The sequence below is a fragment of the Nicotiana tabacum genome, chromosome 18 (genome assembly GCF_000715075.1).
Source record: "Nicotiana tabacum cultivar K326 chromosome 18, ASM71507v2, whole genome shotgun sequence".
Lineage (NCBI taxonomy): Eukaryota > Viridiplantae > Streptophyta > Magnoliopsida > Solanales > Solanaceae > Nicotiana > Nicotiana tabacum.
This window is the reverse complement of record NC_134097.1, coordinates 125793880-125865968: the sequence shown is the minus strand read 5'-3', so window position 1 is coordinate 125865968 and position 72089 is coordinate 125793880. Positions and strand designations below refer to the sequence as shown.

The 72089-nt window shown below is 40.4% G+C and overlaps 1 protein-coding gene across 1 annotated transcript; it reads right to left on the bottom strand.

The window, feature by feature from the left end:
* Positions 1 to 39041: 39041 nt before the first annotated feature.
* LOC142172684 (uncharacterized) lies at positions 39042 to 41708 on the bottom strand. Its single transcript, XM_075236354.1, has 3 exons — positions 41366 to 41708; positions 39980 to 40737; positions 39042 to 39900 (listed from the first exon to the last, which is right to left on the bottom strand). Exons 1-3 carry the CDS (start codon positions 41706 to 41708, stop codon positions 39301 to 39303), a joined length of 1701 nt encoding a protein of 566 aa, XP_075092455.1. The 3' UTR covers positions 39042 to 39300.
* Between the last annotated feature and the right edge of the window lie 30381 nt (positions 41709 to 72089).

Genomic DNA, 72089 nt, shown 5'->3' with positions numbered 1-72089 from the left:
ATGGAAGTATTCAAGCTATTATTTGGATCAAGGAGAGCCTATAATCATGTCTCAAGTCAAATTACACTTAGGATTTCGCCTAAACAAATATTCAGGGTAAGTTCTAGACCAATGGCTCAGGACTTGGACTTGCAATGCAATTTCTCACCACACAATCTATGGGATCGCTAACGACACAGAGTCGGGGGCCCACAACAACCTTAGATAAGATTTGAGCACACAATGGTCCCGCAAGACCACTTGATGATTATCGGCCAACACAAGAGTTTCAAGGTCACAACTTTCACCATCCTATGGACAACGATTTATTTTTGATCATAGGATCAAAGGCAAATGTGTTAGGCCCAAGTGAAGCTTTGCTTGAGGCACACCTACCACTAACTACTAAAAATAAAAAAAGAAAAGAGAAATAGACTCAAACCCTTAAGAAGGTTGTCATGCCATCCATCATCGGGAAGAGCCACCCAGTTCACACAAATTCCACCTATGGAAAGAACCATGGCATTAAGAAAACCAAAGGCTTATTGCAAAAACTCAAAACAAGAAGCTACAAACATAAAATAAGAAGCTAAGAAAAGGAAAAATACGGAAAGTAAAATGAATATGTACAAGAGGGGATTTAATTGAATATACAATAGGGGAGATGAATATATACAATGGAACATAACTTTTATATATAGAACCAAGGTAAAAAGTGCGAAAAATGTAATGAAATGCTGAAATTATATACATACCAAAGATAAAAAAAAGAAAGAAAGAAATCATCCATATATACAGTCATCCAAATCCAAGTAGGGCCTACCCCCTCAAATGAAAGCTGGCATTTTCCTCAATGCCAACTAAGCAAAATAAGCACCAAAAACAGAGGAAAGAGGATACAAAAACTCCTTATGGGCCGTCCGTCAGCATGGGATCCTGAGTGGTCCCTGGGTCCTCTGTATTCTCGGGAACCTGAGGCTGGCTCCCTGTGACCTGTGGCTCTGCTATTGGGACCTGGGCCTGGACAGGCTCCTGGGCTGCATCCTGTGGCTGACTGGAGGAAGTCTCCGATGGGTCTGCTAACTGGATAACTGCATCATCGGACTAGGGGATCACCATCTTACTCTTAGAAGGCCTCTGAGACTCCTGCTCTGGCTGGGGCCGGGTTGCTAGTGCTGGGTCATGCAATAGCAAATCTAAAGGCAAGTGATCCGCCTTCAATCTCTCAACCTCGACCTGCAACTCCCTCACCGACTCTTTGGAAGCCCTAGTCTTCCTCATCTTCTTTGCCTCCCTAGCAAGCTCATTGAGAGCCTTTCCGTGTGAATGAACAGCGTTCGTGAGCATTTTTGGTTCTCAAGGATCTTCTTCTGATTGTCCAGAAGATCCTTGAGAGTGTCCTCAATGGACTGTGGGACCTGTGGAGGAGGAGGTACTGACTGAGTTGCCACAGTAGTAGATAATATAAACAACTCAGAAGTAGCTGTCTGCATCCAGTTGTTGATGCTGGTGAGGGCCTAGCTCAAACGCTGGGCAGTCAATGGATATGCAGTGGTGGAGGGTATCTCTGGCTCTGCTGAAGTGGATGGGCTTGGGGCCTGGTCTGCTGAAGTGGATGGAGGCTGTGGAGTAGTCAGTACCACTACTGGCTCTTCAGACTGGCCAGTTGAAGTAGTGGATTTCCCCTTGAAGTGCTTGCTTTTAGGGTTGTCATCACCCTGTAGGCTATACCACGAGAAAGGTGCCTTTGCCTTCACTTTCACGTTAAATGTGCGCTTCTCCACATCTTGGTCCTTCAGGTACATGGTTAGGAAGTTGGGGAATGGGTAAGACCTGTCACCCTCATTCACTACCCGTGTAATGACCCGGGACATCACATTCCCGACATTGATCGGGTACCCCGCCATGATGGATGCTACTAAGATCGCCCGGTGAATTGGGAGTGAGTTGTCATGGGTGGTAGGATCTAGCCTGCTGCACACAAATGTCTCTCACCCCTTCGCCTCGAAGTTCAATGTCCTTCTCAATATCTTTACCCTCGCAGTCAACCACTCGGGGGTGGTACCTGGGATTGCCAAGTACTCCGCCAACCACGGACGAGCTTCTTCACCCAACTTCATTTTATCCAAGTACAGGGACTCACTCCTCCATGAAGTCCAAATAGTCATTAATGGTCTTGACATCAAACTTCACTTTCAGATTCCGCACTTTGATGATTGTAGTACCCTTTTTGATGTGGGCCACATTGGTGTAAAATTCTTGCACCTAGTGCTCATTGGCATCATCCACCTGCCTTATGAAGTAGTCCCATCCAGCTCTTTCTCTGAATTGCCTCAACACATTGGGATTGTGAGGCAAAAGATCCCGGGTGATAATTTTTCTCTCAAGTATTAACCTCTTTTCTGGCCACCACTCTCTGAATTTGTGGCAGGCAATCTCACTGACGAACCGATCCTCCCATACCTCCGGGTTCCTAGTCCACTCAACCCCACCAACTTGAGGCTCACCCCCTTCTTCTGCTACTGCATCCTCTCCGGATAATGAAGCTGTAGGAGAGATGGAGTATTCATTTCCACTACCGGCAGCTAAGCCCTCAGACGACTCAGAAGATACACGCACTGAAGCTTGGGCAGTGGGGGAAGGTGAAGGTGTATCTCTCAACCTGTTTCGCTCCGTCCAGTCAGGAATGTAGTTTGGCACGGAGTCTAATGATATATCCCGGGAGGGCTCATACTCACTCCCAGACTGGTCAATGGCCCTGTCTGCAGCTTTTATAATCTTCCTTGTGTTTTTTATGTTTTGACGGGCTTGTAGGGTCAACTTTATCATCTTTTGTTTCCCACCCTGGGAGGACTCTCTTTTTCCTGGTTGTTTAGCACCTTTGCCTCTTAATTTTACCATCATCTGCAAACAACATTCATTCAGACTTTGTTAGTATCCAAAAAAACAATGCAATTCACAGTTGCAGAAAAAAATGTTGCAGACAGTTTTAAACTTGCAGAGTGCGGACCGCACAAAATGCAGTGCGACCGCAAAGAGGCCATTGCGGACCACACAAAATCCATTGCGGTCCGCACATAGGTGGGGTTCAGACTACCCACTCTCTGAAACTATGCACCGCAGACCGCACAAAATGCCAATGCGGTCCACATTGAGGCACCGCGCACCGCACAAAATGCAATGTGGCCGTAGTCCTCAAATGTCAGCTTTCAGGACTTTCACCAATACGGTCCGCACAAAATACCATTGCGGACCGCACCAATTCCACCGCAGTTCGCACTGAGTACCAAGTAGCAACACCAACCTAGGGTTCATGATTTTTTCAATTTTAGTCCACTTCTTCACCTATTGAAGAGTCCCTAAGTGTTGGTTCCGTCATTTAACTACCTAAACTAACTTTAAACAAAAATTAACTAACCTAAGCTACATTATTGAAAGAAATACGGGAAGGCTAGGAAAAAGAATAGAGAAAAACAAAGAAATTAATAGAAAATAACAAAATTAAGCAATTAAGAAGAAGCTAGAGTTATCAGAAGTGAGAAGTATTAAAGATAGATGAGTCTTAGCAGTTAATTACGAGCAATTTAGAGAGATGAACAGTGTTTTAGTGTCTCTGAGATTGAAAAGATCGAAAAGTTCAAAAAGAGGGCCTCAGGTCCTATTTATAGAAAAAGGTTCTGGGCCCCATCTCACATACCCACCACGGACTGCACAAAATGGCACCGCGGTCCGCATTGCTCAAAACTATAGGGCTCAGACAAGTCAACCACTGCGGTCCGCACAAAATGCAATGCAGCCGCATTGGACCACTGAGGACCGCACAAAATGCAATGCGGCCGCAGTGGTAAACTTCATAGAACCCCAACTTTTTCAAATCACCAGTGTGGTTCGCATTGTTTTCTTGCCCCCGCACTGAGGTTTTTGCGGCCACACAAAATGGCAATGCGGTCCGCATTGACAACTTCAGAGAGTGGTCATTTTCCAACTTTTTTCCTGCACTACATCAACACAATCCTACAACATCTCACAACCAGTCAGTCCAAAAATAAATCCTACACTACAATGAAAATCAAAGAAAAATAAGAAGAAAAGCACATGGGTTGCCTCCCAAGAAGCGCCTGATTTAACGTTGCGGCACGATGCAGGTTACCATCAAATCATTTGAGAAGAAGAAGTGCCACCATGTGGCTGTCATCAATTTTTCCCAAGTAGTGCTTGACCCTATGCCCATTCACTCTGAAAAATTTCCCATTTTTGTTCTTCAAATCAAGTGCACCAAACGGGGTCACAAACACCACTTCAAAAGGTCCACTCCATTTTGACTTAAGCTTTCCCGGAAACAAACGTAACCGAGAGTTGAACAAGAGAACAAAATCACCCATTTTGAACTCCTTGCCACAAGCATATTTATCATGAAGGTATTTCATCTTGTCCTTGTACAAGGACGAACTAGAGTAGGCATGGAATCAGAATTCACTAAGTTCATTAAGCTGCTCCACACGAAGATTTGCTACCATATCCCATTTAAGATTTAATTTCCTCAAAGCCCACATGGCCTTGTTCTCTAACTCAACCGGTAGATGGCAAGCTTTCCCAAACACCAACCGATACGGAGACATACCAATCAGAGTCTTGTAAGCAGTCCTATAAGCCCATAGAGCATCATCCAACTTCTTTGACCAATCGGTCCTATTTGCATTGACCATCTTTGACAATATACTCTTGATTTCCCTGTTTGAGACTTCAACTTGGCCACTTGCTTAAGGATGATAGGGAGTAGAAACTTTATGGTTGACACCATACTTTGCAAGCAAAGTGTCAAAAGCTCTATTGCAAAAATGAGACCCCACATCACTTATGATTGCATGAGGAGTACCAAACCTTGTAAAATTGCTCTTCTTGAGAAATGCAACAACACTCCGGACCTCATTGTTGGGCAAAGCCATGGCTTTAACCCACTTTGAAACATAGTCCACCGCCACAAGAATGTATGTGTTCCCACACAAGCTAACAAACGAGCCCATAAAATCAATGCCCCATATATCAAAAATATCAACCTCAAGAATGGTATTGAGAGGCATCTCATCTTTCTTCGAAATTTCACCCGCTCTTTGACATTCATCACACCTCTTCACAAGTTCACTTGCATCTTTGTATAAAGTTGGCCAATAAAACCCACAACTAAGAACTTTGGAAGCCGTCCTTGCCCCGCCATGATGGCCACCATAGGGAGAGGAATGACAAGCCTCCCAGATACTCAATTGCTCCTCCTCTGGGACACAACTTCGGATCACACCATCCGTGCAAATCTTGAACAAGTACGGCTCATCCCAATAGAAATCCAAACTATCCCGTTTGATATTCTTCCTTTGGTTAGAATAGAGCTCACACGGGATTATACCAGTCACAAGGAAATTAGCAACGACCGCAAACCATGGCATACCATTCACCGACACCGAAAGGAGTTGTTCGTCAGGAAATGAGTCATTGATCTCTAGGCCATCACGAGACCTACCCTCCTCCTCCAAGCGGGACAAGTGGTCCGCCACTTGGTTTTCACTACCCTTCCGGTCCACAATCTCCAAATCAAACTCTTGAAGTAACAAGATCCATCGCATCAGTCTAGCTTTGGAATCCTTCTTCGTCATCAAGTACCAGAGTGCGGGATGATCGGTATGGACTATGACCTTGGCACCCATAAGATACGGCCGAAATTTCTCCATTGCGAACATAATAGCCAAAAGTTCTTTCTTGATCACCGTGTAGTTCACTTGAGCGTCATTCATTGTCTTGCTCGCATAGTACACTGGATGAAATATTTTGTTCACTCTTTGACCCAAAACCGCCCCAACCGCAACATCGCTCGCATCACACATGAGCTCAAAGGGAAAGCTCCAATTAGGTGCGTTAATGATAGGAGTGGTGGTCAACTTATGCTTGAGAAGTTCAAAGTCTTGCATACATCTCTCATCGAACACAAACTTGGCATCCTTTTCCAATAGCTTGCACAAGGGGTTCACTACCTTCGAAAAGTCTTTAATAAATCTCTGGTAGAACCCCGCATGCCCAAGAAAACTTCTAACTCCCTTGACAGAGGTAGGGGGAGGGAGCCTCGAAATCACATCAATTTTTGCTTTGTCTACCTCAATCCATGCTTTGAAATTTATGCCCAAGAACTATTCCCTCTTCCACCATAAAGTGGCATTTCTCCCAATTGAGAACAAGATTGGTTTCTTCACAATGGGCCAACACTCTATCAAGATTTTTCAAACACTCATCAAATGAATCACCCACAATACTGAAGTCGTCCATGAACACCTCCAAAATATCTTCCACCATATCGGTGAAAATGACCATCATACACCGCTGAAATGTAGCCGGTGCATTACACAACCCAAAAGGCATCTGAGAAAAAGCAAAGGTGCCATATGGACAAGTGAATGTGGTCTTCTCCTGATCTTCCGGAGCAATCAAGATTTGGTTGTACCCAGAATACCCATCCAAGAAACAGTAGAATGCCGCCCAGCAAGTCGGTCTAACATCTGGTCAAGAAAAGGCAATGGAAAGTGATCCTTGCCGGTCACTTTATTCAACTTGCGGTAGTCCATGCATACCCTCCAACTGGTGACGGTTCTGGTAGGAATCAGCTCATTTTGTGAATTTGCAACCACAGTCATGCCACCCTTCTTCGGTACAAATTGCACCAGCGAAGTCCAAGAGCTATTAGAGATGGGGTACACAACCCCTGCATCCAACCACTTGATCACCTCCTTTTTCACAACTTCTTGCATTGCTTCGTTTAACCTCCTTTGATATTCCAAGGAGGGCTGTGCATCATCTTCCAGAATAATCTCGTACATATAGAATGCGGGGCTTATCCCCCGGATATCAGCTAGAGTCCATCCAATTGACTTTTTCTGCTTTTAAAGCACCGCCAATGTGGCATCAACCTGCATGTTAGTAAGACAAGAGGAAAGAATAACTGGCAAAGTAGAACTAGGGCCTAAGAACTCATACCTGAGGTGTGGATGCAATGGCTTCAACTCCAACACCATAGGCTCCTCATTTGAAGGTTTTGTTGGTGGAGTCTTCCGATTCTCAAGGTTCAAAGACAGTTTTCTAGGCTCATAAGAGTAAGAGCCCATCCTATGTAAAACATTCACACACTTCACTCGGCCCTCATCATCATTGACATCAAGATTCAACAATACGGCCTCCAGAGGGTCCTCCACGTTGATCATTGCATTGGTATCATCAACTATCACTGCCTTGACAAGGTCCACAAAAGAGCACACCTCAGAACTGTTAGGCTGCTTCATTGACTTGCACACATGAAAGACCACTTTTTCATCACCCACCCGGAAGGTGAGTTCCCCTGCTTCCACATCAACTAAGGCCTTCCTTGTAGCAAGGAAAGGTCTCCCCAATATGATTGGAACTTCATAATCCACCTCACAATCCAAGATCACAAAAAGATAAATTTGTCCACCCAAACAAGCACATCATCAATAATACCCAATGGTCTCTTCATCATTCTATCCCCCATTTGCAATCTCATGGAAGTCGGCCTCAGTTGCCTAATACCCAAAATCTTGAAAACTCAGTAGGGCATCAAGTTGATACTCGCCCCCAAAACACATATGGCCTTAGCAAAGTACGCACTCCCAATGGTGCAAGGAATGGTGAAAGCATTGGGATCTTCAAGCTTATGGGCCATTGAATGCACTATTGCACTAACTTGGTGGGTCATCTTTATAGTTTCACAATCCATGGATCGTTTCTTTGTCACCAAATCCTTCATGAATTTAGCATATCCCGACATTTGTTCAAGAGCCTCCACCAAAGGCACATTAATGGATAAGCTCTTCATCATATCAATGAACCTTTTAAACCGATTCTCATTTTTTGCTTTGCGAGCCTTTGAGGATAAGGTGGAGGTGTCCTTGGAAAAGGAGCCTTGGCTTTAGGCACAACCAGCTCCTCCATGTCTATTACGTGTTCCCTAGACGGGTTCACGTCATTTTGAGTGTCCACCTCAGCATCTTTAATATCAATCCTCACTTCTTCATTCACATTCTCATCAATCACATTTTCAACCACCAAAGGAACTTCATCTTCTTGCAACTCAACTTCATCACTCAAAATTTGCTTTTGTTTGGAGGCATCCACATCACCACCTCATCCACTCCTTGTAGTTACCGCCATAACATGATTGTTCCCACCCTTCGGGTTTACTACCGTATCACTTGGTAGAGCACCCTTAGGCGAGTATTCAAGGACTGTGAGATTTGGCCTAACTGAACCTCCAAATTTCTAATTGAAGTATTATGGGAAGACAACTGAGCATCGGAATCCGTACTCTTTTTCATCATCTATTCGAAGATCGTTTCAATTCTCCCCATGTCATTGTTGGAAGAACTAGGGCCTTGGGATGGAAATGGGGGTGGATTGTTCGGTTGTTGGTACATTGGGGGCCTTTGAAAGCCTTGCCCCTGGTTTCCTTGGTTGCCATTGTTCCACTCATATTGATTGTTGTTACCACCCCAGTTGTTGTTGTTCCTATTCCAATTACCCGGATTGTTCTGATTACCCTAGTTGGAGTTTTAGTTGTTGTTCCCCCAATTACCATTGTCTTGTTGTTGTTGATTGCCCCAATTGACTTGGGGTCTCCATTGTTTTTGGTTGGAAGAATTGCTCCTTTGGCCTTGATAATTGTTCACGTATTGTACCTCTTCATTTTGCCCATCATAACTATCATCTTGGAATCCACCACAATTATTGTCAAATTGCTCTGAATTCCCTTGATTCTGTTAGCCTCTTTGTCTTCTTTTGTTGGCTAGCATGTTGACACCCTCCATAGCATTCATTTGGCAAGGATTTTGAACTTGTTACAACTGTGCCTTTGCTAGTTGGTACATTGTAATTGTCAACTCAGCTATAGCCTGCCTATGATTATGTAACTCCTTGTGCAAATGAGTGACCGTGGGGTCACCCTAGGGCACATTGGCTCTACTTTTCCGATAAGAAGAAGTGTCAGCCATCTCGTCAAGAATGTCATTAGCCTCATCATAAGATAGCTTCATGAAGTTACCCCCAGCAAGATGGTTCACTATGCACTGGTTTGTTGTGTTAATGCCCCGGTAGACAGTCTGTTGGATCATCGCCTCAATCATATCATTGTTGGGACATTCCTTTACCATTGTTCTATAGCGCTCCCAAATCTCATGCAAAGGTTCAGTGGGCTCCTGCTTGAAAGCCAAGATGCCATCTCTCAATGCTGCCATATGTCCCAGTGAGAAATTTTTTGCAATGAACTTGTCCGCAAACTCATCCCAGGTAGTGATGGAATGGTTGAGAAGTCGCTCAAGCCAATCCAATGCCTTCCCTCTAAGTGAGAATGGGAAGAGTCTCAACCGGAGTGCATCCTCGGACACATTAGTTTGCTTAGTTTGCTTAAATGCTCCCCCAACAGGTATCCACAAACCCCTTAAGATGTTTGTAAACATTTTGATTGGCAGCGCCCGTGAAATACCCATGCTGCTCCAGCAATGTCAGCATCATATTGGTAATTTGAAAATTGCCCGCCCGAATTCGGGGCGGGACAATTGCACTTGCATAGCCTTGGTTTGGAAGCACTCGAGGAGCCACTCTTGGAGGTGGCGGGGGAGGGTCTGGAATATTATCATTGGCCCGACGGCCTCTCCTTTGTCCTTGAGGCACAATAGGGACCTCATCTTCAACATTATCATCTACTTCCTCCCCCGGCGGAAGATTTCCAAGAAGTGCATTATTTAAGTTTGCTGCCATTTTGTACCTAAAGTTGTGACACACACAACTTAGTAACAAAGATAGAAAGAAGAACAATACACAAAACTATTTAGACAGATAGCCAAAACCGTTAGCTCCCCGGCAATGGTGCCAAAAAGTGATCGAGGCCAACCCTGTACTACTATTAAGTAGCAAGAGAGGTCGAAAAAGCTTTTACCCGAGAAGGTCGGATCGATTTCTACAGGGAGCTAGATATTGTAGTTGAGTTTCTATCTAAAGTGGAGTTGTGTATTTGTTACTAATTGCACTTCTAAACATTTTTGGTTTTGAATTCAATTCTAATTTTATAATACTACAATGCTAAATTAGGCCAAATAAAGCTAAGATTAAACTATTGAGAGTAGATCAAATAGATAAAAGGCACTAGGGTAGTGAGTTTCTCCTAGGTGGTTAATTGACGGATTCTTGAGTCTAAGGCTAGATTGTCACATTTGGGGAGTATGATATAACCATTGCATGATTCTACTCACTCTATACCTCTCGGTAGTTCGAGTAATTTTGCCCGAATTGACTTTCTCAAGACCAATTGGGTATGCAAATTTGTACAAGCAATTGAGGTTCAAGTTGGGTATTACTATCTCTAGGTTTAACCCTTTAATTGGGGCTATCAATCTCTTGAGTACGCCCCAATTCCTTGTTGGACTAATTTCATGGACTTAGGCTCTCTTTCTCAAGAAGAACCAAAGTCTACTAGGCATAAACTAGTGTTTGCAACCACTAATTCACAATTAAAACCCTAAATTAGCCCAAATATCAAACACCTATAGACAATCAAGCATCAAAACACAAGACCCATCAAATACCCACACTAGGCTTGAGCCACAACCCTAGCTAATAGGTCTAGCTACTCATAATTAGAGAAGAAAATAAAGCAATAGATGAAGAAAAGCCGATAATAATTAATTACTAAATAAAAATTAAAGATTCAATGTTGAAATTAAGCTAAAATTACTCCAAAAGGTAAAAGAGAAGAAGTCACGAGCGCAGCTCTGTCCCAAATCTATCTGATGACCTAAAAATGAGAAAAGAAACTATTTATACTAGGCTGAAAATTCTGGACAAAATACCCATGCGGGGCTAGTGTGGACCGCACAAAATCGAGTGCAGTCGCACTAAGGCTCTTGATTTGATTAGTCTACTCTCTGAACTTGGGCTTTGCGGACCGCACAAAGTCGAGTGCGGCCGCGATGGCTTCTATTGCGGTCTGCACAAAAGGACCACAGACTGCATTGGCCAGTTCTTCCAAAATGCCACCTCTCTGAACCTTGGCTCTGCGGACCGCACTAAATCGATTGCGGCCGTAATGAACCCAGTGAGGACCACATAAAACCTTTTGCGGCCGCATTGCCTTGTGGCCTGAAAAGCATCCTCTTTGAACTTTATCTTTGCAGACCACACAAAATGGTGTGCGCACTGGCTTTGTTTGACTGAGCTTGATCTTGTCTTGGTACTTGTGCAAGTTTCACTCCTTTTTGAGCTGGTTTTTGACACCTTGTCACCTTGTTGATCAAACCTGCAATCAAGCACAACTTGTGAGCCTTTGAGACTATTTTTTACATATTTCTAATCAAAACTTAAGCAAGAAGGAGTGTAAAATGCCTCATTATCCCTAGTTATCAGCGACCGACATCGCCTACCATATAAAGCCTCATGAGGAGCCATCTGGATGCTCGACTGGTAGCTGTTGTTGTAGGCAAACTCTGCTAAAGGCATGGACTGATCTCACGAGCCTCCAAAGTCAATGACACAAGTTCGGAGCATATCCTCCAAAATCTGAATAGTACGCTCGGACTGCCCGTCCGTCTGAGGATGAAATGCTGTGCTCAACCCGACACGTGTTCCCAACTTACGCTGAACTGCCTTCCAGAAATGTGAGGTAAACTGCATACCTCGATCCGAAATGATAGACACGGGCACACCATGAAGACGAACAATCTCCCGGATGTAGATCTCGTCTAGCCTCTCAGAAGAATAGGAAACTGCCACATGAATGAAATGTGCTGACTTGATCAGCCTATCAACAATAACCCACACCGCACCGAACTTCCTCTGAGTCTGTGGGAGTCCAATAATGAAGTCCATAGTGATGCGCTCCCACTTCCACTCAGGAATCTCAATCTTTTGGAACAAACCATCAGGCCTCTGATGCTCGTACTTTACCTGCTGACAATTAAAACATTGATCCACATATGCAACAATATCCTTCTTCATCCTCCTCCACCAATAATGCTGCCGCAAGTCCTGATACATCTTAGCGGCGCCCGGATGAATGGAATACCGGGAACTATGGCCCTCCTCTAGAATCAACTATCGAAGTCCATCCACATTAGGCACACGAACTCAACCCTGCATCCTCAAAACTCCATCATCTCCCAATGTAACCTGCTTGGCATTATCGTGCCACACCGTGTCCCTAAGGATAAGCAAATGAGGATCATCATACTGCTGATCTCGGATACGCTCAAATAATGAAGAACGAGTGACTGTGCAAGCTAACACATGGCTGGTCTCAGAAACATCTAACCTCACGAACTGATTGGCCAAAGCCTGGACATCCAAAGCAAGCGGTCTCTCACCGACCGGAATATACACAAGACTGCCCATACTGGCTGACTTTCTACTCAAAGCATCAGCCACCACATTGGCCTTCCCCGGATGATATAAGATGGTGATATCATAGTCTTTTAGTAGCTCCAACCACCTTCTATGCCTCAAATTTAGCTCATTCTGCTTGAACAAATACTGTAAACTCTTGTGATCCGTGAATACATCACATGACACGCCATACAAATAGTGCCTCCAAATCTTCAACGCGTGAGCAATGACTGCTAACTCCAAATCATGAACTGGAGGATTCTTCTCATGAATTTTCAACTATCACGAAGCATAAGCAATGACCTTTCCATCTTGTATCAACACTGCACCAAGTCCAATACGAGATACGTCACAATAAACTGTATATGTCCATGAACTTGTAGGCAATACCAACACCGACGCCATAGTCAAAGCTATCTTGAGCTTCTGAATGCTTTCCTCACACTAACCTGGTCATCAGGGCTGTAATGGATGAAAACCCCTCCACAAATCGACGGTAATAGCCCTCCAAACCCAAGAAACTCCGGATCTCCACAGCTGACGCAGGTCTAGGCCAGTTCTTGACTGCCTCTATCTTCTTTGGATCCACCTGAATACCTTTTGCTGAAACAACATGATCCAAGAATGCAACTGAACTCAACCAGAACTCACACTTTGAAAACTTAGCATACAACTGACTATCTCTCAAAGTCTGAAGAACCACTCTCAGATGCTGCTCATGCTCCTCCCGACTGCGGGAATAGATCAAAATATCATCAATGAAGACTATCACAAACGAATCCAAGTAAGGCTTGAACACTTGGTTCATTAAATCCATGAAAGCTGCTGGGGCATTGGTCAATCCGAAAGACATCACCAAGAACTCATAATGCCCATACAAAGTGTAGAAAGCTGTCTTAGGGACATCGGATGACCTAATCCTCAACTGATGGTAGCTAGATCTCAAGTCAATCTTTAAAAATACCTTGGCACCCTGAAGCTGATCAAACAAATCATCAATCCTCAATAATGGATACTTGTTCTTGATTGTAATCTTGTTCAACTGCCGATAATCTATACACATCCTCATCGATCCGTCCTTCTTCTTAACAAACAACACCTATGCACCCCAAGGCAAGACACTAGGTCTAATAAAGCCCTTATCAAGCAAGTCTTGCAACTGCTCCTTCAACTCAGATGGGGCCATACGATACAACAGAATAGAAATGGGCTGAGTGCCCACAACCAAATCAATGCAGAAGTCAATATCCCTGTTGGGTGGCATACCCGATAGGTCTGAAGGAAATACCTTAGGAAACTCACGAACAACAGGCACATAATCCATAGAAGGAACCTCAACACTAGAATCACGAACATATGCCAAATAGGCCAAACACCCATTCTCGACCATACATCGAGCCTTCATATATGAGATAACCCTACGGGTAGAATGGCCAGGAGTCCCTCTCCACTCTAAATGAGGTAAGCTCGGCAAGGCTAAGGTCATAGTCTTGGCATGACAATCTAAGATAGCGTGGTAAGGTGATAACCAGTCCATCCCCAATATGACATCAAAATCAACCATATCCAAAAGTAACAAATCTACTTAAGTCTCAAGACCCCAATCATAACTATACATGAATGATGGACACGATCTACCACAATAGAATCACCCACCAGTGTAGACACATATACATGAGCACTCAAGGAATCACTAGGCATGACCAAATATGGTGCAAAATAAGATGACACATAGGAGTATGTAGATCCTGGATCAAATAGAACTAAAGCAACTCTACTACAAACCAGAACAGTACCTGTGATAACTGCATCGGAAGCCTCAACCTCAGGCCTGACTGGAAGAGCATAACATCGGGGCTGGGCCCTACCACTCTAAACTACATCTCTAGGACGACCTCCTGTTGGCTGGCCTCCACCTCTAGCGGCCTAGCCTCCACCTCTAATACTTCTACCTCCACCTCTAACTGGCTAAGCTGGTGGTGGAACACTCGGTGCCTGAACCATGGCATGGGAACCCTGATGCTGAGAATTGCTCGGTGCTCGAGGGCAAAATCTAGCAATATGCCTCGTATCGCCACAAGTATAACAAGCCCTTGGCTGTTGAGACTACTAACCCTGACAGCCTGAATAACCACTCTGAAAACTCTGGAGCAGCGGTGCACTGATAGGATCTGCTTGCACTGTCGGGCAGCTTATCAAAATACTGCATATTAGAACCACGGCCACCTGGAACACCGTGAGAAGCCTGAAGTGCTGAATAAAACGGCCTGGAAGAATGGCCCCTACCAAAAGAATCTCTGCCTCCAGATGAGACACCACTGAACCTGCCCGAATAACGAGGCATCTTGTTAGACCCCTGACCACTCCCCTATGATAGAACCATATCAACTCTCCTGGCCACATTGGCCGCATCCTGAAAAGAAATCTCGCTCCCCATCTCCTTAGCCATCTACAATCGAATAGGCTGAACGAGTCCCTCAATGAACTTCCTTACTCTCTCTCTGTCTCTCTCACTCTCAGTGGTAAGTGTAATAAGAGCATGACGGGCCAAGTCAATGAATCTAGTCTCGTACTGAGTGACAGTCATAGAACCCTGCTAGAGACGCTCAAACTGCCTTCGATCGTTCTCCCTCTGAGTGATAGGAAGAAACTTCTCCAGAAATAGCTGAGAGAACTGATCCCAAGTCAAGCTGGTGACCCACCTGGTCTGGCCAAACAATAATCTCTCCACCAAGTCTTGACGAATCCAAACAAACAAAAAGCAGCAAAGTCGACCCCATTGGTCTCCACTATCCCCATGTTCCATAGAACCTCATGACAGTTGTCCAAATAATCCTGGGGATCCTCAGAATATGCACCACCAAAAGTAGTAGTGAAAAGCTTGGTGAACCTGTCCAAACTCCACAAGGTACATGAAGATGTGGTTGATCCATCACCGGTCTGAGCTGCCGCTCGGCTGAAGAAGCGGTACGTGACCTCGCCATCCGTGAAAGAACAAGAGTAGATGGTTAAATTTAGTAGTGAGAGAACAAAATCGCACGACAAAGAAGAATAGATGTGAAGTGTTCCTAAACTCCGTAGCCTCTGGGGATAAATACAAACGTCTTCGTAACGATCCCTCAAACTCTACTAAGCTTGTTCGTGAATTGTGAGACCTAAGCAACCTAGGGCTCTGATACCAACTTGTCACGACCCGGATTTCCACCCTCGGGAGTCGTGGTGTCGCCTACTCATGAAAGCTAGGCAAGCCGAGTATTATAGATTCATTAACCTTTTTACTTAGCCTTTTTAACAGTTCAATATAACATGTGATCAACAACAAAAATATTATAATAAACAAAAACGCGGAAGATGAAAACTTATAGTTTAACCATATACTAGTGCAGAATCCAACATACAACTCTACCCAGAATCTGGTGTCACAATGTCACGGACAATCTACAAATACTATAAACAATAGTCTGAAAGATAAATACAAAGCTGTCTCTAAAATACATAAAAGAAATAGAATGGAAAGATAGAAGGAGACGCCAAGGCTTGCGGACGCCTGGAGGACTACCTCGGGTCTCCGCCACTGGACTGAAGGCAACAACCTCACTATGGTCCAAAAGCTACAACACCGAGATCTGCACACAGTGCAGAGTGTAGTATCAGCACAACCGACCCCATGTGCTGGTAAGTGTCTAGCCTAACCTCGGCGAAATAGTGATGAGGCTAGGACACTACTAAATAAACCTGTGTAGTTATTTTATATACAGCAAGTAATAATGACAGAACCTAGCAGTTAAAGACGGGAAGGGGAAACATGCTGCGGGGAATATCATATAGAAACAAAATTTCAGTAAAGAAGTGAAAAGAACACGAAAATTCAACTGTAAGCAAGAATAAGGAAATCAATGACAAGTGCATGACATCACCCTTCGTGCTTTTACTCTCGTCCTCACCATAAGAATCAATATAATCGGCACAACATCACCCTTCGTGTTTTACCTCACATAATCATGGCACAGAATTATCCTTCGTGCATTTTCACTCATATCATGGCACGACATTGTACATCGTGCGGCACAACATTGTACATCGTGCAGCACGGCATCACCCTTCGTGGTTTTACCTCACAATATCGGCACGACATCACCTTTCGTGCATTAACACTCTCTCACAAATATTATGCACGATATTACCCTTCATGCTTTTACACTCTTCTTTACCCAAGAAACAATCACAAGGAAATACGGGCAATGGAATGAATAAAATCACAATAGAATACCGGCAAGGGAACAATAGCATAACAACAATATCCCGGCAAGGAAAAACAATATCATGAGTAATAACATCCCGGCAAGGGAGACAATATTATAAACCTCTTCTCTTTTCCACAATTACTTCACAACTCAATTCTCAACTTGAGCCAACGCTCTACAATGTTCAATTACCAATAATACTTCCACACACCTTGTTCAACAATAGAAATCATCATATAAAGCATGAACAATATGAAACAAAGTCATATCAATCATAGTATAAGACTCACGGGCATGCTTGATACTGACGTATAGATACTGGTCACCACACCTATACGTCATATTCAATAATTAACACACAGCAATTAAGACACAACTCCTAATCCCTCAAGCTAAGGTTAGACCAAACACTTACCTCAATGCCACGAACACAATCAAGCCTCAACTACCGCTTTACCCCTCAATTCCACCACCAACTCGCTTGTATCTAGCTACAATTTACTTAATAATATTAATAAATGCTAAATAAACCAATTCTAATGTATGAAAATAGGTTTTCTAGTGTTTTTCCAAAAAAGTCAAAAATCGACCCCAGGCCCACATGGTCAAAACCTGAGGTTCGAACCAAAACCTGATTATCCATTCATCCACAAACTCAAATATATAATTTATTGTGAAATCGGACCTCAAATCGAGGTCCAAATCCCCAAAATTTGAAAATCCTAAGTTCTACCCAAAACACCCAATTTCCCCCATGAAAACCCTTGATTTTGAATTGAAATCTTGTAAAAAGATGTTATAGATTGAAGAAATTGAGTTAAAAATGAATTACAATTGATTTAAAGAAGAACTTTTCTTTGGAAAATCGCCCAAGAGAGCTTAGGGTTTGAGGGAGTTTGAATAATAAAGAATTTTCATCTAAGTTATGATTTACACAGGTGCAGATGTCGCAATTGCGATTGCGAACCCCTTTGGAACCTGTTGTCTTCACAAATTCGAAGAATCTGTTGCATTTACGACCATGGGAAAATCCTGTCACCTTCGCATTTGCGAAGGAAACATCGCATTTGCGATTGGGAGGGCTTCGCAATTCCCACCAAGTGTTCGCATTTGCGAAAAGGGCCTGCCTAGGCTTGGTTCGCATTTGCGACACTGGGGTCGCATTTACCAAGCCTGTCCCATCGCAATTGCAAAGCCTGATCTCGAAATTGCGAGATTAGAGGCCTGGGCAGAAATACCAGATATCATCAATTGCTCCTAAGTCCAATTTCACTCCGTGGCCTATCCAAAACTTACCCGAGCCCTCAGGGCTCCAAACCAAACATGCATGCAAGTCCAAAAACATCATACGACTTGCTCGTGCGATCAATCATCAAAATAACATCAACAACTATGAATTAAATCTCAAATTCATGAAATCACTCAAGAACATCAAAATTACTATTTTCTCAAATAAGGGTCCGACTTATACTAAACGAACTCCGATTCTTACCAAACTTCACAGATTCAACTTAATTATTATATAAGACATGTACCGAGCTCTGGTACCAAAATATAGGCCCGATACCATCAATTTCAAACCTCTTTTTATTTACAAAAACTCTTATAATTTTAGTTCAACAATTTCTTTCAAAAATTTATTTCTCGGGCTTGGGACCTTAGAATTCGATTCCGGGCATACGCCCAAGTCCTATATTTTACTACGGGCTCTACAAGACTGTCAGATCACGAGTCCAGATCCATTTACCAAGAATGTTGACTAAAGTCAACTTTAATTAATTTTAAAAGCCAATTGCCTTATTTTACTTAGTTTCACATAAAAGCTTTCCAGAAATGCGCCCGAACTGTGTACGCAAATCGAGGTAAGACAAAAAGAGGTTTTAAGGCCTCAGAACACAAAATTTACTTTCAAAATGAGTGATGACCTTTTGGGTCATCACATGAGTATTAACTCAAGTTGAGATTTCTATTGTAAAATTAAATGATGAAATATAGTTGTTTGATTGTGATGCCCTTGCCGGGTTGTTGTTGTCTCTGTTGTTGCTATGGTAAGGAAGAGTGATATAGCATGAATGGTGATGCCGTGCACATTTACATTTATATTGATGCATATGGTGAGGAAGAGAGATAAAGCACGAAGGGTGATGTCGTGCACATTTCTATTATTCATATGGCGAGGAAGAGTAATAAAGTACGAAGGGTGATGCAGTGCACATTTCTATTATTGGTTGAATGTTGAGGATTGAGAGTAAAAGAACGAAGGGTGATGCCGTGTATTTTCTGTTTGCTGTGATTATTTGCTGGTATCGGTTCAAGTGCACTAATTGTTTAATTTTCGTTACTAATATGTTTCTTATTCTATAACTTATTATTATTATTATTATTATTATTATTATTATTATTATTATTATTATTATTATTATTATTATTATTATTATTATTATTATTATTATTATTATTATTATTATTATTATTATTATTATTATTATTATTATTATTATTATTATTATTATTATTATTATTATTATTATTATTATTATTATTATTATTATTATTATTATTATTATTATTATTATTATTATTATTATTATTATTATTATTATTATTATTATTATTATTATTATTATTATTATTATCGAGGTTAGGTTCGGCACTTACCAATACATGGGGTCGGTTGTACTAATACTGCACTCTGCACTTTTTGTATAGATTTAGGTGACAGACCTCGTGAGTAGAGTTTGGATGGCTGCCTTCAGTCTACAGGAGACCCGAGGTAGATCTGTCGGTGTTTGCAAACCCTGGAGTTCCCTTCCTTCTGTTTTAAATTTCCTGTCTCTTTTCATTTCGAGAACAATTGTATTTCTTTTAAACCAGTGTTTGTAGAAATTCTTAGATGTTCGTGAAATTGTGACACCAGATCATTAGGGTAGTCTTGTTTTAGAACTTTGAGCTGTTATGAAACTTCCGCACCTATTATCTGTTTAGTTGTAGTTATCATCATCTTTATTGATTAGGGTTAATAATAAATGTGTTAGAACTGTATGTGTTGGATTGCCTAGCTTTCAAGAGTAGGCGCCATCACGATCCCGACGGTGGGAAATCTGGGTCGTGCCAAGTTGTTATCAGAGCTCTAGGTTGCCTAGGTCTCACAATTCACGAACAAGCTAGGTAGAGTCTGAGGGATCAGTACGGAGACGTTTGTGCTTATCCCCCAAACGCTACAGAATTTAGGAATAACTTCACATCTATTCTTCTCTGTCATGCGATTTTCTTTCTTAATTCTAGTTGAACTTTTACTATGTTCTTTCTTAGATGGCGAGAACACGTACCGTTTCATCAGCTAATCAGCAGCCCGAGCCCCAAGTGGCAGCTCCTATGAAGGGCAGAGGACGAGGCTGTGCTAGAGGCCAAGGCAGGGTTTAGCCTAGAGTAGCAGCACCAGCGGCGGAGCCTTAGGTAGAGTTTGATGATGAGGTTCCGGCCCAGACCATTCCAGTGGGCCCAACTCAGGTTCCAGAGGGGTTCATCGCTACCCCGGTATTCTAGGATGCTCTGGTCCGTCTAGTGGGCCTTGTGGAGAGTGTCACTCAGGCATGCATACTTCCTGTAGCACCAGCCGTCTCTCAGACTGGGGGAGGAGCACAAAATCCCGCTACTCGCACTCCGGAGCATATGGCTTCCCAGTTTCAGACTCCAGCAGCTCAGCCAGTCGGGGTAGTTCTACTGGGTGTTGTAGCTCAGGCCGGCGATGGATCCACTATGTCTTCTGATGCTTTGTGGAGATTGGACAGGTTCACCAAGCTTTTCACTACTACCTATGGTGATACATCTTCAGAGGATCCCTAGGACTATTTGGATAGCTGTCATGAGGTTCTACGAAACATGGTGATAGTGGAGACCAATAGGGTCGACTTTGTTGCTTTTCATCTGTCAGGTTCCACCAAAAAATGGTGGAGGGATTATTGTTTGGACAGACTAGCTGGGTCACCAGCTCTCACTTGGGACCAGTTTCCGCAGCTATTTCTCGAGAAGTTCCTTCCCGTCACCTAGAGAGAGGAGTACCATTGGCGGTTCGAGCATCTTCAGCAGGGTTCTATGACTGTTACCCAGTACGAGACAAGGTTTATTGATTTGGCTCGTCATGCTTTTCTGATACTCCCCACTGATAGAGAGTGAGAGAGATAGAGAGAGAGAGAGAGGGTGAGGAGGTTTATTGAGGGACTCATTCAACCTATTAGATTGCAGATGGTTAAGGAGATAGGGAGCGAGTTTTCTTTTCAGGATGCAACCAATGTGGCCAGGCGGGTTGAGATGGTTCTAGCTCAAGGGAGCAATCAGAGGTCTTACAAGAGGCCTCATCATTTTGGTAGATTCAGTGGTGCCTCGTCTGGAGGCAGGGATTCTTTTGGTTGGGGCCATCCTTCCAGGCCGCTTCATTCAGCACTTCAGGCTTCTCACGGTGCTCCAGGTGGCCGTGGTTCTCATACGCAGTATTCTGATCAGCAGTCCTATACTAAACCACTAGCTCCTATCAGTGCACCTCCGCTCCAGAGTTTTCAGGGTGGTTACTCAGGCTGTCAGGGTCAGTTTCAGGGTGAGCAATCTCAGCAGCCGAAGTCTTGTTATACTTATGGCGATACGAGGCACATTGCTAGATTTTGCTCTCGAGCCTCGAGCAATTCTCAACATCAGGATTCTCGTGCCATGGTTCCAGCACGGGGTGTTCCATCACTTGCTCAGCCGACTAGAGGTAGGGGAAATGCATCTAGAGGCGGAGGTCGAGGTATTAGAGGTGGAGGTCAAGATGCTAGAGGTAGAGGCCAGCCAACAGGAGGCCGTACCAGGGATGTAGTTTAGAGTGGTGGGGCCCAACCCCGATGTTATGCTTTCCTAGCTAGGCCTGAGGCTGAGTCCTCCGATGCAGTTATCACAGGTACTGTTTTGGTTTGTAGTAGAGATGCTTCAGTTCTGTTTGATCTAGGGTCTACATACTCCTATGTGTCTTCTTATTTTGCTTCATATTTGGTTGTGCCTCGTAATTCTTTGAGTGCTCCCATTTATGTGTCCAAACCGGTGAGTGATTCCATTATTGTAGATCGTGTCTATCATTTGTGCGTGGTTGTTATTAGGGGTCTTAAGACTAGTGTAGACCTCCCACTCCTCGATATGGTTGACTTCGATATTATGATGGTGATGGATTAGTTGTCACCTTATCATGCCATATTGGATTGTCACGCCAAGACCGTGACCTTAGCATTGCCCAGGTTGCCTCGATTATAGTGGAGATGGACTCCTAGTCATTCCACCAGGAGGGTTATCTCTTATATGAAGGTTCAGCGTATGGTCGAGAATGGGTGTTTGGCTTATTTGGCTTATGTTTGTGATTCTAGTGCTAAGGTTCCTTCTATGGATTCTGTGCCAGTTGTTCGTGAGTTTCTAGAGGTATTTTCTGCAGACCTGCCGGGGATACCACCTGATAGGTATATTGACTTTTGCATTGATTTGGCTCCGGACATTCAACCCATTTCTATTCCGTCGTACCACATGGCAGAGTTGAAGGAATTGAAGGAACAATTGCAAGACTTGCTTGATAAGGGCTTTATCAGACCTAGTGTCTCTCCCTGGGGTGCGCCGGTTTTGTTTGTTAAGAAGAAAGATGGATCGATGAGGATGTGTATAGATTATTGGCAGCTGAACAAGGTCACTATCAAGAACAAGTATCCATTGCCGAAGATTGATGATTTATTTGATCAACTTCAGGGTTCCAGGGTGTTTTCGAAGATTGATTTGAGGTCTAGCTACCATCAGTTGAGGATTAGGGCATCTGATGTCCCTAAGACAACTTTTTGCACTCTTTACGGGCATTATGAGTTTCTAGTAATGTCATTTGGGTTGACAAATGCCCCAGCAACATTCATGGATTTGATGAACCGAGTGTTCAAGCCCTATCTGGATTCCTTTGTGATTGTTTTCATTAATGATATCTTGATCTACTATCGCAGCCGAGAGGAGCATCGAGCAACATATTCGAGTTGTTCTTCAGACTCTAAGAGACAGCCAGTTGTATGCTAAATTTTTGAAATGTGAGTTTTGGTTGAGTTTAGTAGCATTCCTAGGTAACGTCGTATCAACATAGGGTATTCAGGTGGATCCTAAGAATATTGAGGCAGTCAAGGACTGGCCTAGACCCACATCAGCTATAGAGATCCAGAGTTTCTTGGGTTTGGTGGGTTATTACTGTCAGTTTGTGGAGGGGTTTTTATCTATTGCAGCCCCGATGACCAGGTTGAACCAGAAGGGTGCCCAGTTCAGGTGGTCGGACGAGTGTGAGGTGAGCTTTCAGAAGCTCAAGACAGCTTTGACTACGGCGCCGATGTTGGTATTGCCCACAGGTTCAGGGCCATATAGAGTATATTATGATGCATCTCGTATTGGACTTGGTGCGGTGTTGATGCAGAATGGCAAGGTTATTGTATATGCATCGCGACAGTTGAAGATCCACGAGAAGAATTATCCAGTTCATGATTTGGAGCTAGCAGCCATTGTTCACGCGCTGAAGATTTGGAGGCATTATTTATATGGCGTGTCATGTGAGGTGTTCACGAATCACAAGAGTTTTCAATACTTGTTCAAGCAGAAGGAACTAAATTTGAGGCAGAGGAGGTGGTTGGATCTATTGAAAGACTATGATATCACCATCTTGTATCATCCTAGGAAGGTCAATGTAGTGGCCGATGCTTTGAGTAGGAAGTCAGCCAGTTGGGCAGCCTTGTGTATATTCTGATCGGTGAAAGACCGCTTGCTTTGGATGTTTAGGCTTTAGCCAATCAGTTCGTGAGGTTGGATGTTTTTAAGCCCAACTGTGTTCCAGCTTGCACAGTCGCTCGTTCTTCGTTATTTGAGCGTTTCAGAGATCAGCAATATGATGATCCTCATTTGCTTGTCCTTAGAGACATAGTGTGGCACGGAGGTGCGAAATAGGTTACAGTTAGAGATGATGGAGTTTTGAGGATGCATGGTCGAGTTTGTGTACCTAATGTGGATGGATTTTATGAGTTGATTCTAGAGGAGGCCCATAGTTCCCGGTATTCTATTCATCCATGCGCCGCTAAGATGTATCAATACTTGTGGCAGTATTATTGGTGGTGGAAGATGAAGAAGGATATTGTTGCATATGTAGCTCAGTGTCTGAATTGTCAGCAGGTAAAGTACGAGTATCAGAGACCTGGTAGTTTGCTTCAGAATATTGAGATTCCTGAGTGGAAATAGGAGTGTATCACTATGGACTTCGTTGTTGGACTCCCACAGACTTAGAGGAAGTTCGATGCAGTGTGGGTTATTGTGGATAGGCTGACCAATTCAGCGCATTTCATTCTTGCGGCGGTTTTCTATTCTTCGGAGCGGTTGGCTGAGATATATATCCGGGAGATCGTTCGTCTTCATGGTGTGCCTGTGTCTATCATTTCTAACTGAGGTACGCAGTTTACCTCGCATTTCTGGAGGGTAGTACAGCGTGAGTTGGGTACGGGGGTCGAGTTGAGCATAACGTTTCATCCTCAGACGGACGAGAAGTCCGAGCGTACTATTTAGATTTTGGAGGATATGCTCCGAACATGTGTTATTGACTTTGGAGGTTCTTGGGATCAGTTCTTGCCGTTAGTGGAGTTTGCCTACAACAATAGTTATCAGTCGAGCATCCACATGGCCGCCTGTGAGGCATTATATGGTAGATGGTATCGGTCTCCGGTCGGGTGGTTTGAGCCAGGAGAGGCTCGGTTGTTGGGTATGGATTTTGTACAGGATTCCTTGGATAAGGTTAAGATTATTCAGGATAGGTTTCGTACAGCTCAGTCCAGGCAAAGAAGTTATGAAGATCGTAAGGTTTGTGATGTGGCATTCATGGTCGGAGGGCGAGTGTTGCTTCGGGTGTCGCCCATGAAGGGCGTGATGAGATTAGAGAAGAAGGGCAAGCTAAGCCCTAGGTTCATCGGGACCTTTTGAGATCCTTGATCGAGTGGGAGAGGTGGCTTATAGAATTGCATTGCCGTTAGATTTATCAGCTGTGCATCCAGTGTTTCATGTGTCCATGCTTCTGAAGTATCACAGCGATCCATGCCACGTGTTAGACTTCAGCACTGCCCAGTTGGACAAGGATTTGACCTACAAGGAGGAGCCGGTGGCTATTCTAGACCGGCAGATTCGACAGTTGAAATGAAGAGTTATCCTTCAGCTCGTGTGCAGTGGAGAGGTCAGCCTATTGAGGCAGCTACCTGGGAGTCCGAGTCCGATATGTGGAGCCGATATCCCCATCTTTTCACCGACTCAGGTACTTTTACGAATGGTTATTTTAAAGGTGGAGAATGTGATGCTCAAAAGGTCTTCTCTTATTTTAGAAGTCAAATCTGTGTTCCAAAGCCTTAAAAACCTCCTTTTGTCTCTCCTCAATTTGCACACAGTCCGGGCGTATATCCGAAAAGCCTTACGTGAAAAGTTTTAAGAAATAATGAATTTTGGCTTAAAAGATGATTTTTGTTGACTTCGGTCAACGTTTTAGGTAAACGGACCCGGACCCATGTTCCAACGGTCCCAGAGGGTCTGTAGTAAAATATGGGACCTGGGCGTATGCCCAGAATCGGATTCCGAGGTCCCTAGCCCGAAAAATGAATTTTTGAAGAATATTATTTACTGGAAAATATAAGAATTTTTAGAAGTTGAATAATGTTTGAACTTGATGGTATCGGTCCTGTATTGCGGTTTCAGATCCCGGTATAGGTCCGCTATAATATTTAAACCTTATCTATAAAATTTGGTGAGAAACGGAAGTAATTTGACGTGATTCGGACCTTTGGTTGAGAAAATAGGAAGTTTGAACTATCTTGAAAATTTTATGAGTTTTGGTGTTAGATTCGTTGTTTAAGATGTTATTTTGGCGATTTGATTGCACGAACAAGTCTGTATGATGTTTTTGTGCATGTTTGGTTTAGAGCCCCGAGGGCTCGGGTGAGTTTTGGATAGGCCACAGAGCGTTTTGGAACCTTAAGGAAATTGCTGGTATGTCAGATATGCAGATTTCGCAATTGCGAAGTCTGGCTCGCAAATGCAAGCACCACAATTGCGAAGAATCATCGCATTTGCGATGATTAGACTGGGCAAAGGACCTTTACATTTGTGAAGTTCATGGTCGCAAATGCGACATGCACAGTAGCCGCAATTGCGAACATTTGTTCGCATTTGCGAAGGCAGCAAGCCAGGCCAAGCTTCGCATTTGCGAGTTCGCATTTGCCAACATTTAATCGCAAATGCGATACCTGCAACTGTGTAAAACCCAACTTAGACGGGATTTTCACCCATTCTTTACATTTCTCAAATCCTAAAACCCTAGAGGCAATTCTCCCAAGACCAAATCTTCCCCAAAACTTTGTTAAGTGATTCTAACCCACTTTCTTTCACTTTCCCATCACATTTCATGAATTTCTAACCATAATCTAAGATTTCTATGGTAAAAATTGGGAGTTTGAGTAGAATTAGGGATTTTTATAAATTGGGAATTTAGATCTCAAATTAAGGTCAGATTCCATAATCAATTATATATTCGAACTCAGGGGTGAATGGGTAATCGGGTTTTGGTCCGAACTTCGAGTTTTGACCAAGCGGGCCCGAGGTCGGGTTTGGACTTTTTGAGGAAAATGTTGAAAAACCTAAAGTTAAGCATTGAAATTGATTTTTCTAGCATTTATTGTTGTTATTAAGTTAATTATGACTAGATACAAGTAGATTGAAAGTGGAACCGAGAGGTAAAGCGGTAGTTGAAGTTTAATTGTGGCTGTGGAATCGAGGTAAGTATTGTGGCTAACCTTATCTTGAGGGATTAGGTATTTTTTGCCCTATTTGCTACTTGATAGTTGTTTAGTACGATGTATAGGTGTGGTGAAGAGTATCTATACGTTGTTGTCGGGCCATAACATATGAGTGAGTTCTATACTTGTGACAGTTGTGTTTCTTTATATGTATATTTCCTGCTTAGGCTAGTTATTGATCATGTTAACACGTTTTACTATGTTGTTCCTGATTTGGATATTGGGTGAGTATTGACTCAACTTGAGATTTCTATTGTGAAATTAAATGATGAAACATAGTTGTTTGATTGTGATGCCCTTGTCGGGTTGTTTTTGTCTCTATTGTTGTTATGGTGAGGAAGAGTGATAAAGCACGAAGGTTGATGCCGTGCACATTTATACTTATGCATATAGTGCATGAAGGGTGATGCAATGCACATTTCATTTATATTGATGCATATGGTGAGGAAGAGAGATAAAGCACGAAGGGTGATGCCGTGCACATTTCTATTATTTATATGGTGAGAAAGAGTGATAAAGCACGAAGGGTGATACCGTGCACATTTCTATTATTGGTTGCATGGTGAGGATTGAGAGTAAAAGCACGAAGGGTGATGCCGTGCATTTTCTATTTGTTGTGATTATTTGCTGTTATCGGTTCAAGTGCACTAATTGTTTAATTTCCGTTACTACTGTGATTTCTTATTCTGGTACCCCCATAGCATGTTGCCTCTTTCCCGTTAATTTCTGTTTAGCTTCTATTATTATTATTATTATTATTATTATTATTATTATTATTATTATTATTATTATTATTGTTGTTGTTGTTGTTGTTGTTATTATTATTATTATCTGTTAGTATATTATTTATCTGCACAAGTTTATGTTGGTTGTCGTGTCCTAGCCTCGTCACTACTTCGTCGAGGTTAGGTTCGGCACTTACCAGTACATGGGGTCGGTTATACTGATACTGCACTCTGCACTTTTTGTGCAGATTTCGGTGACAGACCTCGTGAGTAGAGCTTGGGTGGCTGCCTTCAGTCCACAGGAGACCCGAGGTAGATCTGCCGGTGTTCGCAGACCTTGGAGTCCCCTTCTTTCTATTTTAAATTTCCTGTCTCTTTTCATTTCAAGAACAATTGTATTTCTTTTAAACCAGTGTTTGTAGAAATTTTTAGATGTTCATGAAATTGTGACACCAGATCATTGGGGTAGTCTTGTTTTAGAACTTTGAGCTGTTATGAAACTTCCGCACCTATTATCTGTTTAGATGTAGTTATCATCATCTTTACTGTTTTGGGTTAATAATAAATGTGTTAGAATTGTATCTATTGGCTTGCCTAGCTTTCAAGAGTAGGCGCCATCACGATCCCGATGGTGGGAAATCCGGGTCGTGACAAATTGTTATTAGAGCTCTAGGTTGCATAGGTCTCACAATTCACGAACAAGCTAGGTAGAGTCTGAGGGATCGATATGGAGATGTTTGTGCTTATCCCCTAGAGGCTACAGAGTTTAGGAATATCTTCACATTTATTCTTCTTCGTCATGTGATTTGCTTTCTCAATGCTAATTGAACTTCTACTCTATTCTTTTGTAGATGGCGAGAACACGTACCGCTTCATCAGCTGATCAACAGGCCGAGCCCCTAGCGGAAGCTCCTACGAGGGGCAGAGGACGATGTCGAGGCCGTGCTAGTGGCCGAGGAAGGGGCAGGGCTTCACCTAGAGCAGCAGCACCAACGGTGGAGCCTCAGGTTGAGTTTGATGATGAGGTTCCGGCACAGACTATTCCAGCAGGCCCAGCTCAGGTTCCAGAGGGTTTCATCGCTACCCCGGTACTCCAGGATGCTCTGGTCCGTCTAGTGGGCCTTATGGAGAGTGTCACTCAGGCAGACATACTTCCTGTAGCACTAGCCGTCTCTCAGGCTGGGGGAGTAATTTTTCTCCAATATATATATATATATGATTCTAAGTGGTATAACCATAAGACGCCAGTATAGATTTTTAGGATAAAGCTCCAACACAATTGGGTGTTTTGAAATTACTGTAAATAAAAACGAAATTATTTTAAATACATTGATCTGAAGGCAGTTTTCTCTCGGTGCATTTTTAGCAAGGATAGCTAATGTGCACCAACAATGATGACTCACCGGAATACTAATCGGAAACCTAATTTGCAGTAATTGCAAATGAAGGACAATAGTGAGGAAACTTCTAATCGAATGGTCACACCTGAATCAGGAATCATACAACATCTAGCTTTGGTACAATTGCTTCAATAAATGCAGGGATGGGGAGTGCACCGACAATCATGTAAGCCCCACCGCCTAAGGAAACTAAAACTAAAGAAGTATCTGAGAACACTATGGCTACGACAGCAAGGAAATTGACCTATTCTACTGGTTCTGGAGAAGAGAAGAGAACTATGGCAGATGTGGTCAAAGGCAATAGAACAGTGCATAAAGGGATACAACTCAATTTCTATCCGCCAGAGGTGAGGGATGGAGTTAAAGTTGTGAAGCTAAACCAGAAAGAAATCGAGTTGCAATGCCAAAAATGGGAATCAACACTCATTGGGTACGTCATGGGAGGAAATCTAGCCTTAAAAGAGATGCTGAAGTTTGCTTACGGGGTATGGAATTTACTTACTACTCCTACGGTATTGTTACATGATGATGGTTACTTCATTTTTAGATTTGATCCAGTTGAGGACAAAATGCAGATTATGACAAAAGGACCATATACTTTTAACAATAGGTGCTGAAGAATTGGGAGCCAGAGTTTGAATTTGATAAAGAGCCTATGCGTATGATTCCACTATGGGTCACATTTCCAGGCCTACCTATACAATGCTAATTGCAAGTTGTTTGGGAAAACCTATATGCACTGACAGACTAACAACATAGTGTGAAAGAATTTCCTATGCTCGTGTGTTGATAGAAATGGATATAACACAACCATTACCAGATGATCTGAATATAGAGCATCCCGATGGTAAGATAAGGGTGTAAAGTGTGGAATATTAATGGAAGCCAAAACTATGCCAAGAGTGCAACCAATTTGGTCATTCTAATGGGGAATGTAAACTGGAAAATCAGAAAGGGAGGCAAATGCAGATGAATAAGGGTAGAAAGCAGAAATGGGTGAGGAAGACTAAGGCTTCTACAAATGAAGAAAATGAATCAACTGTTACTGATAAGGAACCAAATGAGAAGAAGAATCCATAAGAGGAGAAACAAGAGATTCAAATTCAGATTGGAGGTAGAGGCAAATAGGCTATGGTTTACCATGGTAAATTAGGTACAAAAGAACAACCACCAATAGACTATGAGGAGCTGACAAGAAGAAATAAATATGCAACACTGAGGACTCAGGAAAGTGAGCCTCCTGATAGGGATGAATGCAATGAGCATAACCAGATACAGGGACTTACCAAAGGGCATACTCCAACAACCATTCCACCAATATGATTTTCAGCACATGGAATATTAGAGGATTAAACAAGTCCTTTAAACAGAGGGGGTTTAAAGACTTCCTAGTAACTAATAAAATTGATTTGGTTGGATGTTTGGAGACTAAAGTTAAACAAGGGAGAGCAAAGAGTATATAGAAGAAGATAGGTAGAGATTGGAAATTTCTTGATAACTATTCTAAGGCTCCTAATGGTAGAATTTGGCTGGAAAGGAAATGATTAGTAGTAAATCTAGATGTGTTGCAGCTATCATCACAACTCATCCACTACCATATACAGGATAGAAACTCTGAATTTTAGAGTTATTTAACTATTGTGTATGGGATACATACTATAGCTGATAGAAAACCTCTTTGGGATCAATTGAGGGATATCAATGCACTAACTAAAGGTCCTTGGCTGATCATAGGGGATTTTAGTAGTGTCTTGTCAGTAAAGGACATAATAAATGGGGTACCAGTTCACCAAAATGAAGTGGTTGATTTCAAGCAATGCATAACTGACATTGGAGTAGGTTTGATAAACAAGAAATGGATGCATTTTTCATGGAGTAATAAGAGAGGGGATGAGGATAGGATATACAGTCACATAGACTGGGCATTTGGAAATCCAAAATGGTTTTGGTCATATGCAGGCACTGAAGCAATAGTCACGCCCTAACCTTGGGAGGTGTGGTTGGCACCCGGTGACACACAAGCCTGAATGAACCACTCTGTAACTCATTCATTCCTTTTGTGACTATCATGAGCCAACATGGCCATAACTCGTAATGTAAAATTGTAAGTGGGCAACACTGTTTCAATAAACTATCGTTCTTAAGACATGAATACATATAGGCCGTTAAGGCCTCTGACATACTGTACAAACTGAACCTCTATCTACAAAGCCTCTATTATTTGACATCAAATAGGACAGGGTACCGACCTACCTATAAGTCTGTAGCAAAACGCTAAAAAGATGACTCATAGACTTGGCTGCACTCCAAATGAAGTAGAGTCTTACTGATCTTTTGCTGAATGCCAATCGCATCTATTATGAGGGTTCGTCAAACTGATTATCTATACATGCAGGCATGAATGCAGCGTCCCCAACAAAATGACGTCAGTACGAATAATGTACTGAGTATGTAAGGCAGAACTGAAACATAATAATAAGTCAACATTAATTGAATACATATAAAAATTAACCTGAATCTCAGAAGTGCCACCGTATATGCATACATATTATATATATAAATCCTTGAGACTATCTCTATTATCCATATTGTATGATGCATGACTGACCAACTGATCAGTGGTAACTACCCGACCGGCCGTAGCATGGTAGTAAATGCATGACTGCCCGACCGGCCTTAGCTTGGTGGTAAACGTATAACTGCCCAACCGGTGGTAACTGCCCGACTGGCCATAACTCGGTGGTAAATGCATGTACAACGTCACCACTAGTTACATATATAAATACAATATCTGAAGAGTCTTTTAGGATAATTAGAATATCCTTCAAAGTGACCTATAGTCGTTTACCCCCGATCACGTTATGAACTAGCATCATCCACATACAGTCAATAAGAATCAAGCACCAGTGCAATGAGTAAGAGTTTACATTATAAAAGACAATGAACATAAGCTTTATGTATTTACTAGGAATAATATCATGTTTTAGCATTGTTCGTTTGTTTACAAGCCATCGTTGGAGTCATGCCAAAAGAAGTGCCTTTCTGTGATACTTAATTTACACTAGAGGACTTTCTGTGACTCAATGGGTACTTGGGTTTTCTTAACCTATTCTCCTTATATTACACTTTATGTGCCATGACAACCTCATGGACCTCGATCACATACTATCGTTTATCTTAAACATCTTTAATGGTGAAACAAATTCCCGTTTTAATGAATTCCACTTCCCAAATATTCAATTGATGAATAAATGGCAAGTGGGGGGACTATCTGTATTGGGAAAAATTGAGTTTACATATTAAAGTGATTGGAAGATGACGTGTCATGACACGTAGACTGGTCAAAGAGTTATGATTGGCAAAGAGGCACGAGTTGCAACAGATACGAGCAGAGGCATAAGAGGAGGCACGAGCGGATATTCAAAAGATTCAACGCCCGTACCTATTTAAGTCCAAGAATCAAGGAGAATGAATCTGACAACACAAGAGAGTACAAATACAGTATTTAATGAGCATTAAATACTAAAAACGTTAGAGAATCTGTATTAAAATACAATGATTATGTAATGCAACATTTAATATCTTTAATTGTCTATAATGACTTTATTATGACAAAGGCAAAATGCATATTTCCAAGATAGCTATGAAAGGAAAAGGATGGGTCAATTGTAAAGACACGAAAGACTATCTGAATACATTGGTTTACTTTATCTTCTTCTAATTATCTTATTGCTAGCCAAATTACTTTCTCTTATACATTTTTTGATTATCAGTAACCCGAGTTCTTCTAAATTAAAGGTTTAACCGAAATTCCACTTTTTGGTTAAACAAATTGGTTCCGTTACCTGGAATCTAATAATCTATTTTTTTAGTTTAACTTTCCTTGTTGCATCAACCATGTCTAACAATAATGAAAACATTCAAGGAAACCAACAACTTCAGGGAAATCTACAAGATAATCACACCTCGGTCCCTTCTCCACAAAGCTCTCCTCGGCGGTCTCGATAGGCACTCCTGATGGATCTAATGCAAATGAAAACACTCAATTTGATAATGTTGAAGCTATCGATGAAGCTTTGAAAAAACTAATTGCTGAACAGGTCAATAAAGCTCTTGAGGCTTTTTCTAGCCAGTTACCAGCTACACCACCCACACCCACTCCAAATAACAACACTTTGGAGAACCCCCGCTTTGGGCTTATTAATTCAGGTAGTGGTGGAACCCCCAGCGAATCACAAGAGGAAGTACCAGGTAACTTAGTCAATTCTGATTTACAAAATTTAGTACTAACATTGCAGAAACAACTCAAGGAGCAAAGTGACCGCATAGAGCAAATACCCGGGGTGCCGTCCGTAATCAAAGGGATAGATATGGATAAATATTGGCAACAACCCTGGAAGCCAAGTGCTGCTCCCCTCCCAATTCCAAAGAAATTCAAAATGCTCGATATTCCAAAATATGATGGAAAAACTGATCCACGAGACCACGTGACTGCATTAACAACAGGCATAAAAGGCAACGACTTGACCAAATAGGAGATCGAGTCAGTATTGGTCAAGAAATTTGGTGAAACACTCACTAAGGGTGCATTAACATGGTATTCTCTTTTACCCGAAAATTCTATAAATTCTTTTGTTGAGCTTGCAGATTCTTTCATCAAAGCACACTCGGGAGCTCAAAAAGTCAAAAAAAGAATGGAAGATATTTTCAAAATCAAGCAAGGGGACTCAGAATTGCTTAGAGAGTTCGTGGACAGATTCCAACATGAAAGAATGACATCACCGCGTGTACTTGACAAATGGGCAGCTATAGCCTTCACAAGTAATTTGAATGAAAAAACCTCAGAAGCTTGGAGGCGACTCAAGGAAAGTCTTCGTGAATTCCCAGCTACAACATGTAATGATGTTTACAACAGGTATAGCACGAAGCTGAGGATAGAGGAAGATATTATATCACAATCTCAAAAAGAAGAAAGGTAAGTTCGAGACGGGCAGAAATCGAAAAAAGGTCCGGTAAAAACAGGTACGAACCATACATGGGACCAGCGGGAAAAGACTCACGGTCAAAACAGGACAATCAAAGGTATGATCACATGTCGAGGAATAGAGAGTCAGGCTCATCATCAAGATTTGGGAATGATCAAAACACACATGAGTCACGAGATGATGATAGAAACTTGAAGGCGAGGTTTGGCGGTTATAATTTCAATGTGAGCACTTCCGAACTCGTATCTGTTTTGAGAATCATGGGTGACAAGGTACGATGGCCAAAAGAGATGAGATCGAATCCAAACAGGTGCAATCCTGATCATTGGTGCGAATTTCACAACGATCATGGGCATAAAACGGCAGACTGTAGGTTTTTCCAAAGTGAAGTTGATCATTTATTAAAACAGGGTTATCTCACCGAGTTATTCTGTGAGAAAGGTAAGCAAGCGTACATGAAGAATAGGCAGGAGCCCCCTAAACTACCTTCTCCCAAAAGAACCGTCAACGTTATATGTGGAGGTGAAGACATCAATGGTGTGACGTACACAACAGCCAACAAAATTTCCAAAGTCACAATTACCCAAGGGAAATGGGTGCCACATGTCTTAGAGGAAGAAAGCATTACGTTTGATGATGCAGATGCGGATGACGTATTATCTCCTCATAACGATGCACTGGTAATATCTCTACTTGTACATGATACTAATGTAAAATGAGTTTTGATTGACCCAGGTAGTTCTGCAAACATTATTCTGTTAAGAGTATTACGTGAGATGCAAGCTGAAGATAAATTAATACCAAAGGCACATACTCTATCTAGATTCGACAATTCCAGTGTCGTGATGAAAGGAGAGGTAATACTTACTACATTCGCAGAAGAAGTTGTCAAAGATACAAAGTTTCAGGTAGTAGATATGGAGATGGCTTACAATATGATCCGTGGGAGACCATAGATCCACGAGATGGATGCCGTTCCATCAACCTTGCATCAAGTTATTAAATTTCCTTCACCATGGGGAATATGTCAAATCCGTGGGGAACAACATACAACCAGGAACATCAACTTTGTAGTGGATTCAAGTACGAGAAACGAAGAAAAATAGCAATCACAGAATCCAGTTGAGGGTACTACAACACAAACCTCAACTGAACAAGGGCGAACAGATGTGGACTCAAGGCCAGATACCATTCAAGAACTAGAGGAAAATGAAAATATCAAGACAACAATTGAAGAACTGGAGGCTATGGTGTTATTTGCACAATGGCCTGATAGGAAGTCTACGTAGGGGCCAATCTAAGCCAGGACATGAAAGGTAAGTTGATTGAATTTTTGAAAACTAACGTGGATTGTTTTGCTTGGTCCCACTCTGATATGACAGGAATACCACCGGAGGTAGTGACTCACAAATTAAATGAAGACCCATCATATCCTCCTGTCAAACAAAAAAAGAGAAAGCAAGGAACTTTCAAAAATCAGGTGATTCAAGATGAGGTTAAAAAATTACTAAAGATTAGGTCTATCTGTGAGGTAAAGTATCCTAATTGGTTAGCCAATACTGTTGTGGTACCGAAGAAGAATGGTAAGTGGCAAGTTTGTGTAGATTGCACAGACCTTAACAAAGCCTGTCCTAAAGATTCTTTTCCACTACCACATATAGATCAACTAATTGATGCTACTGCAGAACATGAATTATTAAGTTTTTTAGATGCGTATTCAGGATACAATCAGATCAAAATGGATCCGATAGAGTAAACTTCCTTCATAACTGACAGAGAGACTTACTGTTATAAAGTAAAGCCTTTTTGTCTCAAAAATGCTGGTGCAACATATCAAAGACTAGTGACTAAAATGTTTCAAGAACATTTGGGGAAAACTATGAAAGTCTATATAGACGACATGCTCGTCAAAACACAACATTCAGGGGATTATATATCACACTTGTTTGATGCATTTTAGATTTTGCAAAAATTTAATATGAAATTAAATCCTGAGAAGTGTGCATTCGGTGTTGCATCAGGTAAGTTTTTAGGTTTTCTTGTCTCTAACTGTGGTATTGAAGTGAATCCCACACAGATTAAGTCCATTAAAGAAATCCTTGACATACTTACAAGTAAAAAAGAAGTGCAGAGATTGATAGGAAGAATTACAGCCTTGGGAAGATTCATTTCTAAATCATTAGAAAAGTGCTTTAAATTCTTTTCAGCTCTTAAAAAGCAAGATCATTTCAAATGGAATGAGGAATGTCAACAGGCACTCAAAAATTTGAAGACATACTTATCAAATCTGCCGCTGTTCGCAAAACCAAAGGTTGGGGAAAGACTGCTTATCTACCTTGCTGTCTCAGAAGTAGCGGTAAGTGCTGTTTTAGTCTGTGAGGACCAAGGTAAGCAATCTACAATCTATTATGTCAACAAATCTTTATTAGATGCGGAGACGCGATATCCTCAATTAGAAAAGCTTGCACTTGCATTAATCATGGCATCTAGAAAATTAAGGCCTTATTTTCAATGTCATCCTATGGCTGTAGTAACTGCTTATCCATTACGCAATATATTACACAAGCATGAGTTGTCAGGTAGGTTAGCCAAGTGGGCTATAGAATTAAGTGAATATGATATAACATACCAACCTAGAACTGCTATAAAATCTCAAGTGTTAGCTGATTTCGTGGCTGACTTTTGCCAAGGGATGCAATTAGAAGCAGAAAAAGAATTGCAGGAGCTCAACGGAGCTAACCCAGGAATTTGGACCTTATTTGGTGATTGTTCATCTAACATAAAGGGTGCAGGCTTAGGGATCGTTTTGGTACCACATACAGGTGAAACCATTCAACAAGCCATTAAATGTCATTCTATAACTAACAATGAGGTAGATTATGAGGTAGTGATTGCAGGTTTACAACTGGCACAAGAACTTGGCATTAATCAGATTGTAATCAAGAGCAATTCGTAGCTCGTGGTTAACCAAATGCTGGGGACTTATACTGTCAGGGAAGCACGAATGCAACGGTACTTAGAGAAGGTACGGGATTTAATAAGGAAATTCCAAACCTGGAAGGTTACGCAAATACCAAGTGATGAAAATGTTGAGGCGGATGCCTTAGCTAATCTCACATCTGCAGCAGACGTGGCAAGCAAAGAAAATGCTTCTATAATACATTTGTTTCATTCAGTGCTCGATCTAGATAAAAATGAGGTAAATTTTAATAACTTAACCTGGGATTGGAGGAATGAGATTGTTGCCTTTTTGCAGAATGGTATCGTTCCTAAAAACAAGAGGAAAGCTCACGCGCTTCGAAAAAAGGTTGCTTGATATTGCTTAAAGCAAGACAATCTTTATCGAAAAATGTTCGGTGGTCCCTTAGCAAGATACCTCGGACCTTCTCAGATAGAATATGTAATAAGAGAAATACACGAGGGGCATTATAACAATCACGCAGGAGGAAGATCACTGGTAAGGACCCTAATCAGGGCAGGTTATTATTGGCCCAAAATGAAAGAAGAAGTGGAAAGTTTCGTGGCTAAATGTGATAAATGCCAAAGGTACGGTAATAATATGCATAGACCTGCAGAGTTGCTACATCTGGTCATTGCACCATGGCCGTTTATGAAATGGGGGATGGATATTGTGGGTCCACTACCACAAGCAAAAGGACAGGTAAAATTTTTGCTCGTACTCACTGACTATTTTACTAAATGGGTGGAAGCAGGAGCATTCAAATAGGTGCGTGAAAAAGAAGTTAAAGATTTCATTTGGCGGAATATCATATGCCGATTCGGTGTACCAAAGGAAATCGTATGAGACAATGACCCTCAATTTATAGGCACGCAAATCACAAAGTTCTTTCAAAGTTGGCAGATCAAAAGAATTACATCCATACCTTATCATCCGGTGGGTAATGGGCAAGCTGAGTCAACAAACAAAATCATTATCAACAATTTAAAGAAATTTTTAGAGGAGTCCAAAGGTAATTGGCTAGAAGTGTTACTTGGTGTTTTATGGGCATACCGCACAACATCAAAATCAAGTACAAGAGAAATACCATTTTCATTGGTTTACAGAGCTGAAGTTCCAATTGAGATAAGAGAGCCAAGTACAAGATTTACACAAGCGTCAGAAGAGTCTAATAACGAATAAATGCGCATAAATCTTGATCTACTTGAAGGAAAAAAGGAAGCTGCACTGATAAGAATGGCAGCACAAAAGCAGGTCAGAGAACGATACTACAACCGAAAAGCACGCCTAAGATTCTTCAAAATTGGGGACTTCGTGCTTAAAAAGGTTTTTCAATCTATGAAGGCAGCTAATGCATGGAAATTAAGTCCAACATGGGAAGGACCCTATAGGATTCATGATATTGCAGGTAAAGGAGCATACGGGCTAAAAATAATGGATGGCAAGATACTACCTTCACATTGGAATGCTGTTCACCTGAAGAGATACTATTTCTAAGGAATACCCACGGTTAGATATCCGTATTTTAAAATTTATTTTTTGAATTGTTAAATTTTACTAACGATTTTAGATGATAGGCAAAAGCCCGTACTAAATGATGAGTCACGACCTGCAAGGCACGTGGAATAAATTAAACTTCCCGGTCTAGGGTTACAATTATTCTGATAGAAATTCAAACGGGCTAAGCAGTCTTCATCTATAATCGCACCTCCGAGTCCCGTATGTTTTTCCTTTTCAGGGAAAGGACCAAATGAGAGGAACAATCAAGTGCTCGAGGCTTCATATTTCAACGCTCAAACACTTGGGGGACTATATAATATACACAGGCATGTATATAAAGAAGGCAAAGAAGATTGGGAAATATCAAAGATCAAACCTGAAAAGTTCACTCAATGAATGAGTCAAGTACATAGCAAAGTCACGAGCTAAGCCTAAAGAAAGACCTTACCATAGCTAGGGTAAAGGCAATGTAGTGAAACGGGTTATAAATAAAAACCTCGTGTTTATTTTTCTTTTTTAAATCTGTTATAAGAAAAACAGTTACGAGAAAGTTATATATGTAATTCAAATACATGTAAATTATTATTCAAAACTAGACAAAGTTCAAATAAAAACTTGTCAAAGTTATTTCAAGAAACATGTGTATTCCTATTTCTTTTATCGTATATTAACACCGTTATGAAGTTGAGACATCTTCTTCATTAAGTGTTGAATATAAAAGGGCCCTCTTTTATAAAATTCATGGTTAATTTAAGTATTCATGAAGCTAACAGAAGCATTTTTTGAAGAGTAAAAATGCAAGTTATTCAGTAAGTCCTTAGAAATAAAGGCAAGAATAAACAAAACAGAAGTTCAAATAGTAACGAAAAATTTCTTAATATTAAAAAGCTTAGACTAAATATGAACTTAGTCATAAACTGAAAATTGTTTATACATATTGCCCCATAAAAGGTCTGGGGACTTAAGTTTCCAAAACAAACCCTCAAATGAGACCAAGGGTTTTAACCACAATTTTCCAAAAAGAAAAAAAAGAGACACAAAGGAATTCAAACAACTTAAACTTGTCACTGAGAAGATGAAGAAACTGAAGCAGGTACATCAACAACATCGAGTTCAACTTGGCTTGAAGGAGTCCCGTATCATCTTCAACATTTGCGGAAGCTTCGGCCACGGGAAAGAGAAAATCTTGGTTCTGCTGAGTCTTCTCAATAGTTTCATTGATCTTAGCTTACTCAGATTCCAAGTTAAAATTCTCTTGGCTATCTTCAACAAGGGTATCACTGTGAGAATTCAAAAATGCCCAACTCACTTCAATGACAGACTTATCTTCAAGGATCTCATAATCTCTTTCCCAGTCAGCGATTTCGTTCTTTAGCTTTTCATTTTTAGCCAAGGCAGATTCATAAGAAGCTTGAAGAGAGGCGTGGGAATTTTCTAAGGAACAAACCTTATCAGAAGAAACCCGGAGGTCTTCTTGGGCTTGAGTCAAATTCTGCACGAGTTCACCAGCATAGGCTTCTTTTGCATCCAAGAGAGCCTTCAACTCTCTAATATCTTCAATTGCCTTGGAAAGCTTCTCGGAAAAAGAAGTTTCAAGACGAGCCTTTTCCTTGTCTGCTTGACTGGGGGAAGCCTTTTCAACTACCAATTTCGAAGTCAAAGCCCGCACCTGCTGCTCCAAGGTACTTTTACTTTCTTCTAAGTACTCCATGTCGATCTGAAGACTTTCATACTGTTCCTTCCAATTATATGCCTCCAATTGGTAATCATGCACTAACTGCTCTGAGAGGGTAACCCTTTTCATCATCTCCGTGCCGATGAGATTGGCCTAAAAAGGGGGAAAGGGAAGGAAATGAGAATCCCAAAGATATAAAAATGACAAAGTAAAAGTTAGAAAAAAGGAATACCTTTAAAGAAGCATGCACAATGTCATTCATCAAGGTCAAAGAACTATGGCTCTCTAGCTTGGCTTTCACAATAGGACCAATTAAAGGCTTTAGCCACACATTTGCTTGACCCGATTTCCTTAAAAGGTTGCCCTCAGTGGGGACTTCAATAATCACTCGCCTCATAGCACCACTCCTACTTGAGGAGCCAACCTCAGCACGGTGAGTAGGTGGAGGAGGAATTGTCGAAGGAGGAACAATAGAAGTAGTAAAAACAGCCTGGGGAGGTATGAAAGCAGCCATAATCGGCAAAGTAGGAGTCACAGGCACGGGAGGAGAAAAAGAAGCCAAGGGAGCTTCATCAGAAACGGGACCTAAAATTTCACTACCAAACCCGCGGTCAAAACGCTGCTCAACATAATCATAAGCAGAAGCGGGAGCATCATCAACATCATCAGGAATTACTACCGAGGCTTCAACAGATTCGGTAAGAGGAATAGAACGGCGGGGGGATGCTTCTGCTTCATCATCAGAAATAATGCGTCTACGAGTCCGTGGCCTTGTTACCAAGGAACCCCCGTCTTCCTCTTCTTCGGAATCTTGGTCATCAATGGCTTTTCTTTTCGATGAAGAGCCCAGAATTATTTCTTGAGCCCTTTCCAAAGATATACGAGAAGCCGCAACCGCCTCAGCAGTAACTCCTTGAATAGCAAATCCTGATAGAAAGAAGGGTTGAGGTAAGTTCAGGAAAAAACAATATGTAAAATAAAATAAAAGCTCTTACCATGCGTTTTTACTTTCCAACCAAAACTTTCCTACCCAATCATGAAAATTGGGAACATCTTCCACAACTCCCATGGTTGCTAGAAAAGAAAAGTAAAATTAGAAAAATCAACAAAATTGAAGAAAAAGGTACGAGAAAGTTAGAAGACTCATGTGCAAAATTCTACTTCTCAGGGAAGGGAACGTTCTCATCACCCACTAAACCAACAGTGGGGGCAGCAACAAACCTGGCATACTAGCCACGGTCTTTGTCATCTTCAGGGCTAACTAGAACTCTTTTGCTCCTGTCTACTAGTGTAAAAACACCATTGCGAAAGAGTCTAGGGGAGTAAATATGAATTAGATGTGGGAAAGTAAAAGGCACACTGGCTATGTTGGTCAAATGCCTCAAACAAGCAACATCCCTCCATATTATTGGGCCAATTTGACCTAAGCAAACATCAAAGAAATGACAGAACTCGAGAATAACAGGATCAATAGCAGGTTTGAATCCTAATGTGAAAGGGTACATATAGACAAAGGAAAATCCGGTTAAGTACGAGGTAATTCTTTGATTCGGATTGAGAATAATGATAGGAAAGTCATGACTCCAATGACAGTCTCTACAAACTAAAGAAATCAAACCTTCAGTGATTTGAGTGGGATAGATATCAGCACGATCTAAAGAAGATACTTGATTTCTAAGAGATTCTCTGTTATTATAGAAAGATAGTTCCGCAGGAACTATCTCCTCTACTAGAGGTTCACGAAGAGGTTCAGAAGATTCCTTACCTCTAGAAGAAGATCTGTGTGAAAGAGAAACTCTAATTCTAGAAGAAGGGCCAGAACTAGGCGAAAGAAGAGAAGAACTACGCAAGGATGAAGATCCTAAATTACGAAGCCTACCTCCTCTTGTGCTCCTACTGGGGGCATTAGGGAAGTTATCAACTATGGGGACCCTTCTAGGGTTAGGGTTTGATGAAGACATGATAGTACGAGGAAGAAACAAACAAAGATTCAAGAACTGAATATTTTGAGAACTTTATGTGATAAAGACAAAGAAGAAAACAACATTTATACCGCGAAGCAACCGTCAAAGGAAAAGGTGCAATAATGAAAAAGTCATAATGAGAACTGACGCTTCGTGATTAGTGAAGCCGTGGAAAAGCCCTAAAAAGCACTGTAAAGTTGCAGAACCAGTAAAAGGGTGCCTCGCGTGAAGAGCATTAAATGTAAGTGACAAATGAAGTGTTGATTCTGCTAAAGCATTAATGGTGACAAAAATTTCCGTTTTAATGAATTCCACTTCCCAAATATTCAATTGATGAATAAATGGCAAGTGGGGGGACTATCTGTATTGGGAAAAATTGAGTTTACATATTAAAGTGATTGGAAGATGATGTGTCATGACACGTAGACTGGTCAAAGAGTTATGATTGGCAAAGAGGCACGAGTTGCAACAGAAACGAGAAGAGGCATAAGAGGAGGCACGAGAGGATATTCAAAAGATTCAACGCCCGTACCTATTTAAGTCCAAGAATCAAGGAGAATGAATCTGACAACACAAGAGAGTACATATACAGTATTTAATGAGCATTAAATACTAAAAACGTTAGAGAATCTGTATTAAAATACAATGACTATGTAATGTAGCATTTAATGTCTTTAATTGTCTATAATGACCTTATTTTGACAAAGGCAAAACACATATTTCCAAGATAACTATAAAAGGAAAAGAATGAGTCAATTGTAAAGACACGAAAAACTATCTGAATACATTGGTTTACTTTATCTTTTTCTAATTATCTTATTGCTAGCCAAATTACTTTCTCTTATACATTTTTTGATTATCAGTAACCCGAGTTCTTCTAAATTAAAGCTTTGACCGAAATTCCACTTTTTGGTTAAACACCATCCACATCTTCATACTTAAGGGAAACTCTAATTCCATCATAACAACTTTGAACGCAACTCTATGAATAAACACTTGAATGCACCGAATATGGACATATACCATTTGTTAAGAGGCTAACAAACTTACAATATGAAGGCAACACATATATCAGCTTTAGACATTCATGGTCTATATGAGAAACAAACAACACGTGTCGTACCATAGCGGCGAGTCAAAGAATAGCCTTATGTTTACGTATTGTTACTTGGATCATGCCAAAAGAAAGAAGAATTAGCCTTAATATACCTGGAGTAGGGAAAAATCCGTATGATGTTCTTGAGAAAGATTGCACCGTACTCCTTTAGAGTTGCAAAATCCCGTTGCTAATTTTTCTAAGAAGTTTCGTATGAAATTAAGTAACTTACGTTACTATCAAGTATCATCTTGGAGGAAACCTTCTTGCTGAAACTTTTTATTAATCTTGGAGACACAAAACGAATTGAAAATGGGGTATTAAGTCTTTTTGGAATGAAATCACGTAAAACAACTTGCTCAAGCAACATAAGTGCTTAATTTCAATATATAAGAATCTCCTACCTTAAAGACTTGTAGGGCCCACTTTTGGGGTTTATTTAATCCAAAAAATTTCATACACATGCCACTTATTTGTCAAGAGCAATGAGTCACAATGACTTAACCCCTAGTTGCCACGTTCTTGGCATAGTAACCTCATCCAAATTCTTTTTAGATAAGTACCAATTATCCACATAATTAATAATTGTCTCAAATTACTTAAAATTCTACTTATTTTTAATACACATTATATATTATACTATAATATACTTTACTATCATGGTCATGTGACACCATACAAAATAAATAGATACACTATTATTTTATTAAAATACCCATGTAAATATATATATTTTTAATTTCTAATTTTCCTAATCTCATATAAATAGTACAAATTTTTGTATGCTTAATTTTTAAAATGGTAAAAAGATAACCTTCTTTTCTTGTGAGAAAATAATTTATATCTTTACAATAAAGAAATTTTTTTTGTACTATAAATTCTCAAAACAGAAAAAGGATAACTTTTCTTATGATAAATACTATATATTCGTATAATAAATAAAAACTCATTTATAAACTCCCACATGTCATGTATTTAATTTAAAACTTTTCGCAACCATATAAAATCATATCTATCAACCTTTACTGAAAATGGTTTACTTGAAAGAAAATACATCTCAAGCTAATATATAGTAGTTCCAAAATTCTTCAAACTTACAGGGTCTTACATCCCTATCTTCATGTATAACCTTAATCCCTTCCAACTCATATGTTATCACTTCGACGAATCCTAACGTTAAAGTACGGGATGTAACAACAATATACCTGTCACACCTCCTTTTTACACCCGAGAGGGCATATAAAGGAGTTTTTTCCAATTAAAGTGACATTAATCGAAATGAGATTATTTTATTTAATTTATCAGAGTAACCACTTGGAATAATTTATGGTGTCCCAAGTCACCGGTTTAATTTAAAATCCCAAATCGAGGAAATTTCAACTTTATTTTAAAAGCCTGCGAATAAGAAATTCTAGATAAGGAATTTTGTTAACCCGGAAGAAGGTGTTAGGCATTCCCGGGTTCCGTGATTCTAGCACCATCGCTTAGTGATTTATACTTGGCTTAAAAATGTCTAATTACTTATTTTAGAACCTATGTGTATTTACCCTTTTTTAACCGCTTTTAATTGCTTGAATTTTTCGTAATGAAAGAATTGAGTTACGCGTACGTATACTCATTTCCTTTGGCGCGTCAAAAATCATGTCACGTGAACGTGTCCACAATTAATAACGCTTTGTTTATTTTATTAAGAAAAGTTTAGTTAAAGTTGCGCGAACGCATCCCTCGAGTTATTTTTTAGAATTAAATTCGCAATTATGTTACGCAAACGTATACATAATTACAATAATAGTCTAAATCGAGCCTAAAGCAAACTACGAGTATTTGATTAAGGCGTAATTGTGAAGTGCACCTAAAGACATGATTATATCACTAAACTATTCTACATCATGTAGCTAGGTGTAAAGGTATAATACTACATGAGATACTTATTTGAAATAAATGTGGCAACTTTATTTATTAGATGCCAAACATGCCCAGATTTTGAAGTTTAGGGCCTGACAAAGGTTGAGTCCAAATGAACTCTAACCCAAGACATATATTGTCTATTATTCAAACAACTAAATTAATTCTAAAAGAACTTGGGCCTGACTTAATTCAGATGAATCTGGCCCAAATAAATCATTAAGCAATTAATCAATTTAAACGTAATACATTCAAGTAGATTTGGGCCTACTAATGAGTATAAGTAACTCTGGCCCAAAATCTATTTATGGACAAATAAATAAACTTAATAATGAGTCCAAGTGAACTCTAGTCCAACACATATTTGAAGGAAATTTAAAATTAATATTCCTCATGACAAAATGCAGGATTTTAACTATATTTTTGTTTATCTTTTGAAATAGAAAAGTAAAAAAAGGTCTTCAATAAATAAAATCTGTTAAATTTTAAACAATCTTCCTACTAATTTGCCTAAGTCTTTATTTTCGAAATGCTGATTTTTAAGCTTATTTATAGTTCAAAAATCTTGAAGTGTGAATGCTATTGATCAACTCATTTTTGTTTTAGTAAAAATCAAAACACAAATTCATAAACCCAATTGGCTTTGGGCCTGAAAATGTATTATGGTTATCACTTAATTACTTTGTAAAAATCTGATCTTTTGACTTTAAGCTAATAATAATCCAGCATTATTTAGCTATTAAAAACAGTGTGGTAAATTGCTAATTTATTAAGCTGGTTCAACACACAAGGAAATGCAGTAAAATTATTATATTTTTTGCTAACTGAATAACCAAACTGCCTATTGCTATTCTAACAGAATTTCTGAAAAATGATTTATGTGATACTACTACATATGAACATATAAATTTTATAAATGTATGAATCTTTAAGCAGATTCTGTAATTTTCAGAACACTTTTAAACTAATACATTTGCTTAAAATATTGTAAACAAATTTGCAACATAACAAACAAACAAACTTCAAACTAATCGTAGATTTATCAACAAATTTCCATCATGATTCAGCGAAAGAATGAAACTTTACACTTTTTGTTAAGAAAAGTACCTTGACAACAACAAGAAAACAAACAGAAAGAAAATAAGTCTCTGAAAAGTTGAGTGAGAAACAGCAGCAAACCCAAACAGAAAACAAAAACCAGCTTCCAAAAACCCAAAAATCCAGAAGATAGCGTAAAAAACCAGCAGGAGTTCTTTGCTAATAGTGAAAGAAAGAGACTCCAAAGTAGTGCAGAATCATTGTATTTTTTTAGATCCAAAATGTATATCCAGCTCTGTCTATAATGAAAAGAAGGAGTGTCTTTATAGAATGAGGAGGTGAAAAGGGATAAGAATTAATGTCTAAAGAATCTGTCAGAATTCCCTATAAATTAGGGAAAATGACATTTTCTTTACAGAAATGGACAGCTGTCCAATTTCTTGTACCTTCCTTATCTCAGAAAATGGACAAGTGTCCTATTTCCGGATATTTTTTGGATCTTATCCTTTTTCCTCCTCAGCATTGGGACAATTGTCCCTATTCTAGAAAGTTCTAGCACTTTCTGAATGATTTTTTTTAGAATTTAGGTTTCCAAAATTGACCCTTAAGGATCTTGGAATTACCTCAAAACCGGAGTGGTTTCGGACCTGAGTCAGAAGACTCTTAGCCTAAATAGCTTGGGCTCTTAAACTTTAACAAAACTATGGGCCTGTCCTTTAGCCAAGCCTAATTTTAATACAAAAAATAAAAAAAATAAATAATATTAAAGCAATGGGCCTGTCAATTTAGTCAGACCCAAAACATTAACGACAATAACAAAAATGAACCATTAAGAAAGAAATGAAGCACTATTTTTTTATTTTTTATATTTTTACTTTTTTAATTGATTTTTGATTAATCCGTCTAATTAATTAATTAACAAATAAAATAACAACTACATAATAATATAAAACTAATATAATATGATTATACTAACTTTACATATATTTTAACTAAATTCGGTTTTAACTAATTAATTAATTATTACGGAAATAACTAAACACAAAAATGTGTTAAAAATAAATAACAGAAATAAATAAATTAAAAAAAAACAGAATGCGTAAAAAAATAGAATAAAAATGCGGGGAAAAAAATGACAGAAATAAATGCGGAAATTAACGGAAATAAAAAAATGCGTAAATGACGGAAATAAATAACAAATGCGTAAATAAAATTACAAAATTTAAAGGATCTAATCGTGAAAAAACCCTCAATCCAAGACTCCCGTCTTGGATCTAAAATCCTTGATGGAAGATCTTGATTGGAGGATTTTTTAACGGCTAAAAAAATAGAAAAGTGGTAGATCTAGGATTTTGGCCTTTTTAAATCCAAGATCTAGGGATTTTGGTTGTGTTTTTGGGGATTTGGTTGGTATGATGAGGTTTGGGAGGATGAGAGGAGTGTATGGTGTGAGTTTGAGAGGTTTTGGAGTTCCATAGCCGCCTTGGGCGATTTTCGGCGGCGGGGTAGTGGTGGTGGGAGAGTTTCGACCACCATTTTATTTTGGAGGTGTTGGTTTTTTGTGAGTTTAGTTGGTGGGGTGAGGTAGAGGAGGAGAAGAGGAGAAGATCGGAGTCATTTTGGGGTTTTTTGGAGGTTGGCCGCCATCGGTGAAGATTTCCAGCGGGCGGCGCCGCCGGTGGAGGAGGGTGGCGGCGGGAATTGGAGGAGAGAGAAGAGAGAGATGGGGAGCTTTAGGGTTTGGGGTGTTGAGAGAGAAGTGGAAGAGTGGGGAGTTTGGAAATGGGGGGGGGGGGGTGTGTGTGTAGAAAAGGTCCTCGGGTTATGCCGGGGAAGTCCACGGGTTATGCCGGAAAAGTCATCGGATTATGCCAGAAAAGAAAAAAGGTCCTCGGGTTATGCCGGGGAGGTCCACGGGTTATGCCAGGAAAGTCATCGGGTTATGCCAGGAAAGCAAAGGGTCCTCGGGTTATGCCGGGGAGGTCCACGAGTTATGCCCGAAAAGTCATCGGGTTATGTCGGAAAAGAAAAAGGTCCTCGAGTTATGCCGGGGAGGTCCACGGGTTATGCCGGGAAAGCCATCCGGTTATGCTGTGAATCAACTAGGGAGTGGAGCCCTGTAATGGAAAAGACTACCAGGTTATGCTGGGAGCGACTAGGGAATGAGACCCTATGCTGAGAAAACGTAGCTAGAGATTGGGGACCCTAGGCTACCATGATTTTGAATCTTTCTTCTTCTTTTCTTTCTTCTTTCTTTTCTTCTTCCTCTTTTTACTTTACTTTTATTTTATGAATGAAGAGTTTTTTAAAAGGACTTCCCTTTTTCGTGTCCACTTTTGCTGCAGAAACGTTTTGGTTTCTGCATAACTTGTTTTTATTGTACATGCTTCTTGCAAAGTTGTCTTGGACTGCACATGTTTTCAAATCAAAGAACAATTTATCAGTTTGAAACGGTGGTTGGTTTTGTGGCCTTGATTATTTTGATCACTTGATCTCGGCCCAACTCTTTTGATGAAAATCTCCATTGCTCGCTGGCTTTCTGGACATCGGTTTCCTTTCTCAACCTAGGGATCTTGACTTTCCGAAATTTCGTGTGACGGTTAGCCCGTGTGGGGCTTTGGCCTTTTCATCTTATTCTGCCTTTATGGGCACTTGACTTTGGATTTCTTTCCTTTTCAAATAATTTTGAATCTGGAGCATCCGCCATCATGGACAATCGAGATCTACTTGATGCACCCGCTGATGCTGGGTGCTTTTCCTTGAATTTTGGCTTTTATTAAGCAGAACCTTATAAAACCAATCTTGCCATATTTTCTTTGTATTAGTTTCGGAGAAGGATTAAACCGAAAGGGATTCAAAGAAAAGTAAACAAAGGACATGATAATGAATTTAACGAAAAGTGTCCCTTTCGGAGGGAAGGAAAAGAAGGACTTATTTGGAGTGCATGCAGACCTCAATAGACATGACATGCTTCTTGGACTGGATACCCAATCTGCGCAACCATCCAATCTCACAAAGACCCTTCATAATTCATATCTCAAAACCGAGAAACCTTGCCAGGACTCTTATCAGTGCCGATGGTTGAAGGAATTCCTTCTTTTCGATCAATGGCGCCCTTTGCGTGTTTTTACCAACTGACCTCTCTCATTTCTCTTCTCACCGTCGCCTTATAGTGCTCTTTGCAAGTTTTCACTAACAAGACTCTCTCATTTTTAATTTCTCTGCTCAACATCGCCTTACGGTGCCCGTGAGGGTTTTCACCAACAAGACTCTCTCATTTTGATTGCATTGGATCCAAGTAGCTGCGTTCTCCGATCCTTGAACACTCTTACTGATCGGAAGGACTTGAACAAGGTTAATTTGGATCGAATTACAATTTTGGAACCATTCAGGTGGGATCATCGCCGAACCATTACAATATCTGCCCGAGTTTCACTTTTGGGGAAATTTGGATTTTTGTTTTGGTGTGACTGAACCCCAGAGAGAGGATGCCTACGTATCTTTTCGGAATCAAGTCGAATGTAGTTCAGGGAAACTTTGTTTTTGATTTTGATTAGATTTTTGATGAATTTTTTATTTTATTTATTTATTTTTTTCGGGTTTCAAAGAGGATAATCAAAGAAAAGTAACCGGCTCAAAGGGTTGGCAAAGGATTGGAGTGTTTGGGGTAGCAAGAATGAAAGCCTTCGTCATCCCAATCGGATAGTATTGGTACCACAAAAAGGGTTAAACATAATACTTTTTGACCGCGTCTGCATTTACAGCTGTTTCAGGGTCATTTCCTTCAATGTCTCCCAGGTACAACGCCCCTTTTGACAACAATTTTCTTATAATGTATGGACCCTTCCAGTTTGGAGCGAACTTTCCTTTAGCTTCCTGGTGGTGAGGGAGAATACTCCTCAAAACGAGTTGCCCCACTTCAAAGTTCCTAGGCCACACTTTCTTGTTGTAAGCACAGGGCATTCTTTGTTAATACAATTGCCCGTTGCAGACTGCGGCCATTCGCTTTTCATCGGTCAGGGTTAACTATTCCAGACAGGTTTTGACCCACTCATTGTCCTCAATCTCAGCTTCAACAACGATCCGAAGAGAAGAAATTTCAACTTCTGCAGGTATCACGGCTTCAGTGCCATAAACCAATAGATATGGGGTTGCTCCAACTGATGTGCGCACAGTTGTGCGATATCCCAACAATGCAAACGACAACTTTTCATGCTCGAACTTTGGATCATCTTTCTAAGAATCTTCTTGATGTTTTTGTTTGCTGCTTCAACAACACCATTAGCTTTGGGCCGATGAGGGGTCGAATTCTGATGTGTGATCTTAAATTGCTCACATATCTCCCTCATCAAGTGGCTATTCAAGTTTGCAGCATTGTCCGTAATAATAGTTGTAGGGATACCAAAACGGCAGATGATGTTGGAGTGCACAAAGTCTACCACTGCTTTCTTAGTGACAGCTTGCTTCAACCCATTTTGTGAAGTAATCAATGACAACTAATATGAACTATGCCCATTTGAAACTTTTGGCTCGATTGGCCCAATGACATCCATACCCCAGACAATAAACGACCACGGTGCTAACATAAGATGCAGTTCTGTAGGTGGTGCATGAATCAGGTCACCGTGCACCTGACACTGATGACATTTCCGGACAAAACTGAAGCAATATTTTTCCATAGTCATCCAGTAATAGCCTACTCGAAGGATTTTCTTTGCCAGGATGTACCCATTCATGTGGGTCTACACACTCCTGCGTGCACTTCATGCATGATTCTTCTGGCCTCTTCGGCATCCACACATCTTAACAAATTGAGATTTGGAGTCCTTTTGTACAAGACCTCCCCACTCAAGAAGAAGCCGTTGGCAAGCCTTCTAATGGTTCTCTTTTGATCTCCATTGGCTTGCTCGGGATATTCTTTTGTTTTCAGAAATCTCTTGATATCATAGTACCATGGCTGAACATTTGGTTCCACCTCAACCATATGGCAGTAACCATGCCTTTCTCGGATTTGGATTTCTAGAGGGTCAATGTGAACAATGCCTGGATATGGCAACATCGAGGCGAAAGTAGCGAGTGCATCAGCTAACTCATTGTGAAAACGAGGGATGTACCTGAACTCGACTGACTTGAACCTCTTGCTAAGATCTTCCACATGTTTACCGTATGGAATAAGCTTGACATCCTAAGTTTTCCATTCTCCCTTAGCTTGTCGGATGATCAGATCTGAATCTCCCATGATTATCAATTCTTCCACATCTTGGTTGATTGCCATATTTATAAACATAATGCAGGCTTCATACTCGCCAGTGTTGTAGAAAAACCGAAGTCGGGCTGTGGCTGGATAGTGTTGACCAGTGGGTGAGATCAAAATTGCCCCGATCCTGACACCTTTTGCGTTCACAGCTCCATCAAAGAATATTTTCCAAGCATTGGTGTCTTATGATGTTACCTCAAATGAATTCACCTCCTCGTCCGGGAAGTAAGTACTCAAGGGTTGATATTCATTATCAACAGGGTTTTCAGCTAGGTGATCTACTAAAGCCTGGGCTTTCATTGCTGTACGGGTGACATAGAGTATGTCAAATTCAGTGAGCAGGATCTGCCACTTTTCTAACCTCCTTGTGGGCATCGGCATTTGGAATATGTACTTTAAAGGATCTAGCTTGGTGATGAGGTAAGTGGTATAGGCCAATAGGTAATGCCTAAGCTTCTGAGCAACCCAAGTTAGGGCGCAACAAGTCCTTTCCAACAGGGTATATTTGGCTTCATAACTTGTGAACTTTTTGCTCAAATAGTAGATTGCCTGGTCTTTCTTCCCGGTCACATTATGTTGCCCGAGGACCCAGCCGAAAGAATTCTCCAAAACTATCAAATACAAAAACAAAGGCCTCCCAGGTTTGGGTGGGACCAAGACTAGCGGATTTGACATATATTCTTTGATTTTGTCGAAGGCTTATTGACACTCATCTGTCCATTTAATCGCCACATCTTTCTTCAACAGTTTGAATATAGGCTCACAGGTGGAAGTCAACTGAGCAATGAATCGGATGATCTAATTCAACTTTCCCAACAGGCTCATAACCTCTTTCTTGGTTCTCGGAGGAGGCAAATCCCGTATAGACTTTATTTTCGTTGGATCTAGCTCAATGCCCCTCTGACTGACTATAAATCCGAAGAGTTTTCCAGACGGAACCCCAAATGCACATTTAGCTGGGTTTAGCTTCAAATCATACTTACGCAGCCGCTCAAAGAACTTTGTCAAGTCCCGAACATGGTCGTCCTGTGTTCTGGATTCAATGATCACATCGTCCACATACACCTCGATTTCTTGGTGCATCATGTTGTAAAAGATGGAAGTCATGGCTCTCATATAAGTTGCCCCGACATTCTTCAAACTAAAAGGCATGACCCTATAGCAATAGGTGCCCCAGGGTGTTGTGAATGCTGTCTTTTCTGCATCTTCTTCATCCATCAAGGCCTGATGATACCCAGTATAACAATCCACGAAAGACTGTGCCTCATGTTTGGCACAGTTGTCAACAAGGATGTGGATGTTTGGCAAAGGAAAGTTGTCTTTGGGACTTGCTTTGTTCAGATCTCAATAGTCAACGCACACCCAAGTTTTCCCATCTTTCTTTGGCGCTGGGACTACATTGGCCAGCCATGTGGTGTATCGGACCACTCGGATCACCCCCGCCTTCAACTGTTTTGCGACCTCTTCTTTGATCTTGTCAATGATATCAGTTTTGAACTTCCTTTGTTTTTGCTAGATAGGGGGATAGTCGGGGTAAGTCGGCAGATTGTGTACCACTAGATCAACACTTAATCCTGGTATGTCATCGTAGGGCAAACACATCTTTGAATTCAAACAAAAGCTGGATCAGTGCATCCCTAGTTCTTTCATCTGTGTGAATGCTTATCTTGGTTTCTTGGACCTCTTCTGAATTACCCAAATTTACTGGCTCGATTTTATTTAGATTTGGCTTAGGCTTATTCTCAAATTGTTCCAATTCTCGATTTATTTCCCTAAAAGCTTCTTCTTCATCATATTCCGGTTCTTGATTCATTATTTCACAATTAGACAGCATGTTTGGATCTGGGCATGAAGTCCGCAAGCATGTCCTATTATTTAAAGCCACATTATTAGAACTGAAAGAAGAAATAAGAAAAAGTAACAAAAATAAAAAAGAATAAAGAGAGAGATTCATGAACGATGAAATATTGATTTTATTTCATTGAATTTTGAAGATAACAGGGTTAACAATGGAATTTAAAGACAGTAAACTAAAAGAAACATCCGAATTACACCCTGAAATAACTCGTGATGTAGATAAGGTGGCAAGACTAGACTACTGGGATTCCCGCCAGACTGAGAAAGGAGTAGCCTTCTAGTTTTACAACTTGGCGTTAGGCCCCGTATAGAGCACCTCAGCAGTGCTCGAGCCTTCTCCCAGATGGACCATGTGGGTTTCATACAGCATCTACCTCATAGCTCCACATATTTCTTCAATTTCTTTGGCCGTGAAGGCCTCATCTTCTTCTTCTATGTACTTGGGCTTGACGAATGTTTTGTAGAGATGCGAAACCGGCTGAGGTAAAACCCAACCATTGCTCTTTCATTCATTTGCCCATGTCACATCAGCTTCTGCGGCGTGAAAACCCACACCGAAGAACTTCTTGCTGGTAAGTAAAGTGATAGGTTCTATGATACCTTGCAATGATGCCCCGAGTCCCTTCCCAAGCTTATAACCATGCTTGATCATTTCAGTAGCGACCATGATGGACGCATTTGACAGAAAAGGCTGAGGACATGAGCTTCCCTCCTCACATTGATCTGCGACCACCACCTTGAAAGCTTGATAAACTATATGCTCGCTACCTTTTCTGGCTTTGAGACATGGGACTGACGGGTCCCGGTATATTGACTGCTCATCTTCTCCATGAACTACAATTTCCTGATCTTCATATTCAAATTTCACCATCTGGTGGAAAGTGGAAGGTACGACCCCTGCCGTGTGAATCTAAGGCCTTCCCAAGAGGAAATTATAAGAAGTGTCCATATCTAGGACCTGAAATGTCACCTCGAAATCCACAGGACCGATAGTCAAGATCAAATCGATCTCGCCTATGGTGTCTCTTTTGATACCATCAAAGGCACACACACAGACATTATTAGACCTGATTCTCTCAGTCCCAATCTCAATTCTTTGCAAAGTTGAGAGAGGGCATATGTTGACCCCCGATCCACCATCCACCATGACTTTTTTCACATAATACCCTTCATATTTAACTGTCAGATGGAGAGCTTTGTTGTGAGCGGCCCTTCCGGGGGCAAATCATTATTGCTAAAGGAAATTTGATTGACTGCGAAGAATCTTTACTGTCATCCTTTCTAGTTGTTCGATAGAGGTTTCAATTGGAACATAAGCATCATTGAGGGTCTTTATCAACACTTTCTGATGCTCAGTTGAGCTTACCAGCAGAGACAATAGCGAGACCTGAGCGGGAGACTTCCGGAGTTGGTCAATTATCTCGTAGTTTGCAATTTTCATTTTTCGGAAGAACTCCTCTGCTTCTTCGGCACTAACTGGCTTTTTGATCGGGAAGCGTTTCTGCTTGGCATTTTTCACTTCTTCCAGATTAAGGTACTTCCCCGATGGGTTAGTTTCATTCACTTCCCCTTTGATTTCTTTCTCCTTGTACGTCATAATTGCTCTATTGTAGTTCCAGGGGACTGTAGTGGGGTCTTTCATGGGGCTTTGTGTTGCGCGACTAATGACCACGGGCTCATTCAGTCTGGGTGGAATCACTGGTCCCCATACTACGTAAGTCCTTTTGGGTACATACATCTTGGGTCCCTTGTTCAGCTCAAACTTCTTAGGAGGACTCAATGCCAATTTTTCTTTCCTGTGAGCTCGGGGAACATAAAGAATGGCGTCTTTAGGGGGTACTGCCCCTGTTTTGGTTTCCATAATCTTTTCTTCATTTCAAGGAGTGGAGTTACTCTTCTTCTCCCCCTTATCTTGCTTTACGGAAACTTTTGGCTTCTTTTCCACATCGACTATGGCAATGATGGCTTTCAGAGCTAGTTCAAACTCTTTATCTTTACAAATCATCCCAATGACCGGCCCGTTGTTGTGAGCCGATAATGGGTTGTTGGTCACATTGGGGATCTCTTCGTCTTTCAGTACTACCCTCTTCTGCTCTATCAAGTTCTCAATTGCCCTTTTGAGAGTCCAATAGTCTTTGGTGTCATTCCCTTCCACCCTAGAATGATAAGCACATCGGGTACTAGGTCGGTAGAAAGGTGACTCTAGGTTTTGTCTATTTGGGGGCACAGGTGCAACAAACCCATTTGGACCAGTTTAGGGAAAAGGCTAGAGTATGATTCACCAGTAGGTATGAAATTTGTTCTTCTAGGTGGTTCCCGAGCATGGGCATTGTAGGTGAAGTTATTTTGTGGAGGTCCGGGATTATGCTGAGCTTGGTGAGGAGGGTTATTTCTAGGAGGTAGAGCTCTATTTTGGTTAAACTGTTGCTGAGGCCGAGCATATGGCTGGGCGTTCATCACCGCGTAAGGCTGGGGGGCCATAGCCTAAGCCACATCCTGGTAGGGATAATAATGTTATGGTGCGCTTGGAGGGAAGTAACCTCTAGGTGGACGAGGGTTTCTCAGACCTGAAGCCGCCATCGCCACTTCTTCCTTCTTCTTTCTGTTCTCTACACATCCGGACCGGCTTTGAATTGCTTGGGATGTAGCTCTTATGGCAGATTGGCTCAATATGCACCCTGTTTTCAGACCATTCTCGACCATCTCACCAATCTTGATGGCCTCAGCAAATAGTTTCCCCATTGTAGACATTATATTCTGAAAGTAGTCAGCCTCTTGGACTTGTAGAAAAACACTAACCATTTCCGTTTCATCCATCGGGGGCTTGACCCTGGCCACTTGTTCGTGCCATTTAACAGCATATTCTCAAAAACTTTCCGATGACTTCTTCTTGAGATTTGACAGAGAATTCCTGTCAGGAGCTATGTCTATGTTATACTGAAACTACCTGACAAAATCTCAAGCCAGATCATCCCAAATGTGCCAACAAGATATGTCCTGATCCATGTACCACTCAAACGCAATGCCAACTAGACTCTCTCCGAAATAAGCCATTAGGAGCTCTTCTTTTCCGCCTGCCCCTCTTAATTGATTGCAATATCTCTTGAGGTGGGCTATGGGATCCCTGTGCCCGTTATACTTTTCGAACTTTGGGGTCTTGAAACCCAAGGTCAAATGCACATGTGGGAACATACATAGATCTGCGTAGGATACACTCTTTTGTCCGCTCAAGCCTTATATATTCTTAAGGCTCTGTTCCATGCTCCTCATTTTTCGAGTGATTTCCTCCTGCTCGGGGTTCTTTGTAGCCTTCTCTTGTCCCGCGGTAAACTCATACCGGGGTTGTTGAGGGTAAGAATTAGTGGTGAAATGGGTGGGTTCTGGTGGAAAATATGGTACTTGGAAAGTGAAAGATGATGGATCAAAGCTTGGCTGGGCAAAGTCGGCTGTATCGCAGCCGAGGTTGGTGGTGCGGTAATATGTTAGAGGCCACTCTCGAAACTACCTGGGGGCAAACCTCAGAAGGTGTTCTGGTGAAGTAGGCTGAGATGGTGGGTTATCCACGTGGGATATTCGGGTAACTTATTGGGACATTTGAATTTCTACTTGCTCTGGGAAGTAGCTTAGGGAAACCAGGTATGGCACTTGGCGGCTCTCTACCGTTGGACAGGCATCCCACATTTCTAGCACGCGGAGGCGCAATACCCTGTTCTTTTCAGCAACCGCTGACTCTGAGGGTGGGATAACCGATAGCGGGCTATCCTCTGGGATGGGAATTTTTGGTGGATGACCTTCTGATGACGTTTCTACACTACCATTGGATTTTGTAAAGTACGGGTGTGAAGTTAGGTTACCATAAACCAACCACCTTAAAAACAAAACCTATACTCAACAGTAGACAACAAACCGATTAGTTTGAAGCAATTAACACATATGGAATCACACATTGGGTTGTGATGCAACTATGCAGTTAAATGTGTTTCTACATATTTTGCAACAATTGCATGTCTCATCTCAGCTTTTGTTTATCTCCCCATCTTTCTCTTTCTCTCTTTTGAATTCTTATTTTCCCTCTTGTTCTCATTCTCTTTTCCTTGTTTTCTCTCTTTTCTTTTTCTTTTTTCTTTTGGTTTTCTCTTTTCCCATTTTCTCTTTTACTTGAGTTATTTACAAAAAGCATGATCGGATCCAATGAGGATTGCCTACGTATCACGATGCCGCATGAATCATATCATCACGTAGTTCAAGGAATAAATGCGAAATAAATAAAACTTTTTTTGGGTTTTTTTTCAAATTTCATTGAAAAAAGACTTCTAATTTTTCCCTATTACAAAGACTCGATCCTACATACTTGAGAATTGAAAACTAAAATAGACTCGAAATAGACTTAGGAATGAAAATACAGACTCAAAAAAGGAGAAAACAGTCAGGAGTACAACAATGCTTCCAATCCTACTCTAGGACAACTAACTGGTCTTGCTACGGGCCTATGCGCCATGTCGTCCTGGAGGCGATAGAGATCATCCATATCTGGTGAACAAAGATCATGACCATGGCGAAGAACATGGACATGGTCATGTCCTCACACTCATTGCACTTCATCACGATGTAGTCGACGATTCTTCTAACCCTTTCCCTGATGATGCCCTTTTCTTGCAACAACCACCCAATCTACTGAGATCTAGCCTCCAAAACCCGGGTGGCCGTATGATTCTGTTCTTGCAAATGCTGTAGGTCTCCCTCTAGCTATGCCATTAAGGCGTAGCAATGTTCCCTCTCGGCCTTTGAAGCTATTGCCTTGTTTAGTCATTTCGCTCTCAAGGCTATTAAGCTCCTTTTTCCAACCCATGACCCCTCTGTCATATCTTTCCTTTAATTGTCGAACGAAAGTTGCCCGCTCTTCTGCATTTTGGCCAACTTTGCTTGTACTTTCACTAACTCAGACTCATTCTTTTGCAAATCATCCTCAAAGTCACGTACTTTTTGGGTGAGGTTGTAGATGAGCCTTTCTTCTTTTCTACTTCTGCCAGGGTTCTCAGCTGCTATTCTCATCTTTCGAATTGGGCCCGAAGAGCTTCATTTTCCTGGGCCAACCATCTTCTTTCACCCTCAGCTTCTTGTGCCTGTAGATCATTATTGAATACAACGTTTCTCAATTCTTCCTGCAAAGCATGAATGGTGGCTTGATATTTTTTCTCCTTCTCATCCCAGACCAACCTTTCCCAAATTTTATCATCAAAAGCTTGAACATGAGGTCTCTTGGTGGGTCTTTCGGGCTCAGGCTCAGGCTGACATTTGCACAAAACCTTCTTTCAAACTACACAGCATAATTCGGGTCCACTTCCCCTCTTGCAAGATCCGGCACCTGGGTGTCACCTTTCAGATATCGGCAACCATTCCAATCCTGTTGGACTAAAGCCTCAGGCAGTGTTGTTTCTGGGTGTAACTCAATGACTTGGGTACTCAAATCTACATCCTCGGGCACCACTTGATACCTTCCCAGTTGCCTTAGAACTCTTTGCGGTGCATATGGTTGGATACTCCTCAGGCCCATTATTATCAAGTAGCCTTTTGAAGCTGTCATGTATATGACTTCTGTTACCGGAAGCCACCCTAGAGTCCATTCAATTTGACTCGCCCTTAATGTCCTTAAGTGGGAGACCCAAGCTTCAAAACCTTCTAGAGTTTTTTAATCTTTTACCCTCTCCTCATGGCTCTTTATGAAGTTGTTCCCGTCGACAATGTGACTCATGAACTTGGGGTGACAACAGAGATGTTCGATCAACCATATTTGAAGAAGAATGTTGCAACCCTCGAAGAATTGAGCCCTGGTTTTACATAATGTCAATGCCCGATAAATGTCTGCCAGCACTAATGGAACAAGTGTGTGATCTTCCTTGGTAGTGACGAGTTGTGCAATTTTGGCCATGCGAGTGTCTATTGTCCCTTTCGCATTTGGAAAGACCATGATCCCCAAAAATGTCACGATAAAAGCGAACAGACGATGAATTTTCCAAGTGCTCTTATCTTGTTTGTTGCTCAACCCTTTTTCATGTGTTTCAAAACCAGCTGAATGCCCGAACCTGAAGTATAAGAAGTAGAAAGAACAACATCCTTTGGTGACATGAGCCTTCTTCATTTGTTTCCTAATATTCAGAAGATCGAAGAATTTGTGCACAGAGCGAGCCCTTGGGAATATGAGATGTTGCTTCCTCAAGTCTTGGCCAAAATTAATGTATCCAGCCATTTCCTCCAGAGTAGGGGTGAGCTCGAAATCGGAGAAACGGAACATGTTGTGGACAGGATCCTAAAAGGTTACCAAGGCTTTGATCAAATCCTCCCGGGGTTTGATACTCATGATGTCTATAAGGGAACCCAACTACTTTTTCACCCCATCCTGGCCATCTTTATATAAATCATTCCACCACATGCGAAGCTGCAACTGAGCCCGTTCTATGACAGATTGTGACTGGTTCTGTGATGGGTCCTGGACAGTATTCATTTGTGAGGGATCCTAGACAATATTCATTTGTGACGGGTTTTGGACAGTATCCATTTGTACTTGCGGAGGGTTAAGGTTAGGGTTGACTTTTGTGGACTCTTTTTGAAAAACAAGTTTTTCCAATTTCTAAAGAAAATCAACGGACAAAGACCCCTTTTATTGCTACTTTAGCAAAAATGGTCGTTTTTGCAAACGTGGCCCCTTTGCAATTCCAAATAAATTTTGAGGCCATGGGCAAGTATTTTAATGGAAAAGACATCTTTTAGACAGACTTGCCCATTTTTCCCAAAAATAGCCTTTCGACAATTGAAAGGTAATCTAAGGCTATTCCGGTAAGAGCGACTTAAAACACAACCGAAGCTGGGTCGGCTTATTGTTTTGACCAAAGCCCTAAACTACACTTTACTTGATTATTTTTTTTGTAAAAAATGAGACCGAACCTTATGTGGGTTGCCTACATATCCCACATCTGGTGAGAATCAGACCTACGTAGTTCGGTCAATATTGACATAAAAAAATATGATATTCGACTCACTTTTTGTTGAAATATTTTCCTTTTTTTTTCAAAAATTTTGGCAGAGTTTCGACATTTTCAAATACCGGGGTTTTTAGAACCGGGTAAATTCTCTATCCTACCTCACTCTTGATTTTTCTCTTTATTTCCTTTTCCTAGCAAGTCAATATGCAAGCCGAAACAAATAAATATTCACATAGCACGTAGGATGCATCAGGATGGTCTTTATTTTGGGTACACCTGTCCTAGATGGACCCAACCCCTATATTGAGTCCCCAAGGTCAAATGCACGTGATGCAAATAATCATTCCTACTAGGGATCCGGCATGAGGCTGCGTTATTCTAGGTTTTAAAACCTAGGTTTGTGTTCTAGACCTGGCTTACCCGAGCGGACCAACTCGAGTCAAGGAGGGAGCAACGTACTGGGAGCACGAAAGTCTGCCTGGTCTTATTGCTTGCCCAACCCCGTCTTATTTGGTATAACTCTAACAGAAAAGTGGGCCACTCGAACATGAGCACCGTTTTTTAGAAGACTCAGAAGGGAGGTGTAAGAAGGCATTTAAATACGGTTCAAGTAATAGCAAAGCGGTAAATGACAATTAGCACATTAAGTCCACAAAATACAGTAATATCAACAATAAAGCCAAATAAAAGATCACATTAACAAGCTCGAATTCTTGAACCCTGAACCAGAAGTTCTGGGTTCTTATCCCTAGCAGAGTCGCCAGAGCTGTCACACCTCCTTTTTACACCCAAGAGGGTATATAAGAGAGTTTTTTCCAATTAAAATGACATTAATCGAAATGGGATTATTTTATTTAATTTATCAGAGTCGCCACTTGGAATAATTTATGGTGTCCCAAGTCATCGTTTATTTAAAAATCCCAAATCGAGGAAATTTTGACTTTATTTTAACAGCCTGTGAATCAAAAATTCTAGATAAGGAATTATGTTAACCCGGGAGAAGGTGTTAGACATTCCCGGGTTCCGTCATTCTAGCACAGTCGTTTAGCGATTTATACTTGGCTTAAACATGTCTAATTACTTATTTTAGAACCTATGTGTATTTACCCTTTTTTTAACCGCTTTTAATTGCTTGAATTGTTCGTAATGAAAGAATTAAGTTACGCATACTCATTTCCTTCGGCGCGCCAAAAATCATGTCACGCGAATGTGTCCACAATTATTAACGTTTTGTTTATTTTATTAAGAAAAGTTTGGTTGAAGTTGCACGAACGCATCCCTCGAGTTAATTTTTAGAATTAAATTCGCAATTATGTTACGTGAACGTATACATAATTACAATAATAGTCTAAATCGAGCATAAAGCAAACTACGAGTGTTTGATTAAGGCATAATTTTGATGTGCACCTAAAGATGTGATTATATCACTATACTATTCTACATCATGTAGCTAGGTGTAAAGGTACAATACTACATGAGATACTTATTTGAAATAAATGTGGCAACTTTATTTATTAGATGCCAAACATGCCCAGATTTTGAAGTTTAGGGCCTGGCAAAGGTTGAGTCCAAATGAACTCCAACCCAAGACATATATTGCCTATTATTCAAGCAGCTAAATTAATTCTAAAAGAACTTGGGCATGACTTAATTCAGATGAATCTAGCCCAAATAAATTATTAAGCAATTAATCAATTTAAACGTAATGCATTCAAGAAGATTTGGGCCTACTCATGAGTACAAGTAACTCTGGCCCAAAATCTATTTGTGGATAAATAAATAAACTTAATAATGAGTCCAAGTGAACTCTAGTCCAACACATATTTGAAGGAAATTTGAAATTAATATTCTTAATGACAAAATGCAGGATTTTAACTATATTTTTGTATATCTTTTGAAACAGAAAAGAAAAAAAAGGTCTTTAATAAATAAAATCTGTTAAATTTTAAACAATCTTCCTACTAATTTGCCTAAGTCTTTATTTTCGAAATGCTGATTTTGAAGCTTATTTATATTTCAAAAATCTTGAAGTGTGAATGCTATGGATCAACTCATTTTTGTTTCAATAAAAATCAAAACACAAATTCATAAACCCAATTGGCTTTGGGCCTGAAAATGTATTATGGTTATCACTTAGTTACTTTGTAAAAATCTGATCTTTTAACTTTAAGCTAATAACAATCAAGCATTATTTAACTATTAAAAATAGTGTGGCAAATTGCTAATCTATTAAGATGGTTTAACACACAAGGAAATGCATTAAAATTATTACATTTTTTGCTAACTGAATAACCAAACTGCCTATTGCTATTCTAACAGAATTTTTGGAAAATGATTTATGTGATACTACTACATATGAACATACAAATTTTATAAATGTATGAATCTTTAAGCAGATTTTGTAATTTTCAGAACACTTTTAAACTAATACATTTGCCTAAAACATTGTAAACAAATTTGCAACATAACAAACAAACAAGCTTCAAACTAATTGCAGAATTATCAACAAATTCCCATCATGATTCAACGAAAGAATGAAACTTTACACTTTTTGTTAAGAAAAGTACCTTGACAATAGCAAGAAAACAAACAAAAAGAAAATAGGTCTCTGAAAAGTTGAGTGAGAAACAACAGCAAACCCAAACAGAAAACCAAAACCAGCTTCCAAAAACCCAGAAATCCAGAAGATAGTGTGAAAAACCAGTAGGAGTTCTTTGCTAATAGTGAAAGAAAGAGACTCCAAAGAAGTGCAGAATCAGTGTATTTTTTTAGGTCCAAAATGTATATCTAACTCTGTCTATAATGAAAAGAAGGAGTGTCTTTATAGAATGAGGAGGTGAAAAGGGATAAGAATTAACGTCTAAAGAATTTGTCAGAATTCCCTATAAATTAGGGAAAATGACATCTTCTTTGCAGAAATGGGCAACTGTCCAATTTCTAGTACCTTTCTTATCTCAGAAAATGGACAAGTGTCCTATTTTCGGATATTTTTTGGATCTTATCCTTTTTCCTACTCAGCATTGGGATAGTTGTCCCTACTCTAGAAAGTTCTAGCACTTTCTGAATGATTTTTTAGAATTTAGGTTTCCAAAATTGACCCTTAAGGGTCTTGGAATTACCTCAAAAGCAGATTGGTTTCGGGCCTGAGTCAGATGGCTCTTGGCTTAAAGAGTTTGGGCTCTTAAACTTTAACAAAGCTATGGGTCTGTCCTTTAGCCAGGCCCAATTTTAACACGAAAAATAAATAAATAAATAGTAACAAAGCTATGGGCCTATCAACTTAGCCAGGCCCAAAAAATTAACGACAATAACAAAAATGAAACATGTGAGTACGTGATTTTTGTCTCACGAAAACTACTCCAAAATTAATCAAAAATAAAATAAATTTCTTTTAGTGTGCAATTTTTGAATTTGCGTGGTGTTAAATATTTGTGTTATGTCCGTAAATATTTACTTTGTCATAATAAAATAAAAATTAAAAAAAAATACATGTTGCATGTATATCTAGGATTTAATTATGCATTTAAAAGATAATTGAAATAAAATCACAAAAATATGCATTTGTTCTATTTTAAATATTCCACTGTGTGATTAATATTTTGCCTATGAGTTAAATAATTGTTAAAAGGTAATTAATATCTTTGGAAGGGTAATTTTTGTTTTTATAATTTTAATTAAGATTGGAATGATTAAGAATAAAATTAGAAAATAAAAGAATAAATTGAAAAAATAAAAATCGGACCTGGACTAAAATCCAGGCCCAAACAAAACTGACCCCCCCTCAGCCCAATCCAAACAACCCAGGTCCGGTCCAACTCAGGAACAAATCCAAACGACAACGTTTGGTCACGCTTCATCAAGGACCGTTGGATTAAATCAATCCAACGGCTGAGATACCCTACCCTTACCCGGAACCCTCTACCCGACCCATTGCCCCGACTCAGCCCGACCCTGGCATTAAACCAAATGACATCGTTTGGTTTAATGAAATGATCCTGGCCATCTATTCTGTTTGATCCAACGGCTTAGATCAATTCACCCTTCCCCTATATAAAGTTCAAACCCCTACCCCGGCCCCCTAACTAAGCACCCCCCTTCCTTACTATTCATCGTCTTCCCCAAACCAAACCCCTAACCCTAGCCGCCCTTATTCCCCACCGCCTGAAACCCGGCGGCAACAACGCCGCCAGTCACCACCTTAACACCCCAGAACCCCCTGAACATCCTCTATCCAAATATGTTAGCCACTTGGCTCAAATCCTCCTGAAGGTTCTCGAATCTTCATTTGAAGATTCGAGCCAAACTCAGATCTAAAACAAACAGCCCCTAATTAACACCATAGCATCCCCTATCCATCCTCATCACGGATCTGTTAGTAGCATGGTTCGAATTCCCTAAAAACTCTTCGAATCTTCTTTTGAAGGTTCGAATCAAAAATGAACTCACTCAGATCCCTTTCAAATTAACACCAAATGACCCCTAGGCTTCCCTCACCCTTGTGTCATCTTTGGTTCCCTTCGAATCTGCCCAGAAATGTTCGGATTTAAAATCCAAAATTTGAAACCCTAAATTTTCCAATCTTGGAATCTTTTTCAATTCAAACGAAGGATTGAGGTTTAATCGACCTTAGTCAAAGTATTTTCAGTTGAAAATACTTCGACTAAGGTCTGTTTGATTTCAAAAAAAAAATCCGAATCCAAGTTGAGTTTGAGTCCGGTTGAATTTGAAGGTTCAGAGGTATTTTTCTTATTTCTTTTTGTTTCCTACATGTATAATTGTTTGTTTCAATAACCTGTTAATTTTTCATATTTTTTGTTTGATTAATTCTGTCATTTTGTCTCATACCCGTATGTTTGATCAAATAAATGAATTGTTTCTATTGGTTATGTTTGTTCACAATGTGTGTAATCGACTCGATTAAATTCGTCGATTAGTTACATTATGAATTCCCGTTTGTGACAATGTTAACCGAAACAATCTGTTTACCTATTGTTTGTGGACAATTGTTATAGATAATCAGTTTGATTAATACTCGTCAGTTAAATCATCCTCGATTATATTTCAATGAGTTTGTCAAAAGAATGCTGCGTGTATGTTGATTTCTAAACCAGTTGGTTCCAGGGCATTGTCAGTATATTGACAATGCTCCTGTATTTGTTTGCTTTTAGTTCAGTTTTGAATTTCAGTTGTAATAATCCTGCATGTTCTGTGTAATGATAGTGTGCTTTATTCAGGTTCAGTGTTCAGTTGAGAATCCCCTGTTTAAATTCAATTCTTGTCAGTCAGTTATTAGAAATGTGATATACTGTCTCAAATCATAGGATTGGTTATAGCTGTGAGAACAGATTGTAGAATCTGTTCTGATTTTTTTGTATAAAAACAGTAATAACATCAAGATTTCAGGGGCATTTCTGGGATAAAACAGTGAAGGTAATCTGATAATAATAGTGGGTTGAAAGTGGAATGTTAATGGCTATAGTTTAAGCTAATAATGGGGAACAAGGGATAATGGAGCTGCTGAAAATCAGGATAAGATCACTTAATAGAATTTAAAGTATTCAAAAGCAGATTTTAATGGAACTTTCTATTTTTTTTTAAAAAGAGAAAAGGGTCCAAGCAGCACTAAAAGAAAAGGGGCAAACCTGTATAAATACAGGATCTGATTCACAGATTAAAAAAAACTCAAGATCAGTTTTTTTAGAGAGTTTTTAAGAGATCAGATTTTAAGACTGAGAGGACTGATTTTGAAATTCAGATTTTGAAGAAAAAGAATACACATAGAGTGAGATAAAAAGAAAGAGAATTAAGCTGAAGAGAGAACACACACACACACACACAATCTGAAACAGAGGTAGAAGAAGAAAGAAAAATCAAAACACATTTTTCTTGAATCTGTCCGGGTCTGTTTTATAGATATTGTTCGGTTCAAATCTGAAATTTTTCTCAAGTTTCTGTCACTGTTCATCTGGGTTAACGGGTCTTGTTCAGACTTGCTGTGTTATTGGTATATTCTGCTGATTTTGTTACTGCTGCTACTGCTGAAATTTACTCCTTCTACCTTCATTTCCAGGTACCTATCTTTTAAAATCATGTGGTGAAAAGCTCCAACATGATGAATAGATGAAGTTTGAGAATTATAATTTTTGTCTTCCACTTGTTTAAATTCAGTAATTCAAACTTTTGTTTTGTTTCGTATGGGCTAATATGACAATGTGCTTGATACGATAACCATTAGTTAAGTATTCCCCTTTGAAGCTTGTATAAATGTTATAGCGAAGTTATTCATTTCGAATTTTCATTCAGTATATGTTGTATTGGAATCATCAAAATAGGGAATATGGCATAAAAAGGGGCCATTGATTACATCCTATAATGTCTTTAGCTAAATGTAAAGTAGAATGGAAGTATCAAGAAGTTACATTATTAGTATATCTTGTAAAAAATATAATTTTGTTTAGATTGATATAAGTTATATGTTCATATATGGCATGATGACAGGTATATATATAATCATATGAGTAAAGTGAGTTGATATAGCTCGTTACGATGTTAGAATATTATAAATGTTTAAGCGCACAACTACGTTGCATGTGATGCAATTTTATTGAATCAATTCGAATAATAACCCCTTTCTCATCAATTTGATTATTTAAACAAATTAACTAAGCAATTATAATTTTGGATTAAAAACAAGCATATGAGAATGAGATGCTATGTATAAGCATGAATGGCAACATTTTATATCAATGGTAAGTAGAAATAGAATCTGCACCAAATAAAAATAATGAAAAATTGTTCAAAAATACTTCTTCCCTTCATAAATTATTTTTTTAGTTTCATATGCAATTCATTCTTTGGTATATATATATGTTGTATTTGCTAAAAATAGTATTAATCATATTTTTATTCTTTTCTTTGAATTTGAATAGTTTGGATGAATATAATTTATACTCGGAAATTATAATCGACGGGCAATATTTAATAAATTGTGAATCCTTTTAAAAGAATTTAAAGGCATCCCTTAAATGTGAATTTCTCAGGATTTTCATATAAAATGTGTAGATATAATAAACAATTCGTGAAAAACCCATAATACCATTAAGAATATTTGGCGTAATTAGGGATGCGTTCTCGTAACCTGATTATATTTCTAAAAGCAATTCGAATTATGCGTTCGCGCAACTTCGAATGAACATTTTAATAAAAAGGATTTCTCCGAGGATGTCAAAATAATTTCATGTAACCCGAGATGTGCAGTTCATTGTATAAATACAAAGGTGACGATGTTCTTAATTTTATTTTAAATTTTGAACATATGAGTTTTAACAAAAATATAATATGGTCAATTTTATTGTGTACACGTATGCGTGGCACGATCCCCTGTAATTATAAAAGGTATATAATACGAATATACGTACGCGTAATTCGTTTATATAATTGTAAACAATAAGTAAAAGCGGTAGTAAAATCATGCAATAAAAACGTATTTAGTAAAATCAAGATAATTAAGCCAAGAATAAAAGCGGTTGAGCGACCGTGCTAGAACCACGGAATTCGGAAATGCCTAACACCTTCTTCCGGATTAAAAGAATTCCTTACTCAGGATTTCTGGTTCGCAGAATAACAAACAGAGTCATATTCTCCTCGATTCAGGGATTAAAACCGGTGACTTGGGACGCCTTAAAATTCCCAGGTGGCGACTTTGAAATAATGAAATAAATCCCGTTTCGACTGTCCTTCAATTGGAGAAAACTCCATAAGCGCCCCGCTAGCGCGGAAAAAGGAGGTGTGACAAAACATTAAGGAAGAAATGAAGCACTATTTTTTTAGTTATATTTTAATTGATTTTTGATTAATCCGTCTAATTAATTAATTAACAAATGAAATAACAACTACATAATTATAAAACTAACATAATATGATTATACTAACTTTACATATATTTTAACTAAATCTTGTTTTAACTAATTAATTAATTATTACGAAAATAACTAAACATAAAAATGCGTTAAAAATAAATAAATTAAAAAAAAAAGAATGCGTAAAAAAATAAAAAAAATAGAATAAAAATGCGGGGAAAAAATAATAGAAATAAATGCGGAAATTAACGGAAATAAAAAAATGCGTAAATAACGGAAATAAATAATAAATGCGTAAATAAAATTACAAAATTTAAAGGGTCTAATCGTGAAAAAACCCTCAAGCCAAGACTCCCGTCTTGGATCTAAGATTCTTGATGGAAGATCTTGACTGGAGGATTTTTTAACGGCTAGAAAAATAGAAAAGGGGTAGATCTAGGATTTTGGCCTTTTTAGATCCAAGATCTACGGATTTTGGTTGGTAGGATGAGGTTTAGGAGGATGAGAGGAGTGTATGGCATGAACTTGAGGGGTTTTGTGATGACCCAAGAGGTCATCACTTGTTTTTAAATGAAATTCTGCATTCTGAGGCTTTAAAAACCTCTTTTAGCATCATCTCGATTTGTGTGCACAGTCCGGCCGCGTAGCCGGAAAGCTTATATGTGAAAATCTGTGAAAAATGATAAATTTTGACTATAAAATGAATTAATTTGACTTCGGTCAACGTTTTGTGTAAACAAACCCGGACCTGTGATTTGACGGTCCAGGAGGTTCTGTAGGGAAATATGGGACTTGAGATCGAATTCCGAGGTCCCAAACCCGAGAAATGAATTTTTGAAGAAAATTATTTAATAAGAATTGGAAATGAATTTTGATTAGAACATGTTGGCATCGGGCCAGTATTTTGGTTCCGGCCCCTGGTACAGGTCTTATACGTGATTTAAGATAATTCTGTGAAGTTTGGTAAGAAACGGAATCATTTGGCGTGATTCGGACCTTAAATGCAAATTTTGATGTTTTAAGAAGTTTTGAAATATTTCATTAAAGTTGAGGTTTAATTCGATGTTTATGATGTTATTTTGGCGATTTGATCACACGGGTAAGTTCATATGGTGTTTTGAAATAGTACGAATGTTTGGTTTGAAGCCCCGAGGGCTCGAGTGAGTTTCGGAAGATTTTGAACTCACAAAAAGTTGCAGGTTTCTGTTGTTCAGTGCCCAGGGATTTTGTTCTTCGCGTTCGCGTGGGTCCACTCACGAACGCATAAGGCAAATATCCCAGGTGCCAAATTCCTTCTTCGTGAATGCGAAGCTGGTGACGTGAACGCGAGGCTAAGGGGGGATACCCTTCGCGAACGCGACCCAGCACACGTGAACGGGATGGCTTATGAGCCTGGGTAGGGGGAAGTTATCATACCTACGCGAACGCGACCACCTGGACGCGAATGCGAGGGCTCGAGGAGTTATTGCTCCGCAATCGCGAGCCCACTTACACGAACGCGAAGGTCTCTCAGGCCTGACTCATCGTGAATGCGATGAGCCTGTCGCAAACGCGAAGACCAAATTCGCCCAGTTATTTTAAGTTTCAAAAACAGAATACATTACGGGAATTCCACCATTTTTCATAAACTTCATCTCTTCCACACCTCTTGTGCGATTTTTGAAGAGGAACTTCACCATAGCTTCATAGGTATGTAATCCTAAACTCGTTTTCTTCCATTTTTATCAACACCCACTAGATTTCTAGGCCTAAAAATTGAGATTAAGGGTAGAAAATTAGGGATTTGGGTAGAGTTAGGGCTTTTTGATTATTTGGGAATTTGACCTCATCTTGGGGTCGGATTTCAAAACAAATTATATATTCGGGCTCATGGGTGAATGGGTGATCGGGTTTTGGTTCGAACCTCATGTTTTAACCAAGCGGGCCCGTAGTCAATTTTTGACTCTTTGGGAAGAATGGTCGGAAAGCTATAATTAAGCATTGGAATTGGATTGTTTAGCGTTTATTGATGTTATTAAGCCGATTATGTCTAGATACAATTGATTTGTCCAAGTTTTGGGTGGTTAAGGCTTAAGTATTTGTAATAGGTGCAGTTTTCATAAATCTTATTGTTGTCTTCCGCTTAAATTTGAATTTTGCCTGTTACCATGTTATTGCCTTATATTTGTTAAGAAGAAATAATTGGTTAATGAAGTAATTAGATTAAAGGTTTGGCTTGCCTAGCTCACATTAGTAGGCGCCATCACAACTTATCGAGGGTGAAAAATCCGAGTCGTGACAAGTTGGTATCAGAGCTCTAGGTTACATAGGTCTCACAGTTCACAGACAAGCTTAGTAGAGTCTGAGGGATCGGTACGGAGACGTCTATATTTATCCTTAGAGTCTACAGATTTAGGAAAAACCTCACATTTATTCTTTCTTGTCGTGCGATTTGGTTTCTCAAAGCTAATTGAATTTCTACTCTGTCCTTTCGCAGATGGCGAGAACATGCGCTTCCTCATCCACTGACCAGCAGCCCGAGCCCCTAGCAGCAGTTCCCACAAGGGGCAGAGGGCGATCCGAGGCCGTGCTAGAGGCCGAGGTAGGGGCAGAGCTCAGCCCCGAGCAGCAGCACCAGCGGCGGAGCCTCAGGTTGACTATGATGATGAGGTTCCGGCCCCAGCAGTTCCGGTGGGCCCAGCTCAGGTCCCAGAGGGGTTTATTGCTACCCCAGTTCTTCAGGATGCTCTAGTCTGTCTAGTGGGCCTTATGGAGAGTGTCACTCGGGCAAGTTTTCTTCCTATAGAACCAGCCATATCACAGGCTGGAGGAGGAGCCCAGACTCCTGCTACTCGCACTCCGGAGTAGGTAACTCCCCAGATTTAGACTCTAGCGGTTCAGCCAGTTGGAGAAGTTCAGCCGGGTGTGGTAGCTCAGACCGGTGATGGAGCTGCTATGTCTGCCAATGCTTTGTGGAGGTTGGATAGGTTCACTAAGCTCTTCACTACCACTTTCAGCGGTGCATCTACTGAGGATCCCATAGGAATATCTAGACAGCTGTCACGAGGTTCTCAGGAACATGGGGATAGTTGAGACCAATGGGGTCGATTTTGCTACTTTTCGCTTGTCTAGATCCGCCAAGACTTGGTGGAGGGATTTCTGTTTGGCTAGACCTGCCGGATCGCCAGCTTTGACTTGGGAGCAGTTTACTCAGCTATTTCTGGAGAAGTTTTTCCCCATCACTCAGAGAGAGGCCTATCAGAGGCAGTTTAAGCATCTCCAGTAGGGTTCTATGATTGTTACCCAGTATGAGATTAGATTCATCGACCTAGCTCGTAATGCTCATGCCATACTTCCCACTGAGAGAGAGAGAGAGGGTGAGGAGGTTCATTGATGGACTTATTCAGCCGATTCGTCTTCAGATGGCTAGGGAGACTGGGAGTGAGATATCTTTCCAGGAGGTGGCCAACGTGGCCCGGAGAGTTGAGATGGTTCTGTCACATGGAGGTGGTCATGGGTCGGACAAAAGGCCTCGTCATTCAGGTAGATTCAGTGGTACCTCGTCTGGTGGTAGGGATTCAAATGGTAGAGTCTATCCTCCTAGGCCTTTTCAGTCAGCACTTTAGGTTTCTTACAGTGCTTCAGGTGGCTGTGGTTCTTAGATGCAGTATTTTGATCAGCAGTCGTATAGTGCACCACCAGCTCCTATCAGTGCACCGCCGCTTCAGAGTTTCCAGGGTCGTCAGCCCCAGTAGCCGAGGGCTTGTTTTACTTGTAGCGACACGAGGCACATTGCTAGGGTTCCCGTGCCATGGTTCAGGCACTAGGTGTTCCATAGCCCGCCCAGCCAGCTAGAGGTGGGGGTAGAGGTACTAAAGGTGGAGGTAGAGGTATTAGAGGTGGAGCTCAGGCCGCTAAAGGTGGAGGCCAGCAAACAACAGGCCGTCCTAGAGATGCAGTTCAAGATTTTGGGGCCCAGCCCCAATGATATGCTCTTCCAGCCAGGCCCAAGGCTGAGGCTTCCGATGCAGTTATTACAGGTACGGTTCTGGTTTGTGATAGAGATGCTTTAGTGTTATTCGATCCAGGGTCTACGTACTCGTATGTGTCATCCTATTTTATTTCCACAGGATGATTCTATTGTGGTAGATTGAGTCCATCGCTCTTGTATAGTCATGATTGGTGGTTTTGAGATTCGTGTAGATTTTCTTCTTTTGGACATGGTCGATTTTGATGTCATATTAGGGATGGACTGGTTATCACCTTACCACGCTATCTTGAACTTTCTTGCCAAGACTGTGTCCTTAGCCTTACCGGGTTTACCTCGTTTAGAGTGGAGAGGGATTCCTAGTCATTCTACCCGTAGTGTTATCTCTTATATGAAGGCTCGACATATGGTCGAGAAGG

Bases quoted from the DNA above. Each gene is read 5' to 3' on its own strand.
- LOC142172684 (XM_075236354.1), bottom strand. From the start codon at position 41,708: ATGTCTTCATCAAACCCTAACCCTAGAAGGGTCCCCATAGTTGATAAC. The intron at 40,738-41,365 runs GTTTGATTTCTT...ACGCATGGTAAG, and splicing joins TCCCACTCAAATCACTGAAG to AGCTTTTATTTTATTTTACA. The intron at 39,901-39,979 runs GTATTCCTTTTT...CCCCCTTTTTAG, and splicing joins TTGTGCATGCTTCTTTAAAG to GCCAATCTCATCGGCACGGA.